Genomic DNA, 72,089 nt, shown 5'->3' with positions numbered 1-72,089 from the left:
GCTAATTAAAGCCAGTCCAAGCTTCAGCAAACTACACCAGACGATAAATAATTCGATATTAAGTTAACAAATTGATGAGATAAATCTTTCACCATCAAAATAATATGCCTAAGTATACAGCATAACGTAGTAAATGTTATAGTATATTAAATTAAAAATGTCGGTATTGGTAAGTTAAAATAGAGAATTTAAAAAGTCTTAAAATAATTTTTAATTATTTGATTAAATTTGAATAAATCTGCTGAGTAACATTATAAATGAACTTAAACCAAAATTTAGTAGATTTTAAAAGAAAATATTAATAAGCTTCTATCGTTTACAACTGTTTTTGATGTTTGAGGTGATCTGACAGCCAAAATGTTTCAAGATTAAAATGGATCATGCTTGATCTCAGTTAAAATGATTGGAGGAGAATACCTGTGAAATGGCGTAATAAGTTATTATGAATGTAATAGCTGAAATTGGCTATTTCTTTTAAGTTGCAGCATTACAAGTCTTTTTTCTGATGGTCCTTTTGCCACTATAGACATCATTCTGACAATTTCGCTTGAGCAAAAAATGATAACCTCGACCAAGATATGTCAATTTTAATCTTGAAACATGTTGATAGTCAGACCACAGCAAAAAGCACAAGCAATCACAAATGATAGAAAGACCAATATTTTTTTAATAAAATCCATTAAACCCCATAAACAACCACTGAATACATTAAATAAATTTTGGTATGTTCTCTGATATGATCAAACAAAGATAAGAAAGCATGTGTATTGAGTGGATTCTTTTGCAAGTTCTTTCTGCTTTGATGCTTTGTATGTTTTCAACTTTCAATAGTGTGAAACTTAAGAACTCTGTGGTTTGTCAACTACTGCAAACAACATACAATTTTGTATCAATCAGCTTCAAAGATGGTCATAGCAAAACAACAGTTCCTGTTCTGAGACATTATTTACAGTTTTCTATTTCTGAATTCACCATCCTGCATCAAAAATCATCTTTTGATCACAAAGGTAGTAATAGTATAAATGCATGCATATATAAGTAGTGGATATAGTACCATAATTAATGTTAGCTAGTTTCCAGTGCAGTTCAGCTGTGCATAACATTTAAACAGCTTTGTCAGACAGTTCAGTGCTCTGTGAACTTGGAGTAGCCTCTTTTTCAGAGTCTTTTAACTCCACTCGTCTTTCATGTTTAATCGACTTTGTCTTTACCAATGTTCGCTTACACAATAATGTAACATCATGCTGCAAAATACAGTGATCTATATAATGGATATATTATATACGGGCTACTTACATATATATTTGATAAATTTAATCAAATTTCTATTATAAATAATGCTATAGATGCATAGCATATATAATATATACCATATAATATATGTACATTATATGGTGCTCTCTTGAGGTGGTAACTTCAGAAAGCTTTTGAAAGTTGAGAGCAGACCTGATAAATGCAGTGTTATGTCTGTTTCAAACAGATTTGTAGTCATTAACTAACATTTAAGTACTATTTGTATATTATTATAATTCAATCTGCACATAGTGTAATGAGCGCTTGCTCTTTTTTATTGTTTACAAAACTATCGTTTGTATCAATAATATATGTGATAATATATATTGTAATACATATTATTTATTAATATATAACATATAAGAATATAGGTATATGTACATGAATGTATATATTTTTAATAATAATAATGGCATGCTTCTGTCATGTAGTGACAATGCTTGGTAGTGTTCTCATGATGCAGAGAAACACACCACCAGGACTAGGTTTTTATAAGCTACCTTGGGTTGTCCTGACACTAATCAAGGGCTTCTTCTGGAACTGTCAGATTAACTCGAAGGGATGCCTTTTTGCAACACATCCAGTCTGACAGAGCCAGGTAGCCATTTCACTCGCCCAATGTGTGAAGGACAGACGTAGATCTTAAACGTGCCGACGTTGTCAATGTGGTACATGGGGCCTCCAAGTTATGGTCTAAATCCGTAAGACCCAGCAATTTAGGGTCAATAATACATAAGATATTTGTATACATGCATAAATACACTGTAATAATATACTATTATATATGTATATGTATACTAGTTATGAGAAATATATTTTAATATCTAATATATATCATATATGAATATAACTATATGTATATGAATATAACTATATTTATATGAATATACATATATATATACATATATATATATATATATACTAGCTGTGCCACCCGGCGTTGCCCGCGTAATAGAAAAGACTTTGGACAGGAAATTGATTTGTATTTAACATATAACAACATTTGCCATTATAACTTACATACATATAAACATATATATATATATAAATATATATATACATATATATATATATATATATATATATATATATTTATATATATATGTATATATATAAGTTGCTAGCTAAGTTGCTAGCTGAATTTCAATCGGCTGCTCTGACAATGGAGCTTCGCAGTGATGATGAGGAAACTGACTGGCGCATGAAACCTCTTCATGGTGCCTACCACCGACAAATATCTAAGGTTGGCGATCTTCCCCAGACATATATGTGGCTGAACAAAGGAAACCTAACGGCCAATACAGAGTCGCTAATCACTGCAGCCCAGGAGCTAGTGCTCCCAGCAAGGCAACTCCAAACAAAAATCTATCACACTAGAGACGATCCTAGATGCAGACTGTGCAAAGATGCATCTGAGATCATCCAATACATCATCAGTGGATGCAAGCAGCTAGCAGGAAGCGCATACACTGAGCGGCATAATCATGTCGCAGGTGTTGTGTATAGAAGTCTATGTGATGAGTATGGCCTTAATAAACCACAACACTGGTGGAAAGCTCTTGGTAAGGTCAATGAAAATGACCGCGCTAAGATTCTCTGGGACTTCTACATCTGGACTGACAAGCAAGTCCTAGCAAATCAACCAGATATAGTGGTGGTGGACAAAAAGAGCAAGATGGCTACTCTAATAGATATAGCAGTACCCAAAAACTACAATATAGCCAGCAAAAAAAAAGAAAAGGTACAGAAATATCCCCCTCTTGAAGAAGAGATTGAAAAATGCTGGGATGTAAGAACAACGGTAATCCCAGTAGTCATTGGGGCATTAGGCGCAATAACACCGACACATAAAATATGGCTTGCCTAAATACCGACAGCAATCAACTCAGGTGAGTTGCAGAAAAGTGCGCTATTGGGAACAGCTAAGATCTTGAGGCGAATGCTCAAACTCCCAGGCCTCTGGTAGGAGACCCGAGTTAGAGCAGATATTACCACCCATACGGGTTAACCAGGGTGAGGAAACTATTTTGTATATGTATATATATATATATATATATATATCTTTAATTATATATATAAATGCGTGTGTGTATGTATGTGTGTGTGTGCGCTCACTCGCACACGTGCGTGTTTGTAGCATACAATATATACAAGTCTGATTCAACTAAGAATTCCCTTTAAATTATATACCATTATTTATAAAGTTGAATTGACTTTGTAATGTAGCTAAAGATTATTTTTCAAATAAATGTCAACTTAATAAACAAGAAAACGGCTTTGTTGAATGACAAAACAAAACATTTTTTAAAGATCAAAATTTACTTTGTCAAAAAAATCATATATATTTGATTATCGGCCATTTATTTACTGTTTTGAAACAGAGATGACGTACTTAATAGAATGAAAAAATGAAAAAAAAGTTGTAAGCTGTTTCTTTTACACTGTCATGATTACTTTATTAATCTCAACATAAAGATTTTTACATAAAGAAAAACACAAAACATATATCCATTATAATTTTAGGCTTTCAAAATGAAAATTGAGTGATAATTGATTATTTATATAAAGCGCAACCTATATTATAAGCAATTGCAAGCTTGGAATTTTTGTTTCTCATTACACCTTAATGAAAGCTCTTTTGATTCTTTTAGGTAAGTAATAAGGCACTGTTTATTACAAGCCTAAAATGCTACAGACAAACTGCTTTGCAAGTTATGACCATCGACTCACCCTAAAATTCTTGCTGAAGATGAAATAGACAACTGGAGTAGAGAAAGCATTGGTGCCCATTAACACATAGAAAGTTACTTCCATTATTGCAAGAGCTTGACAATTTTTTTCATCAAAGACTGAATAGCCAAAAGCAGTAAGTATGATGGAAGGCAGCCAGGTGAAGACAGTCAGCAGCGCATCTGCAGCCAGCATTATCAACACCTACAATATATTCGGATATATTCAAAATATGCCTAAAAATTGGCTTCAATAGTTTAAAATATGTATAAAATAGGAATATATTGTTTTCAAGCTGATAGATAGTTTGCTTACTTTTCTCAATTTAAGCTACAATTTCCTTATGGATCAGGTTTGAATAGTATCAAAGAATGCTGAGACTGCTTGGCTACTGCCTGATATTGAAATACATGTAGTTACTCATTATTCATGGCAACATTAGAGACAACCAAAGTACTATTATATATTACTATTGTTATTATTATTATTAGGTTGCATGTCTATTAACTTTAATTCTATGTTATTATTTTGTGAATTTCTTCATAACCTATATCAATAAACTTTAGTGTTTGTTGGTTGTCTGTTGCTTGTATGTTTAGTTATTGCGAAAGAGTTTTATCAAGACAAAAGCTCCTCACATTGGGGCTGAACTCAGAAACCCTGGTTCTGCAGATAGGCTTTCACAACCTATTTGCCATGCTAAAAAATTACTGTGTGCATACTAATTACACCTGTTACTCCTTAATAGTGATTGGTTAGCAGACCCAACTTTCACGCCTCGGTGGCCAACTTGAACTAATTTACTATAAGAAAGATACGTTCTCAAACTTCCACAATACGCTATACATATATTATATATAGTTTAATATATAGCATGTTAAATTTTATATTATATATTAAATTATATACGTTATACTTCAATGTTGTGATTTTAAATATAAAACTAACTAAACTTATAGTCCACACAAAAATAAACAAATATATTCATTTAAAAGTTAGAATAGGGAATTAGTTGTTAGAGATTAGTTGTATCTGTTGATTGAAAATAAATTTTCTGTTCAAAAAAGCTTTTTCTTACCAATGTAACGGTATTTTGCTAATTCTTTCATATTTAAATTATGTATAATCAGATGTAGTTAAACAGGTTGCGTTAGATAACTCAGTCAGATGTAACAGAAATGTCATAAGCGGTGCCAATAATATTTTACAGGTTTGAATAACAAAACTCTCTATCATTTTTGATATCATAAGTACTCTTGTTTATTTTTTCATAAGCCAAAGATTTTGCTAATAAATGCTAAGGTCACTAGTCTGATAATAATGATAAGTTATATAAGATATAATAGTTTCTATTTTATAAAGTTTTTGTTCTTAGTACTACAGAACCATGTACTAGTAGCGAAACTGTCAACAGTAAATTATATTTTTGTTTTGAGCGTTGTAATTATTTAAAACATTAAAAGATAGCAAGTAAAATTTAAATGAACAGGCAAAATAGAAACATATTTACGGGATGATCTTTTTGCAATTTTTTTTGCACAAAAGCAAAATGAAGGTGTCTAAAAAGTTTGGGAAGTTATACTTTTTTCCTAAATGCTTGAAAAACTTTACAACTGTCATGTAAAGAGCTTCCAATTTAAATAAAAAATTAAGAATCTAAAAGAAAAAACATAAATCTATGAAAGAATGTTTCCGATATTGCTACTAATTGTAATCTTGAAATCCAGAGAACCTTAGCTAAAATAAAGAGTTTCAATGAGCTAGCTAATAAAAAGTACAAATACACAATAGAAAAAGCAGAGAAATTACAGCAACACAATCTGAAATTCCAAACATTGCTTAAATGTTACCAACCTGTTGAGACGCCGCTTTTTGTTCACTTGAACTGTTCTGTAAAAAACTGCTATAAAAAATTTGGTAAGTTGTACTTTTTTCCTAAATGCTCGAAAATTTCTACAAGTCATATGGAAAGGTCTTTTAACTTAGCTAAAAACTTAAGAAGGAAATCTTTAAAAAACCTAATTTCATGAATCTATAAAAAAGTTCTAATTTTTCCATTTTTGCAATCTAAAGAACTTTAGCCGAAGTACATAGTTTCAGTGACATAGTTAATAAGAAGTACAAATACACATCATAAAAAAAAGAAAAATTACAACAACGCAATTCCAAACATTGTTTTAATGTTACCAACCTGTTGCGACGCCGCTTTTTGATCCTTTGATACTGTTCTGTACAAAATTGCTTTGTCTTCTTAATAATAACTTTATAAATATAGCTGTATAGGATATGAAAATAACAGAAACTGGTATTAAAAACCATACTAGCAAAAATGAAGTTTCTTTCTGTATCAAATCTACTCGAGCGCATCTAAAATAGCTACTGTTACCATCAGGAAACGTAATCAACTCTTTATACAAAAGCTCTTGTATTTCTGGTAAAGTTGTACACAGCCAAAAAAATACTATCAGACAAATTTTATGTTCTCTTCTATAACGTTTTTCATAAAATGGGAATAATATAATAAATGCTCTTTCTATACTTATGACTGCATTACAAATTAGTCCAGCATGCAATGTTGCATAATAAGTAAAGAAATATAGTTTACACTGCAAACTAGTTGATAGAAATAATTCAAAGTCATAAGTGTAACCAGGGACAACCAAGATAGCCATCAGACAGTCAGAAACAGCAAGATTTATCAGCTGCATTTTGACTTTCTTTCCTGTCTTTTTACCAAAGCCGACATCAAGTATGGAAACTATATTAAGTACTACTCCTAATGTTGATTCTAGAATCATAAGTCCAATTATAGCCTTAAATCCAGTTTCTGTTAAAAATAGCAGCCAAAATCATCTTCTGAACTGTTACTTGAAAAGTTAGTAGGTAACTCAGAACCAAGTTCCTTTCCCGGTAGGAAAGTTCTTTCTTTAGAAAAAGTCTCATTTAATGTTAACGAAGACATCATAACAAGATCGGCAACCTTGTTCGTCGAGAAATAAAACTATAACTAAGCAAGCACTTTAGTAATAGCATGAGCGAAGTGAATGTTTCATAAATCATTTAATGTCAGAGCTTGTTACGCAACTAAGAAAGAGGGCTTTAAGATTTAAGTTTTATTGTATCTGCTCATAGATTTGAAGTGCTCTCAGGGCTATAAATCAGAACAAAAACTGCTTTGCTGCCAATATTAGCTGGTTCTAATAGCTAAAAAATAAATAATGGCATTTTAGGCAGCATTACATTTCATATTAATACAATGCCATTTTTGTAACCTGCTTTACACTGCCTTAGAAGTTATTTTTGAGCTGCTTTACCAAACAAAACACATTCATCAAAACTATTGACACTAAAATCTCAGAGAACGCAAATTTGATTACACATACTGACATAGTAGAAAAAATGTAAATCAGCCCTAACAAAAGATAACCTAGGTCAACAACTTTTAGCAGTGCAAGTTCCAACAAGTCTGCAATGTGGTAAAGTCTAACAACTTTTAAATCTTTTCATTTACTGCCCCAACAAATGACATGCTTAAAATATTGTGTTGTTCTCTTTTGTTTAAGATTGATTTTCTGTTGAACAAAGAACGTACACTGTATGTTTTTTTATTGAATAAAATTGCTTGAGGTTATTTTTCCTGGCAAGTAACTTGTTTAAAACATGCTGTACCAGTTGTAAATTTTTCAGAGTAATATATATATATATATATATATATATATATATATATATATATACTTGTATATATATATGTATATAGATACATTTATATATACATATATATATATATATATATATATATACATATCAGTTCGTAGTGTGATTATGTGGTAATGTGCCAGTGAAATCATCACATTACAATAATACATGAAAATATATTGAAACTTTGGTCAACTTCATAATTCTGTAATTGCAGTGAAAATGAGTTAAAACAGGACTAAATATTCAGCGAAACTAAACTCATTGGCAAATAGTAGCTTTCAGTAGCAAGAAAACATACATATAAATCATGGTTAAATGTTACGTTATACATTGGTTTAAAAAAAGTTTCAATCAAAATGGTTTCTATGGCCTGTATTTATAAAAATTCTCTTAATGTGTTAATGGCTGTGTTTCCATAGCTACCATAAGCTATTGCAAAGTATAGTAAATAAACACTCTTTAACACCAGTGACACACTCTTTTTCAATACGACATTGTACACTCTAAAAGTGATATACCAGTATACAACATAAACTCGCTTACCAGTATATGTGGTACAAACTCATTTGTAACAAAAAATAGCTTGTGTATCTAAATTTTGTTATAAAATTACTTCATTCTACAGGCAGTTCATTTGAATCGTGTTACCATTTCCTATGTCAACGTTTATGGCCAATGTTTGACTCATACGCTGAACATTTGCCATTGTAGTGCAATATAAAGTATAGACATTATGCGTAGAAATAAAGATGTTCACGACTCTCATTTGTTTTTAGATGTAGTTTTCAGTTTAATTCAGTCATATTGTTTAAGCTTCATACTAAAGAAACTAAAAATCTATGCTTTGCTTAAACTTTATTTAATTATTTGATTTGCTAAAAATAAATATAAACTATTTTCTATTTCAACAGGATTGTATGTGTGTATGCATAAATATACATAGTTAGCACGAAACTGTAACAGTATAGATTTAATCCCACGACCAAACGAGCGGAGCGAAGTGTGGGAGTTTTTATGATAAATGCGTGTGCACACAACTTACGAAAATTATTCATCAACAATGAGACGAACCCTCGTCAAGAAATTTCATCAACAAATTTAAGCATCGTTATGTAAAGTCGTTAAAGTTTAATAACGATACAAAACACATTTAATCCTATTTAAATATGTTACCAAGTCCTTGTAAACCATCGGTATTATCTTAAAACTTACCCATCTGATCGGATTATACACAAATAGACAGATTAATTTTAACGAAAATCACCACAAAACACTTGAAAAGCTTGGTTTAATAAAAGTTAAGACCGAAAATTGAAACGCCGAGGGACAGATAATAGAACGATGAAGTTTTGCGCATTTCACGAAAAAATAACGTGCACTTTTCACCAGTCTATAGCATTGTCGAATTGCCGAAGGTTTTGGCAATAAACATAGGAGTACAGAAATCGTTTCATTTTTGCCGATTTCAATTTTTTCATTTTCATTTGCCGACACATTTGAATACTTTTCCATTCTAACTGATCTCCAACGCTGTATAAGTAAAGCAAATGACGATGATATTTTTTAACGTTTCTTATGAGATTATTACAATAATTAATTATAAGTTTGGATGACTACAGAACAATGACTACGTAGTACAGACTTTCTAAAAATCTAACGCAGTGTAAGTAAAGGCATGACGATGATATTTTTTATAATGGCTCTAATGAGATTATTGCAATAATTAATTATAAGTTTGGATGACTACAGGACAATGACTACGAAGTACAGATTTTCTAAAAATCTATATAAATATCACAACTTCGTGATATTGTTAGCTATGCTGTTTTGAAATGTAAACAAAATTGTGCATTGGTTTTTTATTATTACTATATAAATAATATTGGTTATTCTAATAATATCAGTGCATTTTACTTCTAATATTGGCCAATATTGCATTTCTTTTTTTGCAGGAGGAGAGATATAAACATATAATATTTTCCTTTCATCATTGCTATTTGTTGTATATAATAACACCCAGTACATTACAGCTACCATTGCAGTTATCCTATTTGACTGCTAATATTGCATTTCTCAACCATCAGTACCCTTTCTTTTTTCCAATATCACTTTGGTCGTGGGCTGTATGACAGTGGAATTTCTAGTTAAAATTGACAATTGCTAGCATTATCTAGTACAATCCTAGTTGTACTGATGTGAAAGACTTGGCTTTATTGGTCAGCCAGCAAATCTGCTAGTGATTGGTTAAAGAGGTAGGTTTGGACCTGCTTTACAGCCATTGTAAGTTGGTGCAAGCAAAAAGCTGAAAAGTACAATCCTCAAAAGGGCAATAATATCCTCAGCTAGGAAGAACATTTTGAAAAAAAGTAACGGTTGTGTACAAATATTAAATTGATGGTTACCCGGTCACTTCACTGATAATTTAATGAATTCAACTAGTGGGTGATTAAAAAAAGACCAATATTTTAAAATATTCCACCTTCTAAAATGACAAAGCAATAAATGTTGCTTATGTAAATCGGTTTCTCAATGATAAAAACTGTAAAACTAATCTTTACCTTTCAGTAGGGCAACTTACAACTGTGGTGAAAGTTGAAATGATCAAAAAACTTTTTTGGAAAACTTTATAACTCGTTTAAACAGTTTTTTTATCTTTAGTAAAAAGTTTTAAATGTTTCATAAAACTTTTATGAATTTGTTTTAGATTGGTAGCGTGAAAAATCTGATGCTATATTTTACTACTCCACAATAAACTAAACTGCCTAGAATACAAAAGGCAACATTTATATTGGTATAAGTATATAGTTAAATAACTGAATATAGCAAAGCTTTTTAGAGCTATGTCAACCTCTGCTTGATTGGCTCTTATAAACTTGGTAGCAGGTTGGTCTGATTAGGGGCATTTTATTAGAACCGCCTTTTACTGACAGCTCAATAGCAGGTCATCTTCATTCAAAACTGACTCGGTAGCAGGTAAGTGGATCCAGTTGTCAGCTTGGAAAAAGTTAGTCTTTCATCAAAAAATCTTTCCAGTGGTTAAGCTTGCTGTTCCTACTAGCCTTTGGCTGGTAGAGACTCTACCGAGCGTGCCACCTGTTACAGTACCGCAGCTGTGCAAGAGACTGACCGGCTATCCACCAGTAAAGGGTGAACGGATAGATTAGTTTCCTCTTGCCTCAGTTTGGTAGGTCCTACTTCAATATATAGCAGCTCAGAGAGGTGGAGCTGTCCCCTCGGCATCAGAACAGCTAGACAGTCATAATGTTTGTTCTTGGCCTTTGGCCTAGCTGTCTTTTGCCATCTCAGTAACTTTAGAAATTAAATATTAAAGGTTCACTTGCAACAAAAGTTCACAACAGTTATTTGGCATTAAAAAGTTTACCGTGTTTTACTCTGCTGTGTTGTAGCCGGTAAATATTGTGAAATGTGACTACAAGCTTTTAAAAACTCAAAAAACAAACAGTTAATTGCAATCAATATGAAAACGTCATAGGGTGGAATCCCTCTCCAGAACGGCTTAAGTTGGAAGTTGTTGAACACGATTTGCTTCTGTATACACTTTCCTGCAACCTAATTCGTCAAAAAATTTTCAAAAACATACCTCATGCACTCAATAAAACCATGTCTATTTTCTTTATGCGTCTATTTCATTATCATTGTAATGCAGTCATGTTGAGCACTAATATCTCAAAACCTAGCATATAAATTAATTTAATTTTTTTTCCTTGACTCGAAGGAGTGCATATTATTCTCTGATAAACAGGAGAAGCCCGTTGATCACCCGTGATAATCAAAAACTGCTACAGAAATTATTCACGCTATTTGGCAGGAAGTATAGGTCACATGATTAAGTTATGACTAGATGATTAGACCAAGCTTAAACAAAACAGTGAAGTAAAGATCATCTATACTCAATAAGGACTTTTTGTTAAAACCCCAAAGCGATTGTCATAAACTCGTGTTGTGAAAAATTTTATATTGAGCCTTTTATTGGCCTTTCACCTCATGTGATAACAGCATGTGTCAAAACAATAACCAATTCAAGTTGAGTATGAAATGAAGGGATTCCAAACTACCGCATTTTCGTGATGGCCGATATTAACTGTTTGTTTTTTTAGCTTTTAGAAGCTTGTAATCACATTTCCACATATTTGTTACCTACAGCACAGCAGAGTAAAGCCTGGTGAACCATTTAATACCAAATAACTGTTATGTGATTTTTTTGCAAGTAAACCTTTAAGATCGATGTCATGTGGGTGTAAAATACTTAGCAATAATTTTGAGTGATTTATGGAGCAATACCACATTTTTGCGGTGATGTAGCAATAAAATAAGTTTATTAAAATAATTTAGATATTTGTGAAGCCAAAATGTTAAATTTTTTTCTAAAGAATTAGGTCGTTGCTGTGTAAAGCTGCTGCATTGGATTAGCAATACAAGATAGCTGAGAATATTATTGTCATATGCTTATATCCAAATTTGATATAAAGTGTAAAAGTGTCTCAATATTTATTGTTTAAACTCATTGATAACAAGAACATTAAGTTTAGTATTATCACGGATTTCATCTTGTTCCAGGTTCTATCTTGATCAAATTCGACAACAGTTTCTTTCAATATTTTTGGAGAATAGGAATCATTTTACATTTAAACATGAGAGTGTCTTAGTGTATTTGATGATAAGCAACAGCATGGTTATCTTGGTTTAAAAACTAAGAACATGCAGAAGTGCCAGGTTTTCAAATCAAAAACAAATATATATATATATATATATATACATATATATATATATATATATATATATATATATATGTATATATATGTATATATATATATACTGATTTGTAACAGATTTTTACACGCCCATATGTGCATCTAACGTAAAATATGTGATCGTTTAACTCAGGACTAGCTAGGTCAACAAATACCAAAGTCAGTACCTTTAGATTTACCCATACACCAATCACTGATCTTATTTAGCAGAAGTTCCTTTCAGCGTATTCAATTTATTATGGAACAGGTTTCTGTCATTTAAATATAATGACTTTATAGTATATTTTGGAGATCAAATCAGCAAAGTTTTCTTGATATGCAAATCTCAGAAATATGATATTTTAAACATATGCATAACCAGCAGCTCCTTAGTGATTACGACTGTAACTTGCTGTATCTAAAAAAATACAGCCTTTCCAACTATTTCATAGTAGAACTTTTGTTATTACTTCATGGTATCTACATTTTGCTGGTACTAACCTAGATAAAAATAAAACTGCGAGACAGTTTACTCAGGATTAGTGACATTATCGTGAGTCAGGATGTTATAAGTTACCACAAGCGGGTTACTAATACCTATGAACAATGTTTTACAAAACGCCATTAGTTTGCGCTTCTTTTTCTCATATCAAACATTAAATGATTGTCCAGATAGCTTTGAAGCTACTTAACAAAACTCTTGTTATTATTGAAAAAATAGAACAAAACTTTGTAGAAGTTGTCATGTTAACTCTTGTTAATAAACGTTTTTTTCAAGAGAGTTTATGCTCTTTCAAGTCTTTAAATGGCTGTCATGCAGAAGCAGCGGTATATTAAAAGTGCTAAGAAGAACAGAAATTTTTTCTGAAAGTCAAAGTAGCAGTTTTATATCTTCTTGATTTTTAAAAGAAAAACTCAACTATTCTTAATTTTCTCAACAGTTGTGATGACATTCAAACCATAGATTATGAATAATTTAGGAAATCTTTAAGGTAATGAACTTGTTGACTTAGTTTAAAAGCTTGTCATGCGAACTGTATACTTTTAGCAGCAGACCTTCTCACTGAGTTCAACACAACTCTGTAACAGTTTTTACAAATTGAGTTTTTACGACCTTTGTGCAGGTTTAAGGAAACCTTACCTTTAAAATAAGTAGAACGAAAAAGAAGTCTCCTACCTTGCACCATCATGTTTGATGATTTTAATATCGTTCCCCAACTTTTATATTTTACTGTATATCAGTGCGGTTTTTAGTTAAATCATGATAATTTAATTTAAGTTAAAGCCAATATCTGTTTTTCTTCTCATATTTTTGCTATTGATATTATTTAACTAACAGATCAAAAGTAATTCTTTTCAATTTGGCTTTATGGTTTAGTGTGTCCAAGTTCTCTCTACATAACAAAAAAATAATGTTAATCAGTGGTGTGTGTGCATAGTGATACAGTGACATTAGCCTAATCACGCATGCTTTAGTTGCAGGTTATCACTGCAGATTTAGTAGTTTCAGATAGACTTATATAGAGGTATTCTCTGTTGAACACTGAAAAAGATTGTCAGATTAAAATTTAACTCAACAGGATGCATTTACTAGAGGTTTTATTTGACTCACCGGAGTCTTATTTAGTAAAAATCGATTGAAAATAGCACGGTATCTGAAAGGCAGCTTTTATAGTTAATAGTTTTATAATCATAAATGAAGGATAATTTTTAATAATTGGCGTAGGACATTTAAATTTATAAAGTGTTAATATTCAGATCTACTCAGCATGCTTAACTCTTATTGACTTCATTAAAGTAGCTACTTCATGACATATTTTCACATTGTTCATTGCTAATGGCAACCAAGACATTAAAATTTTCTTTCAACCCATGTGGCTCTTAGATGGTTTGTTGTGTGAAATTATTATGATTAATTATCTGCAGGTGGATTGGCTACATATTATGTGAATATCAGTACCAGAAGATGAGGCTAACAACTAGTAGTAATTTGAACATGGAAAAGGCACAGTCAGTTGTGAAGCTCTAATTATACCATAGCAGTTGCATAGTTATAAAACCTTCATTTGTATGGTCAGTGATTTCGTTTTTACATCTTTATTTAATAAAGATGTAAAAATGAAACTATTTTTAATTGAGAGTTTTTCTACCTTAGCTTTTGCAAAAGAAACTATGCCTAATTAGTGTGCTTACATGAGAACTTCAAAACCAAGAAGTGTGACATAGTTACAGTAGGTCTTAATATAAATTCAACTAATTCAATTTCTCAAAATACTTTGCACATTTTGTTTTGTAACATACATTTTACTTAACGCTGGTTTTTATACATTTTATTAATAAAAAAAATGTTAAAATGACTGTAGCCCTTGATGTCCAAATTTGCACATGACGCAATATAAGAAATATTCATACAAAACTGTAATCAGCACATAAATGTATATACAGACATGATTATATTATTTGGGTAACATATTAGGAGTAAAGTAAACATGTGAAAAGTTGAGCCAGAACATGAAATACTAGATCTTTGGGGAACGTATGGTTGGTAAGAATTTAAACATGGCTGCCGGGATTTAATTCTATCTAAATGGTTAAGGCAGAGCAAGCCAGGTATACACAACTGCTTAAGAACTAACAAGTTTTTTTAGCATTCCATGTTTGCGTGAGCCAGGAATTTTGTACACACAAATTAGACTAGTACAAATTAGCAAAACTTCTGATTATTTAGAACAAATAAAGAACCACAAAGTTTTCTCTGATATCTCCAATTTTTGGTTTCATGAATTCAACCTTGCTCATTTTATTAGTTTCAACATTGCTTTGTACATTGTTATTAAAGCAAATCCATGCAAGAATCTTCAGAATACAGATATAGTTTTACTATGTGTGATGAGACCTTTCATAGTTTATTGAAAAACGATCAGAGCTGAACAATTTTTTTTTAGTGTGTTACATAGAATAAAATTATAACCTGTCTTTGAACCCTCAGAGCAAGCTTTAAGAGGTGCACCAGAGGGATGAAGACTTGGTTGTCATAGAGACACATATGAAACTTGAAGTTGCTGAGACAGAGGAGACACAGATGCATTTTAGAGTAGACTGACAAATATCTGTGGGTAAAAACCAACAGGCTAGTACAAACTCAGGAGCATCATGAGATTACAGCCTCGTTATGGTCAGAAGTTATCGACTTGTTCACATGAAATATTATCATTTGTTAAGCTCACATGGCATCAAAAAACTGGATAGGATGTAAACTTTGGTTTTGTATTTAACGAAGGGATTTGAAAGAATTTTGGAATTTTGACCTATTTTTGACCTTTTTTATTTAATTTCCAAAACAGAAATATTTGATTTTGGTAGTATTAGCATATTTTGGGTTTTAAATTAGAATTTTCATCTTTTCTTACAACTTGAATCAGAATCTTTTCCGCGCATTCTGAATCATGAATCAGAATGCGCGGAAAATATTGGTACATTTTTCAATAACAACATGATGCAGGAGAGTTTTAATGGTGACACTAAATTACTGAATGTATATAAACTATTCTATGCTATAGAGAACTAGTAGTGTTTAAACACAATGCCGATACAGTCAGGTGAACAGCCATGTCAACATAATGACACTTTGTTCAAACCGTTTAAGAGTTGTCATCTTTCACTAACCAAATAGTCATGCTTCAAAGTTGGTAGAATTACTCTCATAATTTTAGTTTTGTGCTTAAATTCTTTAGGACTGTAAAAAAGCTTTTGCCTTAGCAGAAATTTGCATCAAATTTGATTATTTCAGTTATCTTTTTGTCAATCAATGTTTTGCTAACTTTAACAGGTTAGAAATAGTCTTTCTATTCTGACGGGAAAACAAATATTTAACAACTTCCACTAGGCTATTTGTGCAAATATGCATTAAGGTTTGTTGTAACAAAGTTTTCAAATTAAAAGCCATCATTTACTTGCTCTATTTCCTTTGACACTCCTTGACTATATTTAGATTACTAAAACTAAAGTATAAATATACCGTAAATTTTTATTAAAGACAGGTAAATATGACTCTCATGCTATGTTACCATTTGTATAATGAGTCTACAAATCTGATACACCTAACTAGTATCCCAGACAAACAGTCATAAGATGAGAGTTCGGTATAAGTTGTTTACCGCAAAATAACAAAATCTTTCACAACTATATAGTGTTTCGTAATGGCCAACGACCGTTCCTGCATGTAGTAAACAAGTGGGAAAACTAAAAGCTGGGCAGTACTCTCATCAAAGATGAGCCAGCATATTATGATAATAATATATTAATTGATCAATAATGAAAATAGCTTTTATTAGCACACTACTTTGTTTAATTATTTCATGCAGTGACTTTTTTAATAAAAATGTGCTCATGTATATAAATATATATATATACATATATATATATATATATATATATTTATATATATATATGTATATATATATATATATTTATATATATATGTATATGTATACAGATAATAGTTGAGACTTCACTGTTATAGTGCTCAAAGTTGTCCACCGAGTCTGTATAAGTACAAAGATGGAAAATTTTTTAGCAACAGTTTATTACTTAAAGTTTCATGATGCAAAAGGATGTTAAGGTTACACCAATCGTCAGATAAAAGATTGCATGACACAAACACAGAACCAAGAATTCACTAAGAACACCAAAATGAAGAGCTACCTGTATAAATACAAAGATGAAAATTTTTTTAGCTACGGTTTATGTCTAAAAGTTTCATACTGCATGCAGTAATCATCAGATGCTATGGTGAAGTGCTTATGTATAAGACTTGGTCAAATAAAATGTAAAAGCCTATCTATTAAATCGGTTAATTGGTGAGCTTAGCCTTAGATAAGTAAAATTTGGTGACGTGTCTACAGGATGTTATTATATCACTTCTCTGATTCAGGGTAGCCGTGTGAGGTTGGAAAATTATAAAATACTTCTCAGTTAAGCATAGATTGCACTTAGAAACACCATTCTGACAGGCCTTAGCTCTTGTTATTACTTTCCAATCGATACTAAAATCTTTTCCCTCGACTTTTAATTGCCATATATATCTACTGAGTTCGGTGGTCTTTCTCTTGTCACTAATACCAAAGGATGTTTTGTGGTTGTGGAATCTGTCCTTAAGTTGCCTCTCTGTTAATCCGATGTATGTTTGACTGCTTCTGCCGTCATTTCCAATTTTCATTTTTTCCATCTTTGTATTTATACAGGTAACTTTTCATTTTGATGTTCTTAGTGAATTCTTGGTTCTGTGTTTGTGTCATGCAATTTTTTATTTGACGACTGGTGTAAACTTAACATCCTTTTGCATCATGAAACTTTAAGTAATAAACTATTGCTAAAATTTTTTCCATCTTTGCATTTATATATATATATATATATGTGTATATATATATATATGTGTATATATATATATATATGCATATATATAAATATATATATCATATATATACATATATATCATATATATTATATATTTATATACATTGAATATATATTTATATATACATATATATATATATATGCAGTAGTTACATATATATATATTGTTTTATACAAAAATATATATATATTAAAAACAAATATATTTAAATATATATTTGTCGTAAATTATTTATTCTCAGTTATTGTTTTCTTGAGTAGAGTTTCATCTGTGTGATTATCATAATCACACATCGCTTGTTTACTATGTAAGTAAATTCTTTTGAAACAGAATTGAACACATCATCATATCTTAAAACATACATGTATAATATACTGAGTCAGCAGATAGCATATTGAGAAGATAGAAGGGCATCAATGCACATTTCACTTGTTTTACTGTCAGTACTAGCTTTGCTTACTACTAATACTTTAATACTGGCTGATTTTATGTTTGGCAAAATAGTGTAAGTCGTTACGCTATATAAATCTGTTTGAGGTTATTTGTTTTGGCAATGAATCATATAAAACACGTTGTGGCTGGTTTGAAACCTGTGAGAATTATAGTGATGAATTCATAATGTGATTCTGTGATAAAATAACTATGAAATAAACACCTTATAATTTTTGGTATTTTGATACAGAAGTTTGAACGTGGTTTGTTTGCAGGATTTGGTTACTGCTGTGAAAAGTCAGTTGCAAGCATTAAATTTGAGTAGCAGTAAAACCTACTTACTTATGACATGTTTAACGCTATGTTATTAATTAGTTTAATACAAGTGGCAAAAGTCATCAAGAGCCTGTGTTTACAATAGTTTCTTAATATGATAAGTACAGTGTTGGACAGTTGTACAAATGTGCCAGTTTTAAATTTACCATGCACTAGTTATCCCTTTTTAATCAATTACTTTTGTCTAATTTGGTAGCAGCTCCTAGCAGCTTGCTAAATAGATTACAGCAAAGTTTTTATTTGCTTAAATATTTTTCGCACTATAGTCTATGTTGAAGGTCGCATAAAGCAGGTATTTTTAAACATATGGCTGTTTCACATTGTATTCTTGTATATCAGTATTGTCTTCCCGGCAATTATTTCATGAAGATGTGCGCCGTAATTGATGGCATTTTAGAGTCAATGATGATCCTTCGGGAAGGGTTGCAGCTGCCAAACTTTCCTAATAGTATGTACGTCTGGTTCACATTATATTGTCATATAAATGTGCGAAACATACATGCAAATAAATTGTACATACATGTAAAAACAGTGTTGATACATATGTACCAGCACTGTTTTCCCAACAATTATTCAGTAAAAATGTGCATCATAATCTATTGTTTTTTATAGGCAATGATGATACATGGGGATAGGTTGCAGCTGTCAAATGTTCCTGATATGTTTTCAGAGCATCCCCGACAGAGTATGCAATGTGCACCACTTCAGTGATGATGATTGCCTGTCAAATATTGGTTTGATTTTTATTTCCTTTCATGGCAGTTGCTGCGAGACTAGTATTTTATCATTTCTGTAGCCACATTGTATAATAAGAACTCTATGCAATAGACTATCCGGTGATATAAACACGGATAAATCTGCGATAGTCGGAACATTGCTATTATATATGATCTCTGAAGTATGGTGTGACTATCACCGACATATGGCGGTATGGTTTGAACTAACCTTAAATTATAATCTTACTTTGTTACCGCATGTTTGCATAGCTGGCAGCATCTCAACAACTAATAATTCAATAAATTGCTGTAACTAGAGAACAATACAACTCTCTAAACTCTTCCCCTATAGAGATGTTTGAATCATTTCATGGTATTTTCATACTATTGGTACTAAGCTGGATAATGAGAAACTTTCCATATAATTTGCTAAGAAGTAACATTTTTAGCATGTGTTACAATACTTTTAGCTAACCATAAGTGGGTTAATCACACCTTTGAAGAATCACCTAATCAGTAATGCTTTAAAATACAAAGTGTGCTTCTGCGTGATTCGTGTTTGCGAAATGCTTGATTATTCTTCTGAGAAACCAAAATAAACAACACCGAATGTATTTTAGATAGAAAGTGCTAAAAAGGGCTTTAATATAGTACCTAGTTCATAATACTAAAAAAATTTATCTCATAACTAATTAGGTATGTTAGAAAACTACAAAAACTGGCTAAAGCACAAAATGAGGATTTTATTAAAAATTTGCATTTTTGCATGTTTTTTCTGTTTCATGTTTTGTATGCTTCACTTTTCAATAGCGTGTTTTCTATTTCTAAGTTTTCTATTTCTGAAATCACCGTCCTGCATCAAAAATCATCTTTTGATGACAAAACTAGTAATAGTATACACGCTTGCATATACAGGTACATAAGTAGCAAGTATAGTACCATAATTAATGTTAGCTAGCTTCCAGTGCAATTCAGCTGTGCATAACATTTAAACAGCTTTGTCAGATAATCCAGTGCTCTGTGAACTTGGAGAAACCGCCTCTTCAGAGTCTTTTAACTCCGCTCGTCGTTCATGTTTAATCGATTTGGTTTTTACCAATGTTCTCTTACACAATAGTGTAACATCATGCTGCAAAATACAGTGATACATATTTTATATATTATATATAGGCTACTTGTATATATATTTAATATATGTTATCAAATTTATATTATAAATAATGTTATAGATGCATAGGATATATAATATAATTATACTATATAATATATGTACATTATATGGTGCTATCTTAAGGTGGTAGCTTCAGAAAGCTTTTTAAAGATGAGAGGAGACCTACATATGTTACATACGCCTGTAGTGATTAACTAACATTTAAGTACTATTTGTATATTATAATATACAATATATAATATATATATAATATATATATATAATATATATATTATAATTATTTTATAATTATTTTATAATTATTTGTATATTATAATTATTCAATCTGCACGTAGTTTATTGAGTGCATGCTCTTTATTATTCTTTACAAAACTAGCATTTGTATCAATAATATATGAAATAATATATGTTTTACTATATATTATTTATTAATATATAACAGATAGGAATATAAGTATATGTATGAATATATACATATTTATATGCATGCATAGATATACTATAATAATATAAAATATATATAAATACTAGTTATGAGAAGTAATTGTCCTTTTCTTTGCTGCGACTGTCAGGTTCACGACCTCTCTGGTCAATCGTCAAGCTGCTACCGATGTATTGACAGGAGTTGCACCATGAGTGAGCAGCAATAATATATATACATATTATACATACATACATACATATACAGAAATAAATATGTATACACTCATGCGTGCACTTTCACATATATATATATATATATATACATATATATATTTATTTATTTATAATTATATTTAAATATATATGTGTGTGCGCTCGCTCGCATGTGTGCGTGTGTGTAACATATAATATATACATATCTGATGCAACAAAATTTTATCTTTGAATTATATACCATTATTTATAAGGTTGAATGGTTTCATCATGAAGTTAGATATAATTTTTCAAATTGTAGTCAACTTAAAAAACAAGTGAATGGCTCTGTTGAATAGCGAAAACAAAAATAATTTTAAATAAAGAACGTTACTTTGTCCAAAATAAATCCTATATATTTGACTATCGGCCATTTATTTAGAGTTTTGAAACAGAGGTAACGTATTTGATAGACTAAAATAATGGGAAAAGAAGTTGTAAGCTTGTTATTTTACACAGTCATGATCCCTTTAATAATCACTACATCAAAGTTCTACATACAAGTTTTACAAGCAAATCACAAAACCTATATTATAATTTTCAAAAGTTGTCTAATTAGTAAACAAGTGAAAAGCTCCGTTGAATATAATTTGCTTGAAAATTTTTAGTTATTGAAATTTACTTTGTACAAAAAAGATAAAATCACATATATTTGACTACCGGCCATGTATTTAATTACGGTTTTTCACACAGAGATAACGCAATTGATAGAATGAAATAATTTAAAAAAAACTTGTAAGCTTGTTCTTTTCCGCTGTCATGATCACTTTATTAATCTCAAAAAACAAGTTTTAAATAAATGAATACACAAAACATATATCCATTATAATTTTGGGCTTTCAAAATGAAAATATAGCAATATTTAATTTTCATTTAATTTAATTTTTAATTTAATATAAAGTGCAACTTATATAACAACCAATTGGAAACTTGGATTTTTGGTTTCACATTACACCTTAATAAAAGATTTTTTGATTTTTTAAGTAAGTAACAAGGCTCTATTTATTACAAGCCTAAAATGCTACAATTAAACTGCTTTGCAAGTCATGACCACCGACTTACCCTGAAGTTTTTGCTGAAGATGAAATACACAACAGGAGTGGAGAAAGCATTGGTGCCCATTAATGAATAGAGAGTTGCATCAATTATTGTATATGTTCGACTATCTATCCCATCTAAGACTGGAGAGTCAAAAGATGTAAGTATGTTCAAAGGTAGCCAGGTGAGAAGAGTCAGCAGGGCATCCGCTGCCAGCATAATCAACACCTACAACATATTGCAATGTATTGAAAATATGCCTGAAAATTGGCTTGAAATGTTAAAACGATGTTACAAGCTATGAAGGTAATGTTGTTCAACTGAAAGATAGTTTGCTTGCTTTTTCAATAAAGCTATATTTTACATATGTATCAGGTTTGAATTGTGCTATAAAATGCTGAGACTGCTTGGTCACTGCCTGGTATTGAAATACATGTAGTTACTCATTATTCATGGCAACATTGGAGGCAGACAAAGTTGTACTTTGTTATTTATTGATAACAGTCTACTATCTATTACTTTTAATTCCATGTTATAATGTTGGGAATTCTTCAAAAACTCATATCAACAGTTTTAGTGTTTTTTTTGTTGTCTGTGTGTCCAGTTACAGCAAAAGAATTGTATGAAAAAACGCTTTGCATTGGGATTGAAATAAAAAAACTGTTTCTGCAGACAGGATTACACGATCTATTTGCCATGCTATGGAATTACTGTCTACATAATTGTTACACCTTCTGATCCGAATAGTGATTGGTCGGAATACCCTCATTTCACGCTTTAGCTAACAACTTGAACTAATTTACTAGAAGAAAAATATGTGCCCAAACTTCCCCTACATGCTATAGATATATTATATATATTTCAATATATACAATATTTTCAATTGTGTATGAGGTATTAAATTATATAATATATTTTAATGCTAAAAAATTAAAAAATTAAACATAAAACTGATTAAACCTATAGCACAAATAAAAATAAACGAACATCTCCATTTAACAGTTAGAATAGGGAATTAGTTGTTAGAGACTAGTTGTCTGTGTTGATTGAAAATAATTCTTGTCTGCATAAAGCTTTTTATCGCCCATGCAACGATAGGCTAGTTACTTCATACTTGAGTTACGTAAATTCAAATACAGATAAGCAGTTTTTGTTAAATAACTCTTTTAGATGCAATATAAATTTTAATAGCGATACCAATAAATGTTACGTGTTTGAAATGCAAAATTCTCTAATTTTTTGGTGTTACCAATATGCTTGTTTATTTTTACATGGGCCAAAAACTTTACTGATAAATGCTAAAGTCACTATTCTAATAATAATGTTCAGGCTCTATTTTATAAGGTCGTTGTTCTTGATACTGAAGAACAACAAACTAGTAGTGTAACTGCTAACAGAAAATTATACTTTAATTTTTTGTATCCTAGGTATGTGACTCATTAAGAAATAATAAGTAAAAAATTAAATGACTAAGCAAAACAAACAGTTTTTTACAGTGGGACCTTCTTGCAAATAGTTTTCGCTTGAAAGCAGAATGAGTGTATCCAAACTTTTTTTGGAAAGTTGTACTTTTTTCCTAACTGCTTGAAAAAGTTTTACAACTGGCATGTAAAAGGCTTCTAACTTGACTAAAAACCTAAGATAAAGTAGATAAATTTATAAAATAAACTTTCTAATACTGTTAATCTGCAATCCAATAAACTTTAGCCAAAATTCATCAGAGCTTCAATGTCAGAGTTAACGAAAATATATAAATACACACCCGAAAAAGAAGAAAAACTACAACAACACATTCTGAAAAGCAAAACACCACTTCAATGCTACTAACCTGCTGATGTGATGATGTTTGTTCACTTGAACTGTTTCGTACAATACCGCTTTGTCTTCTTAATAATAACTTTACAAATATTGCTGTATAAGAGATAAAAATAACAGAAACTGGTATTGCAAACCATACTAGCAAAAATGAAGATTTCTTCTGGATCAAATCTACTCTAGCACATCTAGAATAGCCTTCATGAATCATGACAAACTCCTTATACAAAAGCTCTTCTATTTCTGGTAGAGTTGTGCACAACCAAATAAATACTATCAGACATATTTTATGTTTTCTTCTGTAGCGTTTTTCATAAAGTGGGAATAATACAATAAATGCTCTTTCAACACTAATGACTGCATTACAAATCAGTCCTGCGTGTAGTGTTGCAAAATAGGTAAAGAAATATAGTTTACACTGCAGACTTGTTGATAGAAATGAATCACTGTAATGATTGTAGCCAGGAACAACAAATAGAGCCATCAGACAGTCAGCAACAGCAAGGTTTATCAGTTGAAGTTTGACTTTCTTTCCTGTCTTTTTCCCAAAGCCGATTGTGAGTATAGCAATTATATTAAGTACTACTCCCAATGTTGATTGCAGAATCAGAGTTCCAGTGATAACACGAAATTCAGTCTCTGTAAATGAATAGCAACCACACTCATGCTCTGAAGTGTTGCTTGACAAGTTGGTTGGTAACTCAGAATCAAGTTCCTTTTCCAGTAGAAAAGTTTGTTCATTTTCAAAAGTATCATTTAAAGTAGACGACGGCATCATAACAAGATTGACAACCTTGTTCTTCAAAAAATAAAACCATAACTAAGCAAGAACTGTAGGAATCGCATGAGCGAATTTAGTGTTCTATAAATCATTTAACGTCAGAGATTGCAATGCTCCTACAAAGGAAGGCTTAAAGATTTAAGTTTCAGTGCAATAGGCTTACAGATTTGAAGCGCTCCCTGGGCTATGAAGTTGAACAAAAATTGGTTTGCTGTCAATATTAGCTGGTTCTATTGGCTAAAAGGAATGATGGCATCACATTATTAGTATGACAGGAGTTCATTTTTTAAGCAGCATCATTATAGGTTTCACAATAATACCATGCTGTTTACATAAGCAGCTTTGCATTACCATGAAAGTTATTTTTGGCCCGATAAACTAAACAAGACACATTCATCAAAAACTATTGACACTAAAATCTCAGGGAACACAGTTTGATTCCACAAGCTGACATAATAAAACAAATTTAAACCAGCCATAAGAGAAAGTAATGCAGGTCTGCAACTTTTAGCTGTTCAAATTTCAACTAAACTGGAATGCGATAAAATCTAACAATGTTTACGGTGTTTTATCTACTTCTTCTACAAGTTACAGGTTTAACATGTTATTTGTTTTCATTTAAAATTGATCTTAGTTTAAAGAAAAAATGTACGTTGTATGTCATTCCAATGTATGAAACTGGTCAAGGTTATTGGTTTTGGCTGTGAAATTGTTTAAAACATGCTGTTGTTGTGGCAATTCTTTTAGAGTTATTTTAAGCAGTTCATGTAGAGATTCGGTGGTAAAGTGCCAATAAAATCACCTCACTGGACAGACTGAGCTAACTCTCTACCAGTGAAAGGTGGACGACCAGCTTAGTCTCCTTTTGCCTCAGTCTGGCAGGTCCTACCTGGGTCTATAGCAGCTCAGAGAGGTCGAGCTGTCCTTTTGACATCAGAATGGCTAGGCAATAGTAATGGCTTCTTTTTGCCATCTTAATAATTTTGGAGGTTGGTTTAGGTTGGTCTATTTAGTGCCGGCCTGTTAGTAGATTGGCTATTTCACTGACAACTCGATAGCAGGTCATCGTCATTCAAAGCTAACATGGTAGCAGGTCAGTCGATCCAGCTGTCAGCTTGGAAGTAAGTGGATATTTTATCAAACGTTCTTCCCAGTGGTCGAATTTGCTGATCCTATTAGCCAGTGGCCGGTAGAGACATTACCAAACCTGCAACTAGCACCGCAACTGTGCGATGGACTGAATCAGCTCTCTTCGAGTGACAAGTGGACGACCAGATTGGTCTCTTCATGCCTCAGTCTGGCAAGTCTTACTTGAGCCTATAGCAACTCAGAGAGTTTGAGCTGTACTCTTGGCATCACAACAGCTGAACAGTCATAATGGTTTTCTTTGGCCTTGTGCCTAGCTGTCTTTTGCCATCTCAGTAACTTTAGAAGTTAAATCTTAAGTTTGGTGTTATGTGGGTGTAAAATACTTGGAAATTTTATAGATTGATTTATGGAGAAATAGCGCATTTTTGTGGTGAAGTAGCAATAAAATAAGTCTATCAAAATGTTTCATATTTCTGTGAAGCCATTTTTATTGGTATTTTTTACAGAACTAGGCCATTTCAGTGTGAAGTTGCTGAATTGCTTTAGCAAGAAAAGATAGTTGATAAGAGTTGTTATATGTTTATATACGCATTTGATATAAAATATAAAGCTGTTTCAATATTTATTGTTTAGGCTCCTTGATGACAAGCCCATTCAGTTTAGCATTATCCCAGACTTCATCTTATTGCAGGTTCTATCTTGGCCAAATTTGACAACAGTTCCTTTCATAATTCTTGAAGGATCAGAATTTTTTTAGATTTAAACATGAGATTGTTCAAGTGTTTTTAAGGATAAACAAATATAATGGTAATCTCATTTGAACAACTAAGTACATGCAGAAGTTCTAGGTTTTCAAACAGCAAAAATAGAGATAACTACTGATTTTGACAGATTGTTACATGCTCCTAGATGCTGTTAACATAAACCATGTGATCATCTAACTCATGATTGTCTGAGTCAACAAATACCAAGGTCAGTACCTTTAAACTCACCAGGCCTTAGTAACTGATCTAATTGAGCAGCTGTTACATTCAACATATTCAGTTTGCTATAGAACAGCTTTCTGTCATTTGAATACAATGACCTTATAGTATCTTTTTGAGATCAAATCAACAAGATTTTCTTTACATACAAATCTCAAAAATATGATACTTTTTACATATGCATAGCCGGCAGCTGCCTAGTAATTATTAAATCAGTCATTTGATGTAACTAAAAAAATACAGCCCTTCCAACTATTTCACGGTATAGCTGTTCTTATCACATCATGCTATTTAAATTCTGCTGGTACATACCTAAATAAAAATAAACCTGTTCTGCAGTTTACTCCGGATTAGTGACATTAACACGAGTCAGAATGCTATAATTAACCGCATGTAGGTTACTAATACTTCTGAAGAATCATTCTGTGATATTTTTGGTTTAGGAGATTCAATGTTTTAGGAGATTTCGTCAATTTGCGCTTCTTTCTCTCTCACCAAAAGTTAAAGGATTGTCCATAAAGTTTGCAAGCAACTTTACAAAAACTCTTGTTGTGATTGAAAAAGTAGAACAGAACTTTGAAGCAAGTTGTCATGTTAAATTTTGTCGATAAACTTTTTTTTAAGAGAGTTGATGCTCCTTCAAATCATGTAATGGCGGTCATCCAGAAGCAGCAGTGTATTAAAAGTACTAAGAAGCACAGCAATTACACCTGATTGGTTCGCAGTTAAAGTAGCAGTTTTATATCTTTTTGAATTTTAAAAGAAAAGTTGAAATATTCTTGATTTTTTCAAGTCCTGATTACATTTAAATTAGACATTACAAAGAACTTAGGAAATTTTTATAGCAATAAACTTGTTGACCTAGTTTAAAAGCTTGTCATATGAACTGTATACCTTTAGCAGCAGGCACTCGGACTCATATTGTCAAAGGTTTGTGACAGTTTTGGCAAATGGAGTTTTTATGACTCTTTGCTGATTAAAGGAAACTTTTTCTGTAAAGTACATATAAGTAGAACAAAAGAGAAGTCTTTTATTTTGAGAAATCAAGTGTGATGGTTCTAATATCGTATTCCATATTTCATATTTCAGCGTATATAAGTGCAGCTTTTAGTTGAATCATGATAATTTAATTAAAATTAAATTGAAGCGAACATCTGTTTTTCATCTCATTTTTTATTGATTTTATTAAACTAACGGAATAAAAGTATTGCTCATAAATTTGGCTTGATTGTTCAGTCTGTCCAAGTCCTTTGTATATAACCAAAAGTTAACTTCACTAGTGCAGTGTGTACATTGTGGTGTGTACATTGTGGTGCAGTGTGTACATTGTGGTGCAGTGTGTATATTGTGGTGCAGTGTGTACATTGTGGTGCAGTGTGTACATTGTGGTGTGTACATTGTGGTGCAGTGTGTACATTGTGGTGCAGTGTGTACATTGTGGTGCAGTGTGTACATTGTGGTGCAGCGAAATCAGCCTGATCATGCATGATTTAGTTGCTGGTTGTTACTACCAATTAAGTAGTTTCAGATAAGAATAGAAAAAGGTATTCTCTGTTAAACATTGAAAAAGATTGTCAAATTAAAGTTTAATTCAATAGCATACATTTACTAAAGGTTTTATATGACTCACTAGAGTCTTATTTAGTAAAAACTCACCAATAAAAGGACAATATCTGAAAGGCAACACTTATTGGTAATATCTTTATAATAATAAATGAAGGGTAATTTTTAATAATTAGCATAGGACATGTAAACTGATGCAATGATATTCTTCAGATCTACTCTGCATGCTTAACTCTGATTGACTTCATTAATTTAGCTACTTTATGACATAATTTTCACATTGCCCGTTGCTAATGGCAACCAAGACATTAAAATGTTCTTCCAACTCAGGTTGCTTTTGGATGGCTTTTTTGTGTGAAATTATTATGATTTATTATCTGCAAGTAGTGTGGCTATCGGTTAGGTGAATATCACTGACCTACATATTTATAGCAGAAGAGGCTAACGATTAGCAGAAATTGGAGCGCAGAAAAATCACAGTCATTTGTGAAGCTCTAATTATACCATAGCAGTAGCATAGTCATAAAACCTTTATTTGTAATGCCTGTGATTTCTTTTTTTGTCTTTATTCAATAAGCAAACAATAAAGCTATCTTTAATTAATACCTTTTGATATCTATCTTAGATTTTGCAAAAAAAACATTTTAACTTTCTCAAATTGCTTTGCATACTGAGCAATTGTAACAAACATTTTCCTCAATGCTGGTCTTTGAACATTCCGATAATGAAAATGGTTAAACTGAGTGTAGCCCTTGATGTCCAACTTTGCAATTGATACAATACAAGAGATTTTTACACTAGACTGTAATCAGCACATATATGCAAACATGATTAATATATTTGCTGCTTAGTAGGAAGTGAACACGTGAAAAGTTGAGTCAGAACATAAAATACTAGATCTTTGGTGAAACTAAATTTGATAAAAATCTAAACATGGCTACTAGTGTTCAGGTCTATTCAAACAGTAAGACAGAGTAAGCCAGGTATAAGTAACTGCTTGAAAACTAACAAATTATTTTACTATAACAGGTTCGTGTGAGCCAGGGATTTTGTACACAAAAGTTATACTAGTTCAAATGAGCGAAACTTCAAGTTATTTAGAACAAATGAAAAACCACAAAATTTCCTTTGATGTCTTCTTTTTTGCTTTCATGAATTCAGTCTTGCTATTTTTATTAGTTTCAAATTTTCTTTGTGCATTATTGTTAAAGCAAACCCATGCAAGAATCTTTAGAATATAGATATGATTTTACTATGTGTGATCAGTACCTCCTAAAGATTATTGAGAGAAGAACAGAGCCGAACAAGTTTCTTTGATGTGCTGCAACGAATAAATTAATAACCTGTCCTTGAGCACTCAGAGCAAGCTTTAATAGATGCACCAGAGGGATGAAGACTTGATTGTCATAGAGACACATATGAAACCTGAAGTTGTTGAGACAGAGGAGACACGGATGCATTTTAGTCTAGACTGACAAATATCTGTGAGTAAAAACCAACAGGCTGGTACAATCTCATTATCATCAGGAGATTACAGTCGTGCAAGTAAAAGGAAAAATTAGCATCAATTTACTGACCAGTTCGACCAGCTACTAAACTCATCAGGAGATTTAGATAGAATCACTTTAAAGGTCATCCGTTTTACGCATGGGTGATTTACCTCGGGTTAATCTAATTATGGTGGCAGTAGCTTTTTTAAGATGCATTAGTTTTTTAGAGACGGTCGGTACTTACCATCTTAATTAGTAATTGTGATGGTCAAAAGCTATCAAACTGTTAAAATAAAATATTTGTGTTTAGTATGCTCACATAGCATTGAAAAACTGGATAGTATGCGAGTATTGGTTTTGTATTTAAAAAGGCGATTTGAGAGAATTTGGGAGTTTGGACTCATTGTTGGTTAGCCCCTTCTTCTCTTTGGTACTAATAAGTTAATTGAATGCAAATATCATCTGAAAGGTACTTGCAGAGTGTCAGCGTAGGTCCAAGCCTAAAACAAGTGTAATAAGCATGGCTTTTAGCTCATGATAGCTGCAAAGAATAATACTGAACATACCATGTCATTGGATAAAGTAATTTTAATTCTGGAAAAAAGGTTCATGCTTTTGGAGTTAGTCTTGGGAAGGTTATTTAAGGTACGACTGTACAGAGAGTTTATGGGTATCCTTCAGTTATTTACAAGAAAAATTCCTTTGTTGGAAAAAATGGAGCTAAGCGATGGTGTGAATTTTCAACAAAGGTTTTGTTGCTCTATTTTTCTGCATTCTATTTTCAGAATTTATTATATTTGTAACAGCAGCTGAAAGAGAGGCTGCATTCAAGCAGGAAAAGAAGCAGACCAGTGTAATGTGGCGTATTTCAATTCAAATGGCAAACCAATTACTATGCATAGAAGAAAGTTTTTGACAGATTAGCATTTTCTAGTAGCTCACAAACTCTATGACAAGCCAGATATAATAAACAAGTTGCTGACCATCACAAAAACCAAATGACTTTATAGGCCGCTAAACTGGCTATGTGTTGTTGTCACAAGCTTGTGCTATTAACATTAACCCAAAACCACTCAACCAATAAAAAACTTAAAAAATATCTAAAACTAGCTGATAATCACAAACGGCCCAATGGAATACTACTGAAAATGGGGAATGCTAGTTAGATATTTAAATACTTGATTGTTATAAAGCAGCCAAGCTACCATGTTTTGATCAAACTAGAGTTTCAGGTATATAAGTATGATATATGGTACTATAATATGGGCTGTCTATAATTCACACACTGACAGCCTGCAAGCTTATGGAATGAAACATTTATAATAAATCATTGAGTGTATATGAAGGCAGTAAGAGTAGGATTATTGATCAAAAGCTATACTTATCCAAATCAAGTTGAGAACGCCTGTCCATGATGAGAGGCCGAATCGATTATACCTTATTTCTGTTAAATTAAGCAAGATCAGAATGAGTAGTAATATACAGTGTTGTACAAAGAACAAGAGCACAGATCAACCACCTCAACTCAGCCTATTCAAAATAAATTCTAACTACGTTACATTGTGCTTCACGTAATGCATAGTGTCAAGCCTGACCCTCTATAGCAGAAAAGCGAGAAGCAATAAATGTCACATACATACAATTGTGAAAAGCCTTTATATAAACAATTTAAAATATTTTGCACTTTCCTGAAAACTATTGTGTTCAGAAATGACCTAAAGAAAAGACAATCAAAGCATCATCAGTAACAATGCTAAACAGTTGAATATAATTTTTAACAAATACAAAATACTGCATGAGGCAGAACAGACCAGAGAAACAAGCGTAGACCAAAATAAAGGCAGTCATTATTGTTGTTCACACACATTTATTTGACAATAGTGTTGGCATTGGTTCAGCAGCAAACTATAGAGTATTTGGTCAACACAATAAAAACCTATAGCCACCTTTGAAAAAATCCTGGCTCCAAGTGGTAATATCATTAGGAATAAAAATTCCCCTTTCATACAGCCTAAAGTGTTATTGGAAAAAAGAAAGGGTACTGCTGGTTGAGAGTTACAATATTAGCAGTCAAATGACACTGCGGTGCAATAGGATAACTGCAATCGTAGCTGCAATGGTAGCTGCAATGGTAGCTGTAATGTACTGGGTGTTATTATGTACAACAAACAGCAATAATGAAAGGAAAATATTATATGTTTATATCTCTCCCTGCAATAAGAGAAATGCAATATTAGAAGTAAAATGGCAAGTTGCTGTGTAGTATACACAGTTTGAAAGTTGGTTGTGTTGAATGTAGAATGGTTTGGACAGCGATCTGTAACTAAAATGAAGAAATAGGTCATGATCACCAAAACCATGGTTAATTCGGGTGTGTGAGATTCAGAGTTATCTGCACTAGCAAAAGGGGAAAATTCTCAATTATTTTGAAAAAAAAGATTTCATTCCAGCTTAATTACAGTAGATTTTAAGGTCAATAAGCTGAATACATGTTTACCTTTAGTGCAAAAACATAGGTCTGAGAAAACTGGTATTAAAGTGTGAGAAACGAAAACCAATGCACAATTTTTTTTACATTTCGAAACGTCATAGCGACCAATATCAAAAAGTTGTGATATTTATCTAGATTTTTGTATTTATACGCAAAAACTTTTGCTGAATTTAAAAATCTAAACAGTTTTTGGTTGGTTGTTATAAAAATAGCTGTATATCTATAAGAAAGTGTAGACCTATAGCTTAATTTTGCAGATATTAAAAACGGCTTGGCAGTACCGCGATATTGGGCACAGCAGTAGTATCATCAACAAAATCTTTACAAAATTAATAACAGTAACATATTGCCCAACATTAGTCACTATATACTTCGATCTTGTAAATTCGAATGATTATTCTTATAATAAACCTGATGATAATCTTATAAAATTGAATAATTGTTCTTATAATTAAATATTGTAATAATCTTATAAGAATCGTTAGAAAAATATCATCGTCATTCGCTACATCATCGTCATTTACTTACGTTGCTTTGAACATCAGTTGCAATACCAAAGTACTCATTATTAGTGACCAAAATGTCAGAGTCCGGCACAATTGGCAAAAAATAAACGATTACTTTTCAATTTACGTTTTTCTTGTGAAATGCGCATGACTTAATGGTTCTATTCTCTGTCGCACGGCCTAATCGGTATTTCGTTGGCCGGTCTTAATTTTGATTAAAAACGCTTGTCATGTTTTAATAGCAATTTTAGGCCAAATTAATTTGTCTATTTATGTATAATTTGATCAGATGGGTAAAGTTTAGGATATTGTCTACAAATTTCAAAGACTTGGTAACATATTTAAATAGGTTTATATGTGTTTTGTATCATTATTATACTTAAACGACTCCATTAAAAGATAGTTAAATTTGTTGATGAGATTTGGATACAAGGGTTTGCAACAGTGTTGATAAATAATTTTCGAGAGTTGTGTGCACATATGCATTTATCATAAAGCTCCCAAACAATCGCTTTGCTTGTGTTTGGTTGTGCGACAAATAATCAAGTTGGTGTATTGGTAAAATAGGAATGGGAATGACGTGGGAATGACTAAGTTTATTGTTGAACACAGATGGGCTGCTTTGAATAGCTGTTTCTAATTTATAATAATAAAAGTCTGATTTTGTTTATTGACTGATATAATCAATTTATTTTGTTGTTTAATGTAACTAAGAACTTACAGTTAAACTTCTCAGATGCTGCAGTTTAGAACTACAGATTCAAAGAAAATGAGATAAAGAATGTCAAGAGATTTTCTTGTAACCCGATATTTGTTTTAAAAACAGAATTTTAAAAGAAAATGTTTATTTTCCCATTGAAATATCATCAATTCATTGTTTTCACTGCTACCACAGCTGTAAAAAAATAGCTGTGTTTTTTTGAAAGCTGATGTTTTGAAATCTTCACATGCATCAGCTATCGTCCAAAATACTAAGTTTGTAAGTTTCATAAAGTAAAAGTATTTCATTTGATGGCTAACTAACTAGTGAGAAGTAGTGTTTAAAAGCTGAATTTTTAAATTTTATACGAAAGTCATGAACAAAAGTAGACGAATCATTCTATAAAAGATGTTTAGATTTACACATGATCATTTAAGTAATAATGTTTAACCACAAAGAAACTAAGGGTTATGTTAACAAGCCTTCAAATCACAGTGTCTAATTTTTATGCAAGTCAAGACCGCTACTTTCAGCCTATCTTAAAAGTTGACTTGCAGCAAAATTCATATTACAGTTATTTGGTATCAAAAGATTCACCATGTCTTACTCTGTTGTGTTGTAGGTGCCAAATGTGTGGAAAAGTGATTACAAGCTCTTAAAAGCTCAAAACGAAAAGCCGCTGTAGATTGGAATCTATTTATTTTTCTGACGTAGTCATGATAGTTTGTTTATTGTCTTGTCACGTGAATTGAAAGACCAATAAAAAGCTCAATATAAACTTATCGTAGCACTAGTTTATGACAAACACTTCACGTTTTACCGAAGACTCCGTATCAAATATAGATGCTCGCTACTTCACAGTTTTGTTTCGATCTGGTCTAATCGGCAAGTCGTAATCTGATCATGTGACCCAATACTTCGCAAATAAATTTTGCAGCACTTTTTGATAATCAAAGGTGACTAACAGGCTCGTCATGATTATCAGACAATGATATGTACTCCTTCGAGGTAAGGTTAAAAATTTAAATGAATTTTTACGGTAAGTTATAAGATATCACTGCTAAAAGTGACAGCATTACAATGACGATAAAACAGACGCGTAAGAACAATAGACATGGTTTAATTGAATGCGTGAGTATATTTGTGAAACTATTTCGACGAATAAGGTAGCATGAAATTGTAAACAGAAACCATCTACCACAACTACGTCACATTTGAGCCGTTTTGGAAAGAGAATCCAAACTACGGCGGTCTTGTGTGGCTGCGATTACTTGTTCAATTTTTAGCTTTTAAGAGCTTGTATTCACATTCCCACATATTTGGCACCTACAACACAACAGAGTAAGACATGGTGAATCCTTTGATATTAAATAAAGGTAATGCAAATTTTGTTGCAAGTCAACTTTTAACTTTTTGAAAAAAGCGTTTTACAGGCTCCTTGGTAGGGCATTGACATTGACAAAATTAGGTCAATTTGACATTTTCTCGATAAGTTGAATAACACACTTTATTTTTTGTAACAGTTTTGCCTTTTGTTGAGATCTCTCAAGCTTACGAACGGAGCCAATTGTTTAGTTAACTATGTTTTCTGCTTCGTATCTTATAGTTTTCAACTTCTTACCTCAAAATTGGTGTCGGACTTCTATATATATGAATATCAGTGTTTTGTCATTTGTTAAAACAATAAAGTTTTAACAAAGAAAAGTCTCCTGCGTACTAGATTTGAATTTGCGACATCCAAATCGCAAGTTTACTAACAAGTCCAGGAAACCAGCCATTCTTATCACACCTATCACTCTTACTGTATATCCTTGTTGGGATTTCACACACTAAATGTGCACCTTTTATTAATGATTACTAAAGTACGCCCTCTTCTCTCAGAACAGGGTTATGATGGCTCTGTTATACGCTTTTTCGACTTATCAAGTAGAACATGATGTTTTCTCTTATTCATATAAAGACCAAATATTTTTTCAGCTTACGATATTAACAAAAATTTAATCAAAATGAAATTGGTGTGCAGTTTACATCAAAATAACAAAAATTCCAATATGCATTTTACCGAAATCAATCTCACAACCACCTAAAGAAGGTATGATTCTTTCCATTTTAGTTGAGCATTATTGACTAAAAGTTATAGTGGAAACAAAACCAAAAACAGGTAGGTAGTAAAATGTTAGCCAATGACAAAGCTGAAGTTTAGTTTAGTAAAATACACTTTAAAACTTTGCTTCAAATATGTGTTTAGTAAGCTAAATTCATTTACGGAAAAATCAATGTATGTTATACGCCAGTCTCAAAGGTAAGAACTCCCTATGCTACATAATGCCCGTAATACATTGTCATGTTGCATTTATTGCAAATCATTGTGATTGTGCTGTCCTCACACTTATGGGTTCGGCGTAAAGTCTTGTGCAAAGCAAAATAATATGTTTGAGTAATGTACACTGTTCATATAGCATTCAAGTGTAAAAGACTGACTCTCTATAGCTAAAAGTGTTTTTTATACATAATGTAAAACTGTGATGGCTTGATTAATTTTAAAACATAAACAATGCCAAACACAATTTAGTATACGTGACACAAAACATTAGCCAAATATACTTTTTATCTTTAATTATCAATCAAACGACTGCAGTTCACAGATTGATGTATCATAACATTGGTTTCAAGAATAAACCTTGAAGGCAGACACAAAATTAGATTGTTCATTTTAGGCAGAGTTCATAGCAATCCATGTCAGCAATGACTGTCAATATAAATCAATTTATAAGCATTGTATAGCTTGTGTAAACGAATGGTTTTCCATGAAATGTTATTGGAATGTTGCTATAATGAGATAATGGCTGTCAAATAAATGTCTAGTGGTCGCAATTGCTAAGACTGACATATTCAGGTCAACACCGATGAGTCATTGAGAATAAATCATTCTTCTTTGAGATATCTTCATATTTTTCATCATAACCACTAAATACACTAAAGTTACTGTAGGTACTAATTGTTATTAATAATTCAGCATATTCGTAATTTATAATTTTGTCAGCTTGTATTAATTGTATCATTACCAAATAACTCCTCAAGGCATTTTTAGTAAAACAAACTTTTTTTAGCTACTATTTTCTATTTGTTTCTCATTCACATTTAAATGTCTTTACATTTGTTTTGTTTTTTCTCTAAATCTAACTCCACTGCACCAAACTCTTTTTGTATGATATGAAGTTTAAAAGTTGCAACCGTTTGAAAAAGTTTGAAAACCTTTACAGCTGTTTTATTTTTTTTTCAAATTTATTTGAACTGTCCAATATACTTGTTCATGATATGAAGTTGCAAAGTTAGGATAGGAACTGTCGCTATGTGTTAAAAAAAAATTTTCAATGCCAAGACTTTGTCATTACCCGGACAAGGCCGGAAATTCACCTAGTAGTATCATAAGACATGGGTTTTTAAAAACTCACAGCTTGAAAGGTAATCATCAGTTTTTCTAATAACTAACACCCAACACCCCAGTGTGCAATGAGAACTAGTCAGGTGTGCCAATAAAGAGGAGAGAATAAGTACAGTGGTGTGCATAAACTTGGAATCACATTGTTTTGTTCACTCTATATCGAATCGATCTTCCATTTGCTTTCTATTTTCCCGCCAATTATGATGCCATGCCAGATATTATATATCAATCTGATCAGCAGAAGATGTGCTTTCAAACAGTGCATTGATTGATTTAACACAATCATTTCTGAGTGATTTATATTAATCCTATTAAACAGATTAATTATGGTATTTTAATTATGGTGTATTAATTGGTGGTTTTAATTATGGTGTATTAATCTGTAAACAGATTAATTATGGTGTATTAATTGGTGGCCCTTTTCAGGACCACCAATTTGTATAAAAGAGTTTGTTTGTATCCTATTTTATCAATTTTCACTAACAACATTCATAGCCTGCAATAAGTCTGCCTTTCGGTAGATCCACCCCCAGCGATAAAAATCTGAGAATATTTTTGAATATTTGGCATCATCTTGTTCTTCAGAATTTTCCTTTTCAAATGATATATATATTGATGGGGTTGAGGCACTTAACTCCAAAGAATTTCTTAGACAACAGCATATAAACATACATATTTGAAGATTTAACTGGTGATTCCAAGTTTATGCACACCACTGCAGTATGTGTACATGTATTCTAAAAAGCTTGAGAGCCTGCGGTTAAGTCAGATTTTAGCGCGTCAAGCTGATTATGTCCTAGGTTTATACTAAAAAGGTCTTTTTTGCTAATCTATATCGGTTGCAAATCTTTAGCTCTCAAAAACTTAGATTTTAGCAATGAAGACATTTAGTAAAATCTAACAGTTTTTAGAGTGTTCCACTTAGTACATTTACAGATTACAAGTTTAATACTTTATTATTTTTCTTTAAATAGATGTTGTTTGACAAAAAAATGTCAACCATTTTTTTGTGTGAAACTGCTTCAGGTCATTTGAGCTGGCAGTAAAACTTGTAAAAATTATATGAAGAGTTTTGGTGGTGTGAAAACGGCATTATCTGGTCAAACAGCAATAAAATCACAACATTTTAATTTTTGCATTTCAATAAAGCCATTTAAATACTGATCAACAACAGGATGAAGCAGTTTTTGTGAACATACAAACCGTTATTTGCAGCCATCACAAAAACGCCGTAGAATGGAAGCCCTTTCCAAAACCACTCAATTGAGATGTAGCTGAACGCGATGGCTTGTTTTTACATTTTTATGCAACCTTGCTTATCAAAATATTTTCACAAATATGCTTTTTGTATTCAATAAAACCATGTCTATGTCATCAATATTGTAATGCTGTCACTTTGAGCACTGATATCTTAAAACCTACAAAACCTAAAAAATTGTTAGTTATTTCACCTAAGCTCGAACGGGTGCACATCATCCTCTGATAAGCATGACGAGCGTGTTGATCACCTGTGATAGTCAAAAAATGCTGCAGAATTTGACACCGCCATTTAGCAAGAAGTATGGGTCACATGATCAGATTACGACTAGATGTTTAGACTTGGCTAAAACGAAACGGTAAAGTAGTGAAATTTTATATTTGATACAGGCTTTCCGGTAGAGCCCAAAGTGCTTGTCATAAACTAATGCTATGAGGTGTTTTATATTGAGCCTTTTTTTAGAATTTTTATTTCACGAGATAACATCATGTGTCCAAACAATAACCAAAATGTTCTGGTACGTCGTGCAAATAAAGAGATTCCAAAATACGGGGTTTTTGTGATGGCTGCGATTAACTGTTCGTTTAGAGCTTGTGAGAGCTTGTAATCACATTTCCACATATTTTGCACCTACAATACAGCAGAGTAAAACATGGTGAACTTTTTGAAACCAAATAACAGTAACGTGATTTTGGTTGCAAGTAAACATTTAATATTTATGGCGTTTGGTTAAAATCTAACAGTTTCTAAAGTTTTATACTTAACGCATTCACAGATTCCCATGCTTAATATTTTACTATTTTTCTTTAAACAAATTTAATGTTTGCCAAAAGAATGTAGGTCATTTTGTACATCAACCGTTTGAAATTAACTGTGCTGGCAGTACAATTTAAAAGAGTTTTATGGAGAATTTTGTGGTGTGACAATTGCATTATCTGGTCAAACAGCCATAAAATCACAACATAATAATTTGTAGCCTTTCAATATAGCCACTTAAATGCTGATCAGCTACAGGATGAAGTATTTTTGCAAAAATACAAGTAGGCTGTAAACATAGACATAGGTTGTGAACATACACGTTAGTTGTGAACATAAATGTAAGTTGTGAACATACATGTAGGGTGTGAAAATACGCTTAGGTCACAAAATAGCATGATATTGTTAATTCACAACTTTTAGAAGATGATATGTTAAAACTAAACTACAGCATAAGTTAATTTGCTGCAATTTCGCACAATTCACATGTATATTTGCCCAATTGCTAACAAATTAACTTATCAATGTTTTGAAGACAGTTTTGTATTTTGATTGCTCTAGTAAACTGACGCCAGGAGTATTAGAAAACTAAAAACTCTGTTTCAATACGTGGGAATAGAAACTCTCGCAGCATATTAAAAAAGAGAGCAAAACAACATGTTTCTATTGTATGCACCACCAAACAAAAATAGGTGATACTTGAGTGTTCGGCAAGCTTTCAAGGATACACCAGAAATGTAAAAACTTGGTTGTCATATAAACAGGAAACTTCAAGCTGCTGAAACGCTGCAAACATAAATATTTTACTCTAGACTTGGACAGAATTGTGGGGAAGAAGCAAAAGGCAAGTCCATACTCATGATTTTGATAACATTATAGTTCTACAAAAGGCTAAATATTACAATGATTTACTGACCACCTTGGCTAACCATGGAATATGTCAAGAAAACTAAATAAGAGCACGTACACAATCAGTTGCTCCACACGCTTGAGTGAGTTACCTCACTTGAATTACCTTACGTTAAAAATCAGGTTCATCCAAAGTGCAGAAAGTTTTGCAAAGATGGTACATACATGTACATGTCAAGTTAATTATTGAATCGTGTTGCCAGAGGTTAACAAACTGTTTGTATAAAATGATGCAGCTTGTTTATTATGCTCAGATAGTGTCTAAAGGATATAACAACCCTTTGTATTGCTCTTATGTTTTAAAATGGTGATCATGTTAGAAAATACCAATCATTTTATTCATCGTAAGCGAGTTCTTTTTTACGTATTACTAAACTGAATGTAAATATTGTCTAAAAGATATTTCTAGTGTCAGTTTTTGCTCAGTATTGACAGCAGTATGATAGACATGGCTTTTAGCTCAATATAGCTGCAGAAACTAGTACCGCAAAAGCATATGACTAAATGGGATATTTTCAACCTCGGTAACAACTTTGGTGTTTCTAGAATTGATCTTCGCCAAGTACGCCAAAAGTTTTTTTACCCAAAACAGGTCATTGGAAACCTTTTGAGGTATATATAAGAAAAGAGGCAAATGTGACCTCAAATTGATCAGTCTAAACTTTTTTGTAGCCAAAAATAGAATTAGGCGTGGGTGTGCATTTGCACTGACACTTTCATCACAAATTTTTCTGCCATACTTGATGACGCGGTTAAGGGCGGCTTAGAAAAAGGTCACGTCTAACCTATGAAAGAATCAAATGTGTGTAATGTAGTTTATTTAAAATCAATGAGAAAAAAACTGCTATGCTTCAGGAAATTTACCAATCAACATTTTGATACAGATTGTCTTGCTCTAGTAGCTCACGGCTCTATGACAAGCCAGATCTAATAAACATATTGCTGACTATCACAAAAACAAAATTTCGTTATAAGCTACCAATTTTTTTGTAACTTTTTGTCCAAGATAGTACATGCACCATTATTACAAAGCCACTAAACCAATGGAAAGAAATTAAGGTGTCATCGGACGCAGCTATTATTGCTAAATTTCATAATACAGTATTTTAGAAAGTAAAGGTTTTTGATTTGATATATAAAAGCTTTAGTGCTAGTTTGCAAAATAGCCAGACCATCATGTTTCAGCACACTGAGGTGCAAGGTAACTAAGTATGGTGAACGGTAATACAATATCTATTGTCAATAAACTGTAAACTCACTGATGGTCAGCAGATGTAATAAGGCAGTTATAATAATACATAGATATAGAGATAAGATCACTAATTCTGAGGGGCTGAAAGTAGGAACACCAACTCTTAAAACTATTCATATCTAAATCAAGTCTAGAAGGCTTGAATATGTTGAGGGGGTGAATTGACTATAATTGATTTCTTCAAAGCCACTGTACTCAGGTTTGAAAGAAGGAAACACAATCAAAAACTTATAATTTGAGTACAAAATTCCCCATCTGAGGGAATATTAAACAGTAGTTATAAACCTTTATAAATGGCATAATAGGGCTAGAGATAATTTAGACCAAGATTTTGGAGTATAGCAAGATTAAAGCAGCGATCGCAATTGCACAGATGCATTTCTTAGGTAAAAGTATGAACATTGCCTCAGAAACAGATTACAGAGGATTTCATTTTCATGATATAAGCTAGAAAAACTTGTGACAGCATTCTGAATTTTAGTGGTAATATCATTGTGACAATTAATTAAGCACTACAGCTGCGATGCAAATTTGTAAATAGCATAGTTCATGGTTTTCTCTGTTGAAAACAAAACTTTGTCCGACATGATAACATCCATTTGTTTTTGCTTTAATGAGATTAATGTAGAAGTGTTCTTCATGATGCAATCTAATGCTCATAAGCATCATGTTTACATCAGAGCTAACCATGAAGACTTAGAAACTTATTCTGCTCAGGATACCCTATGTATTACATTTAAACCTAAATGTCAGAGGTAGATATTTTAGTTAATGAATTTTTAGCTAATGTATATGAATGATCAATACAGGCAGTCAAGAAGCAATTTAAAAATGCAATAAGTTACCACTAATATCCTTTTCATTAAATCTTTCCCTCCTTCATGAACTTAGAATTATCTGTATATGCTTTCGGGAAGATAAACTAAATTTATATCTACAAGCTCACATATTGTTCTCAGGTACACCTAAACCATCCATGTCATTAAATAGCAATAAATAGTAAACGCTCCACGACTCTGATGTCCATTCACAGACTTAAAGTTGTATTCTATACTAATCTAGACTTGGACATTAATCTCTAAAGTGGAAAAAGGCTGATAAATAGGTCCATTTATGTAGTTTTTACCGTTGACCAAGCATGTTTGCTAGGTAACTTGCATATAGTCTACTTGGTTCATTTTCTGAAAAAAGTCAGCAATTTCTATAACCATGTAGAGGTATATGATGAGCAACCAATGAGTCCAATGCTTACCCATACACTTGGAGTTATCATCTGTATATAGTACTAGCTGTTCCACCCGGCGATTCCCGTGTAATAGAAGAGTATTTGGACAGAAAACTGATTTGCTTTTAACATATTACAACATTTGCCATTCTAACTTTCATCACTGCATATCACTACATATTTAATCACTACATACATGTAACTACATATCATGAGAAAAGTTTTTTGTCTTATAAACAATGAGAAGTAGTGAGAGTTTTGCTATTAGCCAGTTTGATAATGTGAGAGAACAGCTTCACGTGACGAACGTTATGCTATGACCCACATCAAACGTAAAGCAGTTAGGTATTGCGCTGATATAATGACTTATTTTGGCAGGCTTCCAATTTGAAATCCGTAGTCCAGTGGGCTAGGCATAAGACTGGTGAATGGCTGGGTCCGGGATCGAATCCTCTTCAGTACGGAATAGTTATTCCAAGATTTTAAGATCTATAGCCGGATTTCCGACATACAGGTGGACTTTGAGAAATATATATATATATAGATTAACTTTTAGTTGTTGATTACTCTATAGATTAAATGAAGGCATCTAGACAAGCTAGCCATATATATTTTGTTGGTGATTAGGCATGAATGTTTTGCATCAGATATATCCTACGATGTAGCCATATACTTTGCTAAGAAGTATTCATGATACAATTTGGTGAGAGGGCCAGTTTTGCCAAATTGAAAACATCTATCACACAAAGTCATCTGGCAAACGTCTCAGACTAGAGCTTACCGCAGCCATTTGGCTATGACAAACCTTCAAAAAAACTTATTCTGTTGCTTACTTGTGTCAGGACAACAGGCTTTAACAATGAAATATGTGATAAGTGTGTATTGAGCATTATACTTTTCGCTATAGATGCTTGTGTTTTACAGAATGGAACATTGAAAAGTTGATGTTTTTATTAAAAGACAGAGTTTTGGTGGAAGCAAATATCTACTTTTCATATACATGTATGAATAACCCCAAATATGACAACGCCAATAATATCCTTTAATCTGAAGAGTACTTAGTAAATCCAAATTAAATCTTGAATAAATATTTTTTCTCACTTTTAAAACTCTTTTTTAACTTTAAAAAAAAATTTGTGATTGAACTAATATATACATATATGAATTGAATACTAGTACATTTACTAGCATCATCAACAATGTTAGTCAATTGCCCGTACCCTTCAGTTGTGTTTAACATTTAAACAGCTTTGTCAGACAATCCAGTGCTCTGCGAACTTGGAGTAGCCTCTTCGTCCGAGTCTTTCAATTCTGCTCTTATTTGTGGTTTAATTGATTTGGTCTTTATCAAGGTTCGGTTACACAGTAGAACAACATCATGCTGCAAAACACAGTGATATATATATATATATATATATACATGTATATATATATTATGTATATGTTGAAATTTGAAATACCTACAGCAAAAATCACAGTGCTCAACAAAGAATGGAGAAGTATAAACTAGTAGATAATTAGTTAGTGCACTGATATTTTGTCATATACTTTCAGTTTCTTGTTTATGCAATCATCAGGTTTTAAATCTCTATGCAAGACCGAGATCTTGGTTCATTCATCAAACTGTAGATTTCAACCCAAATGCTGACAAGTACAGCTTGATGATTGCGCAAGCAAGAAACTGACAGTAGCTAACAAAAGATAAGAACAATATCTAATTATCTAAGAAGTTATATATAAAAATATATATATATATTGTTTATATATATTTGATATAATTTATGTTCTATTCGATGTTATATATGTATTATATGTACCATATAATATAGATTACACGTTCATTCTCTACGCTCATGTTTAATTGATTTAGTATTCACCAATTTTATTTTACACAGTAATGTGACATCACGCCGCGAAATGCATCACATCAATAAAAAGAGTAATTTTCATTTCAGCCTTACACATTGCTAGCTTAGCTAGCCATTTCAGCCTTATACATTGCTAGATTAGCTAGCCATTTCAGCCTTATATATTGCTAGCTTAGCTAGCAATATATCAAAAATACCAACAAGGAATTTTTAAAACATAAAATCGATTTTTATTTCTATTTCATGACATAAAATGTAGGATTAATGGTTTTTAAGTTGCACCACACGACCTTTTATCCATGAGTAAATAGAATGCCTTAAATATCTAGTGAAGTGAAGTGGTCTATGAAGTTTGAAAAATTTTTTAGTTTTTTTTGCAAAATAGTCTATCTAAAACATTTACATTACCTGCGAGTGTGCCTAAGAGCTAACATACCTGTGATCATAACTTGCAGCTAATAACTTCAGTTACAGCTCTAGAAAAACTCAAAATAGACCCAATATTTGAAGATGAATGAAAAGCCAGTTCTTATTGTTGATGTGGTTCTCTTAAAATACATATGCTCTAAATAGCGCACACAGTCTAAGATGCTGAAAAATTCAATTACATGACTTAGTATTTTGGCATAAAACGCCTGACCTTTCAAAATGACTCGAAATCTTTAACCCCTTAGAAAATCTCAATGAGTAAAACAGCTTCATTTACCAAAAATAGCAGAAACATCAAATTTTTACAGGCCAATTTCACATTCTGCAAATATTCTTTCAAGCTACACGGTTTTGAAGAAATATTTACAACTGAGATCTGATTTAAACACAATTACTCGGTGAGCAAAACTGCTATGGTTCGAATGGCTTTTATTAATTTTTAGAATAATGTTAGCTCAGCGGCTGAATGTAGATAATTGTTTTTGCACTGTCACTTATTACATACTACACAAAAAACAGAAAAAGTCGGTAATTTAAAACTTACCATTTATGTTACATTTGATAGCAAATTAATTTGACTGTCAATCACACTTTTTCAAGCTAAGTTTATGCTCAAGCTGAAATACAAGTCTGTTTTTAGAAAGTATGTGTACACAGAGTAAATGCGGTTAAAGTTCAAGTAGGTTTAGCCTTTGGCCCTACTGATTGTGAGGGAACGGGTTTTCTATTAGGTTAGGTTATCAAAGCAATAAAGCTCGCTTCTTAATCCATCAGCCAACTGAACCTGAGTATATAAACTTTTTATATTTAATTACAGTCATACTTCGACTTACGAGCTTAATGCGCTCCGAGACTGAGCTCGTATGTCGATTTACTCGCATGTTGGTGCAATTTATTTATATATAGAAAAATTAAATATATATTAATTGGTTTCTATACTCTAAAAATGCAAATAAAACACTCAAAACAAGATATTGTAACAGAAAAAGCATGTTGGTTATTGACCTAACTTACCACATGCTTTCAAAAAGCAACAAATAAAAAACAATGCAAGGAAATGTGATTAATTAAAAAGGTAAAGTTAAATACATACAGTAGCAGCTAACGCTAGCATTTGCCAGGGAGGGAGATATAAGTGTTATTTTGCATTACAACAGTTGAATTTGATAAATTTGGATTTTATCAAAGTCTTAAAAAACAAACTTAAAAGCAAACCTAAAAGCAAACTTTCATTTTTCGTAATTAAAATTTCTTTGGCGTTCATAGTTGGAAGTTTCTCGCTGGTTAGCTAGTTTTTGCTTTGTTTTCGCTTTCACGACAAGCCGGCCGTTTTAAGATAAACCTATCTAAGGACGTTTGCCTCTGTCGCTCTTTCAACGTGTTGCGATTAGAACGAACACTGGTGTCATCACAAAGGGTTAATGCACGACCACTAGCCAACTTGTCCGAAAGTCTATTTTTATAATTTTTATAGACAGCACCGGCCTTTTCACATAGGCCTTTTCGCCTTTATTGAAACATCGTTTCACGCACATTGTTTACGCTGTCACCGGCCAATTGTTTATCTTTTATCCAATGCCTGAGCAGTCTCTCCATCAGCGGTCGTGAAGATCGCGGCGTCGTTTAGAAACGCATTATGGTTAGTCCTTTTGCAAACTAAATGCTCTGAATATAACCCTTCGGTTTGATAATTGTAGATGTATTTCTGTCATATTGCTGAGCTAGATCAATCACGTATACACATTTCGCATATTTTACAATAATTTTCCGTTTAATATCAATTGTTATCATTTGCTTTTTCTTTCCATTATCTTTCATTTTACTGGCAAATTTTCGGTCTACGCACCATACTTTTAATTCACATACATGTAGTTTTGCACTGAAAATTGCGCACAGAAAACACGGTACAAAAGTATAACCTGAGTAGTTGAAAAATATAGAGTGATGCTGTTCTCATAAAACACCTCCGGCATACTTTGCAACTGACTAGCGTGCTCGTGTCTCAAACATTGCTCGTATGTTAGTGCTAAAACTTGCTTAAAAGCTGGCTCGTATCTCAAGTTTCTTGTACGTTAGAGCACTCGTAAGTTGAAGTATTACTGTACCTGCTTTTTTCAGTGTACAAGAATGGCATCTGGCTAATGCATCAAAGCCTCAAAAATAATTTGCAAACGTAACCACAGCGTAATTTAGCTTACCACGAAGCACCCCGCTAAAACCTTTTGCAAATGTGGTCAGTATGAATGATAAGACAATGCCATTTCATTGGCTAGCACCGACTTTGATAGCCGAAGCGAATCAAGTTTGTTTTTCTGTTAGATGAATAATGTTTCACATCAATGCATACTAATTAAACATTATATGCAAAGCTCCTAACTCACTTTAATACTTGAATATCTGCACAAATTTTGCTGCATCCGCTTGCATTTTCTATATTGCTTTTAGTGTTAATAAAAAAAATTGTATGTGGTTTGTTTCCTCATTTTTCTACAACCTTTATTCAGATTCAACATAAAAATTGTAGTATCTTACATAGAGTGTAAGACTCCTACTGTATGGTAAAATTATTTTTAGTTCTAGTTGGTGCCACAAGCTTAGTATTGTGGTAAAACTTATATTCAAATTTCGCAAGTGGTAAACCACACACTGCCTATTACCAGTTATAAAAATCTTACAAAAATGAACTTTTACTATGAATACTGACTCACCCTGAAGTTCTTGCTGAAGATGAAATAGACAACTGGAGTAGAGAAGGCGTTTGTGCCCATCAGCATATAGAGAGTTACTTCAGTAATTAAGTATCGTGATGCGTTTTTGTCAAGTAAAGGTTCGCTATCAAAGACTAGGAATATGTTGAAAGGCAGCCATGTGATTAGAGTCAGCAGTGCGTCAACGGCCAGCATGATAAGAACCTAAAACATATTTACACTAGATGTATTCAAGATACACCTGTAAAATTGACTCAGAGGCTAAATCAATGTTAAAAACTATGAAAACCTCATTTTTAAGCAGAAAGTATGTTTTCTTGTTTTTTGGCAGTTAAAGATAATTTTTTCTTATTGATCAGGTATGAATGAAGCAAAAATTACTGTGTCAGTTTATCTACTAGCTTGCATTAAAATAGATGTTTGTGATCGTTTTTTCCTAAAATCAACAAGTTGTTAGAAAAACATTTCAAACTTTTACAGCGAACTAGAAACAAATAATATATTTGCCGAAGCATGTGAGGCAACTCATTTTGTTTTTCTAGATAAATAAACTTTTACATGACTATTTATTTATACTAAGTAGCCTTTCTAAGCTCTAGCGGTACTGAAAAATTTTATTTCCATGTTTATTGTTTATAGTGAGCAATCTAACCTATCTCTTGTAATTTAATGATGTTACTCTCTTGAACTCTTTTCAAAATTTTAAAGAATTTAATTACTATTAATATACATGATAATTTGATGATGTTCATAAGGAAGTCTCAGCTAAATAAAAGATTAATAGAGACAAAACTATGAACCCCTCTAGTTACTACAAAACAGCTCAGTTGTAATCAGTTTTTTGAGAAGTATATACACTGAAAAAGTACTGGTAATTATAAAATTTCACAATATTAACATTTTGCCTTTGCTTTTCAAAAAATTATTATTGATACGAACTTTGTAAAAAATATCTACATAAAACAGACTAGCAATTTGAACATCAAAACTTCTGCATGCATGAAAGGTTTCCTTAATCACATTTGCATCATTTTTTCCATTGGATTATACAACTTTTAATTAATAACTCCAGTGCTGTAGTAATCATGCTGAATTTTAATTTTATCGAATTGTGATTATAGCACAACATATTCATATAGGCCTATATGAACTATCTATATACCCTAGGACACTTATATTTCGCTAATATTTAGTTTCGTGAGTAGCATACAGAGTAAAATTTCGCTGCAACTTAATTTCGCAGCTCTGATGAGTGCGAAAATATAGTAATGTAAAAATAAATGCAGTGGAACAAACATCATTAGATTCCTCAGGTCCAGGTCACTGGTACGAAATATTTTTTAATTTGGGACTACAGTACTTTTCAGACTATAAAACGCACCTCTATATAAGCTGCATCTGCTTTATTTTCCAATAAACGATAATAAAACAATACATAAGCCGCACCTTTGAATAGGCCGCAGAACTAAGGACTATGCTTTTTAACGTGGCAGCAAATTTCCTGTATAAAACGGAACAGTGGAGAACGGCACCGTTTCGTATTATCCGACGCTTTTTAACTTAGTGCCTAACGGGACAGTACCGTGAGGCATTGTTTCGTATTTTCTTTCACCGCTAGAAGCCACTAATTGGAGATTCCTGTTAGTGCGCCCCAGCGGTTAAAGAAAAAGCCACAGATTAGCCGCACCCTTATATAAGCCGCATAGCTCAAATCATCAGAAAAAATTAGCCGCTAATAGTCCGAAAAGTACGATAGTTTTTATTTGTGAACCACAGGTAGAAATGTGTAGGCGATATCAATAATACAATTTGATCGCTTGCTGCCATTTGTTTTCTGGACTATCAATGACATCAAGGTCCCTGCCGTAGTGACTTATGTGGTACCGATATTAGAATTCAAGTATTTATAGCACGCGGTGGCCATGGCTCCAGGTTGTTATTGCTTTTGGCTGGTAATAAAATTCATCACCACAATAATTATTATTCAATTTTATGACTTTCCCTATTAGACTGTCATTCTCATCAGTTACAAATTCAATGACTAAACTAATATCATCATCTTCCTAATTTGTCTAGGCTTTTCCAAAAACACTTACTCTCTTAATTTGTTTCGCCATGCTGCTCAGTCGGTGTATTAGCTATAATGAGTTTAGCAAAAATTACCCAATGAGCCAACCACACACGAAACATGCCTGCATTTCTAATATGACGATTTTATTGTGAATATCAATGAACAAAGCCAATTAATTTCGCGTTTTCGCTCGTTCGTTATGATAGTTTAGTTTCGCTCATGAAATTTTCGCGAGAGTATGTTGCCGCGAAAATGCGAAAGTTAGATGCCGCGAATACATAAGTGTTCTAGGGTACATGCTTATATTTCTCAAAGTTTGTGTACTCGTCATTTTGATTGTCCAGATATAATACGTGTAGCTATTAGAACCTTGGAATTAAAAATTTCCATTGCGCTAGATTTGAACTCACATAGAAAGCAATTACAAGTTTGCTATTCGATTCTCTAACCATGAGACCACAAAATATCTTGTGATAAATCAACACACACTACATAACATATACATACTTTCCCGTTTTCACACAAAAACAATGTATTAATTCAAATTTTACCACTGCTTTTAGCTCTATGAAAGATGCTGTTTTGTGGTCTTTGTCGCACTAGGGTTAATTTATTTTTAACAAAATGGTATCAACTATACAAGAAGTAGATTCCCACGAAATTAAAATTTGGCAAATCGTGTACTAATTGTTTTCAATGAAACTTCGGTTCTCGCAATGTTTGGTTCTTGACCAACTCAGTTTTCAACAAAAGATTCGGAAATTTCTTCATCGCAGAACTTGAAAATAAATTCAGTTCTTGACCAAACCAGAGCATGCACATTAGAATTCGACATGCTCCAAAAAAGCATGAAAACATTTTTTAACAAACGGACAGGCAGTTTACGTGTCATAAAGTCTTTGCAAAACGGGAGGAACCGTCTAGGACGACATATCTTTTACTGACAAACCTCGTTAGGGAGATAAACTCTCCAGTCGAGTCAACCTAAATTATTTTGGAAGAAAATTCTCCTTCAAAAATGTAAAGTAAACATGCCACTGCTGTCCCTTTTTCCAACAGCTTTTGAATTCACTGATCTGTTGCAACTTTTGCTGTTTAATTGTCAATTCTTTGAGATTTTTGTATTGTATCTTGGCCTCTAATGTTTTTGATGTTTTAAGAGTAAAGCATACAAAACCTTTTCTTTTTTTCCATTCATTAAAAATAGAAAACCTTTTTATTACAGATAAACACAATTTATATCCACCCATTTTTATTTATAGTATGCAGTATACCATACAGTTTATGGTGTAAAATGTTGAGAAAATATATCACCAAAGTTGTCTTCTCGCTTTGGAATAAATTAAAACTTACATATATTTATTCTAATAGGATAAATTATTTCCGATCACAAACAACTCGGTTTCAACAACCTTCTGGAATAAGATGCAGTATGTTTGAGAACCGAGGTTCCACTGTACGTTATTAAAACATATACGCCGCTGAAAGTTATGAATTTTTAAATTTACATGGTTTGAAAACACTATCAGTCGTCTTATTTGTTTTTAATATAGTTTCCCTGCACAAACATTTTGCAGGACAAGTCTCTTTGCAGTATATATTATTGCAAAGAAGTATATACTTCTTACATATATATATATATATACCTCTTACATATATAAATACATGTATATAGATATATACTTACATAAATATATATGTGTGTACATATATGTGTGTATATATATGTGTGTATATATATATATATATATATATATATATATATATGTGTATATATATATATATATATATACATATATATATATATATATTTGCATATAGAGTAATATAGATGACATCTTGCTGTTAGGCGATTACTAAAAATTGGCTTCCATCAGATATAGCTCTAAAAAATAAATCTGATTGCGATCACAGTTGTTCTGGAAAAATGAAGACTGGAAACAATTTGGAAAAATTAGCCACCACTGTTGCACTTGATGTTTCATTACAGAGAAAACGCAGGACTAGCATTTCTAACCTTTTGCGACGCTCTGTGCTGGTCAGTTGAAGTGTTTGCAATTAAGCTATTCCATCTTCTTAAGCATAGCTTTAGCAATATGGCTGTATAGGAGATGAAAATAACAGAAACTGGTACTATAAACCTTATTAACATATTCAAGTAATAATGTGAAGATGAGTCTGTTCCACTACAGTACCCGTATTCATGGCCATAGTCATTAAGTTCAATCAACTCTTGATCCAAAAGCTGTTCTATTTCTGCTAAAGTTGTACACAGCCAGATAAAAACTATCACACATATTTTATGTACTTTTCTATAACGTTTTTCATACAATGGGAATAATACAATAAATGCTCTTTCTATACTGATAACTGCATTGCAATTCAGTCCTGCATGTACCGTCACTTGGTATGTGAAGAAATAAAGTTTACACTGCAAACTTGTTGAAAGGAATAACTGATCTACATAAGTGTAACCAGGAACAACAAATAAAGCCATCAGACAATCAGCAACAGCAAGGTTTATCAGTTGAAGTTTGACTTTCCTTCCTGTCTTTTTACCAAAGCTGATAGCTAGTATAGTAATTATGTTAAGTACTACTCCCAATGTTGACTGCATAATCAGAATTCCAGTGATAATACGAAGTTCAGTCTCTGTAAATAAGTAGCAACCACACTCTTCTTCGGAGCTGTTCCTTGACAAGTTGTTTGACAGTTTGGAGTCAACATTCTCGTCTGGCAAAGAATATATTCCTTTCTCAAAATTCTGATTTGAAAGATTCATAGCAACAAATTTGCCAACCTGTCGCTTGAGAGATAAAACCAAAAATGCGAGAGCAGCTTAGCAGTAAGAGAGGCATTTAAAATAACCATAAATTTTGTTTTGCCAGAGCTTAAGCCTATCACATTTTTACGAAAAAGCATTAAAACTGATGTTTCTATGGCTTGTAGATTGTCACTGCTATCAGGTTGGGAAGGCAGAAGAACCAATTTAGCAAATAAATTTAATTTTGAATGTGTTTGGTTTTGCAGCACAATATTTTTAAAACTGTACACTTATTGCTGCACTAGATACATAAAATATTAAAATATGTCAAAAATTAAATTTGACCGATATAAAATTGTTTTCTTCATCTGTTACTTTTCCAGTAGGAAGCGTCAATCTAAATCTTAAACATTTTGAACTGTGTTAGTCTGAAACTTCCATAAAATTTTTACAAGTTTCCTCAAGATGTGAGTATGACCGGTACTTCTATTAATCTCTGATATGACTGAATATTACACTGAACACCCTTCATGTGAAAGCTGATTATTCTTTCTTGAGAGTCAAAGCTAAACCTACCTGACTCTTCGAATCAGCTTAAAGTACCTTTAGAAGTTTTTTGTTGCATTATCGCTAAAAATAAGCGAAATTGACACTATTTAAGGTAATTCTACTCAGAGCTTATGAATAACAACTTCATTTGGTTTTGCCAGCTTTATGATATATAAATTAGCTTTTTTACACTTGAAGCCTTAAAACTAGCAAGTTTTCAAATATCCAGAAGTTTTTTGGCTGATGTCAAGCTTTTATACAGATGGCATATGAAATGAAATTTGGCAGATGGCAAGCTTTAAGAACCTTGATCAGATGTGATGAGAATTGTGTCTTCATACAAAAATCTTTGAAGAAAGCCCTTGTTTACATGGCAGTGGTAATTGCATCGCAAAAAGAGTCAATTATATGTTAACAGGTTTTCATTATGCAACATTGCTACTTCAAGTTTTTTACAAGTTTTTATAAAAAATTATTTGTTTTATTGCTAGAGACATAAAATTTCAAACTGAGGAAATTATTGATTTTAGTGGAAACAAGTGGTTTTTTTAACAGTTATTTACTAGTAGGAAGCATTAAAAAATTAATGAAAGCTTATAACTAAAACAAACTGGTACTTCTAAAAAAAATGCTTAACTTTGCTCAAGCTGGGTGTATGACTAATACTTGTTTAAACACAACTACGACTAAAAATTGGAGTTTTTATCCAAAACTTCCAACGTTTAAGAAAGGAACTTTGTGTGATGAATCCTTGATCAGATGTATCACAATACTGTGAATGAATTTTTTACTTCCATTTCATTCATAAATAATTAGCACTGACAACGCCAAGTTTAAAAGCGAAAATGTTGATAAAGTACACTAAAAGTTTGAATTAAAAGCTTGAAAATATGAGGATGAAAAAAATGAGACGAGGTTAAAATGAAACCCAGTAGTATTTTTGTTAGCAACAAAGACAAAAGATTTATATGATACCAAACCAATTTGTGTTTGGTAGTTGTCTTAACTGTCTTCTTTTTAATTTTGATACCGACCTAAAATATGGAATTTTTAAAAATGTGTTACTTTTTTCGATTGAATTTTTACTTTTTTTAATTAAAAAGAAAAAGCACAAAAATTGAGCTTCAGAGATAGGAGTTTTACAGTTCTCTATTGAAGACTTACATGTGTATGATCAAAACTTTTCATATTGTGAAGTACTCAATGTGAATTTGGAATTGTTCCAGCAACACAGACCAAGGAAAAGCAACTACTTAGTTTTCTTATGCACTTTGATAACTAATATATCTTTGCTGACACAGCACCTAAGTAAAGAGTAAATTTTATTGAGAAAAGATTAGACACTGATGTACTGCAAATACCTACCAGTTGTAACTAACAACCTGGATAGCTGGAGACAAGCTGAAGCTCTGAAATTACATCAGGTTACTAGAGATACTGAAAAACTGATAAAAGTTCAAATCCTCAAATTAATGTTCTAAAACAGGTAATCAAGGTTTGCTACAATAGCTTTAGAAAATGATGCACACTGCATTTGATCTTACCAGCATTCAGTTTGCAAGCTTCTACCATTTATCACACTACTAATTGTTATGATGTAGCAAAATATGTGTTGTAGTTTTCATTGAGAAACGTGCCTCATCTTTTTTGCTACATAGTGCAGCTTTACTTACTTATTAAAGTAAAAAAACTTCAGTCATTCAATTAATAACCTAAAAATTCTAAAAATTAATTGCAAACAAAAAATGCACATTTTATGGCAATTAAAATGCATAATAACTAGTTCAAGCAATGTAGCTTAGGTGGTAGCGAGAAAACAGAAATTAATACTGAACGCAAGAAAACCTTTATTTCGTTTGGTAATGAAATCATATTAACTTCGTAAAGACTTGTAAGCTACCATATGTGCATATTTTGATACATTTTTGTGCATTATATTTTTTTCAGGTAGAAAATTACAGTTGACAACCTCTTCAACATATATGATAACATTGCAGGGCAGATCTGCATAAAGCATGAAAGCATGAAAGCATAAAAGCGCTGATTATACTAATAAGATGCTTGCAGAAAATTATATTTTGTGCAACGTGAAACAGCCTAAACACCACAATAAGTTAGCAATGAGAGGTAAATAAGTTGCATGTTTTTTGTCATCATACATTACTAAATAAAATACTAGTAACATTAAATAAAAGTAATTCAGATTACAACAGAGTTCTACTGACAATATGAAATCCATTATATGTAAGTTATAGTAATCTTTCCTTGAATGAGCTTTTGTTTTGTGATAAGGCAAGACCATTTGTCTTTGCTGATAAAAAGAAATGAGGTTTATCATACAATACTTCGTAATTCATGTATATTTGAATGGTTTTATGTACCGAATTTCTGAATAGACTTTGTGCTAGCTTGAAGCATAGGCTTTACTCTATCGAACATTTATTGAAAATCAAATTTAATTCATTTCAGTTTGATGGTCTCATAAAATGACTGCTTGAAAGCTAATAGAGCTTGTAAAAACAAAATTTACTGTCATAATCAATGCACTGGCCTACAATAAATCCGAATTCTTATCATGCTGCCAAATATTTGTTATTTACCTGTCGTGAAGTATAATTAGTGTTTTCCTGCAGTATAGCGGTACTAAGATTCCTGCAATAATACAATTGGCTAAAGGTTTTTGGTTGTAGATACCTTATTATCTTCATCATTAGCGCCAAAACACATTTTTACATTGTGAACATACCTGCCTATTTTTAAACAGAATGTAGTTCTTGTGAAATGAAACTAACAACAACAAACTGCTATTCTGTCAACTCATCTACTTTTACTCCATAATCTTGTAAGCCACCATTTGGTATACCTCAGCTTACTAATAAGCGTTCTGAGAATCTAACATTCTTCTGGAGCACATACGTAGTGTAACATAACATCGAAAAGTTTTTTCCACAAATGCGTCACACAAGATCACAGCACTATATAAAAACTCTGTTTTCAACATAGCTAACAAGATTCTGATTTTGTCTTTTTTAAAAGCTATACAACTTAGAACAAGTACAGAGACAAGGGTACATTCACATCTTAAAAATAGCTTGTGTGTATTTTTATTAGCTTTTTATTGTGATGACAGTGTTTAGCGATTCAAAGAGTAATCAGTGGAAATGTTCATTTTGGTTTATCAAGTTTATTTTCATTATTATTTTGCCATAGTTTTGGTATAATTATGATTCTATTCTGGACTAACTCACAATCTTGTGAAAGCTTGTTTTCGACTGCTCTTTGGCAATTTATTAAACAGAGGAAATCATTTGGCAAAAAATTAATCCATCACTTTAGTTTCTCTTTGGGTCAATTTTTCGACTTGCAGCCAAAAGAACTAGGCTCCTGCACTTACTTTTGTGATAAAGAGGATGATTTTTTTAGAATTCAACTGTACTGTTAGAGTAAGCACTGGGGACATAGTCTAAGGTAATAACGCAAGGAGGTGTCAAGGAGAAGCAGCAGACCCATAAGTACACATATCAGTGCGTCTTGTGAATTTTAAGTGTTAGTGATTTCATTATTATTATTTGTTTAAAAAAAGATAAAATTTGTAAATATAAGGAAACTTTTAATACCATCCTACTAACCCTTCTGTTTAGCTCATTTAAGAAACTTATTAAAAACGAGTTTTTCATAATAGTTCATATTTCTTTTGATTTGATCTGTTGTTTCAGACATATTTGGCAGAGTAAAATCTGATATAAACATATTTGTCATATTTAAAAACACAAATATAACTACTATTAGAAAGCTAAATATCAACTCACATTTGTTGTTCAACCAACCAATGCAGCTGTAAAACAAGCTTGAATAATGTGTTTTGATTAACCTGAGTTTTACATCGATATGCTTTTGAACTCCTGCTCACGGCAGAACCTACTATCATCATTGCTTACTTTTGAAGATTTTGAACTATTATCATTACTTTCAGCTTTAACAGAATAAAGAGAAATCAATTTGCTATAATATGTTTCTAGATACAGCATATATGTACATGTAAAATGTGTATCGTAATTGAAATGTATATAATGGAAATAAAAGTAAAAGTGTTTCACTACATTTTAGAATCAATTTTATAGTTGCCTTCAATGCTGCCGATTACATGTAAATATAACATATTACTAGCATGCAAGTCGAGTAGCCCAATATGAGTTAAGGTGCTGAGTTCAGTGTTTAGTACGTAAGCACTCAGCCATAAAAGTGAATCAATCGCCTGTGCAGTACAAAACTCAATCAGGCAACCCCTCGTAATCCAACAATAAAAAGCCAAGCAGACACGAAAATGGCAAATTTGGATTCATTAGAATAAGTCTGCTTATTATTATCATTCAGATTTTTTCAAAGAAATTATGAGCTGCACATAATCATTAATAATATTGTGTGAAGACCATTGTTTGTTTTCTAAAACTCTTTAAATCCCAGCTGGTAGCGCGTCTTACAACAAGCATCAAAGGCAATTTCTAGTAGAACCTCTGAACGAGCAGGTAGCCATAATGGTCAGGCAAGTATCTTCCCTGTTTTCACAAGCTTGAACATTTTAACAGCAATTGCAGCAAGTCTTTTGAAATCGAGGGCATTCATCACACTGAGCTTTTGTTAAAGCACATAAATTACATAATTTTTATTGTATATTTCAATACATCAGAGTCTTGGCTTTCGAATGAGCTATTGTTTGCCATGGTGAGACAGACATTGATTGGTGTTTATAGGATTTCCCCAGAGCTCTACCGCAAAAAAATTTACTGGCATAGTCTCGCAAATTGTGATGTCACAATTTTTATATTTGTTGTTGTGTGCTCTTACCGCTTATTTATCAACTACGAAAGTGACGATAATGACGCTAGTGGCAGGCGAAGGTAAGACAACTCCAGAGAACGGATGAAGATGACAAAGGAATCAGTGTCATTAGTTCTCCATGTACATATTATTTCTATGATAAATATCTCAGACTCCAAAAACCATACTATATTTTCCCGATGATATTATGCACTAGCTCTTTATTTTTAATGCGATGTTAAGGGTGAGGACTGAGACTAATTAATTTCAAGCATTTCGTGATCTCGCGAAAGTGTGATTGACATTTAGTCCTATGTCCACGCAACCCGTAGATCATAAATTAATCGATGTGATTTCATTGCCTTTATCAACGACAGTACATTTATTGAAGCATAATTACACTAATTAACCCAGAATATGTGTTTGTATTGGTCGGGCGTTAGCATGATCGCGGGCATTTGTGATTATCTAGAATCTTAGTTTATTATTAGCGGTCTCCGGGTTTAACAGCACCGATTGTCACAGAATAATGCAGCCTCAATGGCAGCGAAAGAGATTGATGACCTAAGGCTAAATAAGAATTATGACGCCACATTTTGAGTACCTGAACCAAGTGTTTTTTTTGCAGGATGTACTTTTGACACCCCATTTTTCATAGTTTTATTATTCTTTGTGTATTGAATACAGGCTCATTCGAAAGCCAAGACTCTGATGTATTGAAATATATATTCAAAAATTTATGTAATTTATGTGCTTTAAGTCCTCACATTTCACAAAACCTTTTAAGTTGCACCAAACAGCTTGTGCAGGGTCCTCATAGAGGCATCCTAAACTTTTTGATAGTGATTATAAGTATATCACATGGGATCTATTTTACCTACATTTAAAAAATTCATTATGTGGGCTTTTAATAACACATATGCGTTTCAAGTCTGTGAATTAAATTTTTCAAGATATTTGCAAAGTTAAAAAACAAATGGTTACAAAGCCTTAGTTAACAAATTTCAAAAACTCATTCAGAGAATATGTAGGATTATCACGCTTTGTCAGCAAGCTAACAAGATTAATGGGGATGCCTTCGTACAGCAATCAGACACTTTCAAAATAGTTAGTGATGCTCTGATTTCTTACTGAGTTTTCCTACTTCTTAATTTATTTATATTATTTATTAATTTATTTTATAATTATACAGCTCAATATAGTTTTATATATAACTCCATAGCCCTATCTCAATAGTACTAGCTCTGTAGCACTAGATCCATAGCCCGATTTCTATATCTTTACAGTTTTATAGTTCTGTAGCAGTTGCATTTATAAAGCAAACTAGCTTTTGGTTTCTAGCTACCATTGCAGCTTATTATTACCAACAACATTTTTAAAAATCAGTTGCAACGTTATTTGAATAAAAAACAGCTGTTTTATTCACCCCAATAAAAACAAAATTATTACGTTTGTTAAATTTTGCAATAAAGATTTACAAATACGTGATATAGCCTTCAACTCCTACCTACCTAAAATTTTATATTGTAGAAAGCAAATAGCGCTTATAGAATTCAGCCTTGACATTAATGTCATAATAAATTTTTTTTAAATAAATAATTTCTTGGTTTGGCAATTTTAATGTTTTACTAACTTCGGAGCAAAAGAATTATGCAATGACGATTTTCAACTGCTAAAATGGTGTGATAGAGGAACAAAGAGTGAGATATATTACAATAATTTTTTTAGTTTGCTGGTCTTTAGTACAACACCTACAAGTATATGAGGGTTAATCACTAATGTTTCATTTAAAATATCGTTTTTCAATCTACCTTATCGTCTATGTTTATTCAACATACATGCATTTATAAATTCTGATGAGAGCTTTAAACCTGTCACAATATTGTTAAAGCAAAAGGTTTTTTCTGTGATTTAACAAATAACAGCAAGTATATAAAAACTTACCAGTTGTAGGTGTTTACTAGGTTTACTGTCTATTTATGTTAAGATATTTTACTACCTCTTCATATTAATATATTTTGGTATATATTTATAAAAATATATTTTACTATATATTTATGTTAATATATTTTACTATATATTTATGTTAATATATTTTACTATTTCTTTATGTTAATATATTTTACTGTCTATTTATGTTTATATATTTTACTATATATTTATGTTTATATATTTTACTAAATATTTATGTTAATACATTTTACTATATATTTACGTTATTATATTTTACTATCAATGTTAATATATTTTACTATCTATTTATGTTAATATATTTTACTATCTATTTATGTTTATATATTTTACTAAATATTTATGTTAATACATTTTACTATATATTTACGTTATTATATTTTACTATCAATGGTAATATATTTTACTATCTATTTATGTTTATATATTTTACTAAATATTTATGTTAATACATTTTACTATATATTTACGTTATTATATTTTACTATCAATATTAATATATTTTACTATCTATTTATGTTAATGTTTTCATTCAACTATGAATAATAATTTTTGGCTTATTGCCAAAGCTGATAGCAAGTGTTTTTAGTGGAAGTTATCTTCTCATGATATACTTCACCTTTTGTATTACATTAAAGTACAACTAGAGATGGCTAGGCTGCGTCACATAATTTCAAGAAATGGCAATCAGAGGCAATTTGCTGCCTCAGATTACCATTAATGAGTTTATTTTTTTCTAATTAAATTCTACAGATGTTTTTTTTTTCATTTTGTCACATATAAAATTCTATGAGCAAAATCAGAAATGTCCTTTAGTGTACAGAAAACGGTATTGCAAAAATGCTATTATTTGAAGGGTAAAATGCTTCTGATGACTGTCTCTGAGAAATATAGAATTATTATTTGGGCTGAATTACTCTACAAATCGCTCCATGATAAAATTAGGGAATAGCTTGAGATGAATTCTGCTAGAAGTAAAATGCTTTGTTAAAAATACCTGATTAGGCAAATGAGAAAGTGTAAAGGAAATTTTAGAACCTGCTGAATGTCAAAATCCTTGCAAAGTCTATCAATTGTTTTGATGCTAGAAATAGTACAGTAAACTACTTAATACAGCTTTAAAGCTAAAAACATTAAAAGCATAAACTTACTAAACCAAGTTTGGTTTTTTCTCAACTTTTGAAACAACAACTAAACCTGCAAACACTCTACAGTGTTACTCGGACTCTTCATGTAAAGCTAATTTTCTAGCACACAAAAAACAACAGCAAAACAACAAGTTCATCTAAACATCTCAAAATTGCAATAAAAGAAAAAACTTATCATTAACGAATGTATTGCTATTTATGTGTTATGACTGTTCAACAGACTTAGTATGTTTCCAATGTTAATAGCCACTTAACAGCCGGACGTTTCAATATACATACGAAAGCCTTTGATGAGCTCATTTTTAAGCATTCTAAATAGCAAAGCTAGCTGTTTCAACATAACTGCACATAGTACCACAGTATCAGTCACAAAATGTGAGTCATAAAATTATATTAATGATATGGAAAAATCATTTAAGACTCATAGCTATTACCTAATGCAAATTGAAAGTAAACAACGATGAAACAAATTTAATCAAATCTTAAAGCGATTCATAGTGACCTTTTGATATACTGCAACTTACCATGTATTAGTAAAAAGTTGATATTTATTTATTTTTCTATCTGCTTAAAAATTATAAGCCAGAAATACAAAGCAGTTTAAGAAAGATATTAGTTAGCTATCTCCAAATTAAACTTTATGCAGATACTGCATATGTGGTGCGTGTTCTTTAGCTCTGCGTATATTCAGAACTGTGAACGATGTAAGCGCTAAAAAGTTGTTAGCTATAGAGTAGGTTATTTAGCCTTACATGTGTGCAACTTCATGAGCATAATGTCTGGAGCACGACCTGAACTCGCATACTGATGTTAAGTAATTGTGACACATCAGCTCATAAGATTGATCTCCTGCAGTTTGATTGCCTGAATTGAGTATAATATCAATGCTGCAAATATAAAAAGTACTAATATTGTATTTTCATAAGTAACAAAAACTATCATAACCGTATAGAATTTTAAATTAAATCACTTAGGTTAGTGAATAAGCCTTTTTGCTTAAGGATTTATTTTTATAAAACGAGGCTTGAATCAGGTAGTTTCATATGGATAATATTGTGCAAAACTGAATTTCATAACTCATTATTATAATTCTCATTGAGACTATCAGTAAACTGGAAGATTTTAAAGTTAACAATCAATCTTAATACAAACAGAGTTATGGAGTACAAGCTAAAAATGGAAACAGATGTACACCACAGCAATAGAATGAACATTAAATATTCTCTCTTAACTTGGTCCTCAGCATTTTAGCCATTAAAAATTGTGGTTTGGTAAAATACATACTAAACATAGCTCCAGGTATGTGTTTGGTAAGCTAAAGTCTTTCAAGTAAAATTCAACGTTTGTGTTACACGCCTTTCTCAAAGGTAAGAACTCCGTACGGTATGTACTGCTTTGTAGCATATGCGTTCTGTGTATGTATTGTCTACATAACGTACCTACAATTTATGTGCGTAGTACATTGTTATGTTACATTTTATTGTAAATCATAAACCTTAAATGCGCTATAGTTACTGTAAATACTAATTGCTATTATTCCAACATGTTCATGACTTTTATTTTTCTTTCTGAGTTTGTATTATTTGTATCATTAACAGATCACTTTTCACTGCAATTTTGGTAAAACAGATTTTACTTGGCTATGACGTGCTCTTGCTAACTACGTCACATTTACTTTTGAACACTTGTACATTTGTTTTATTTGTTTCTCAATTTTTTTTAACTGCACAAAACCTTTTTTTGCAATATGAAGATTGAAAGTTGTAATTGTTTGAAAAAGTTTGAAAACCTTCATCTTTGTCTTACTTTTTTCCAAATTTGTTTGAACTGTAAGAAACACTTTTTGCATGATATGGAATTAGAAAGTTAGAATGGTAGCTGTTGCCATATGCTAAAGAAAATTTAATTTTTTATGCAAAGGATTTTTTATTACTGGAGCAATGCCGGACATTCAGATGGTAGTATCATAAAACTTATGGGTTTTTAAAAACTCACAGCTTTAATACTAATCATCAACTTTTTATAATAACTAATAATTAACACACTAGGGTGCCATGAGAGATGTTCATAACTAATACTTAACACCCCAGCGTGCAATGAGATATGGCCATAACCAATACTTAACACACTAGTGTGCGATTAAAGATGTTCATAACTAATACTTAACACCCCAGTGTGCAATGAGAGATGATCATAACTAATACCTAACACCCCAGCTTGCAATGAGAGATGGCCATAACTAATACTTCACACCCCAGTGTGCAACGAGAGATGGTCATAACTATCACTTAACACCCCAGTGTGCAATAGGAGATGTTCAGGTGTATCAATAAAGTGAGGAGAATAAGTATGCGTACATTTGTTCTAAAAAGCTTGAAAGCCTGCGATTGGCTCAGATGTTAGAGTGTCGAGCTGTGAATATCATTGGTTTATACTAAAAAGGTATTTCTTGCTAACCTATATTGTTTAATTTTGAATAACTATGGTGACCGTTGTAATTGGTGAAAATGGACATGGCTTTCTTTAATTTAGAACTGCATGTTTCAGTAAGTATGGTTGTTCAATCGATAAGTTTCAGGATCAGACATGATATTGAACCTAGTTCAGTCCCAACTCTTGATTCCCACTAAGTCAGATACTTTTGGACCACTACTATATTGACAACCTTGATGTTGCAGCTTCAGATACTTGGGAACAGCTCTTTAATGAACAGTGTACATTGTCAACTTTATTGATGACCTAGTTATCAATTTTATATTTACATTCTAAACCCTTATGCATTTTCATTGTCTGACCTCCTTCATGCAGCACTTAGGTTTTGCAGATGGTTTCTATATCTGGCCCCAATCTATAACAAAGCGTTTCAAAAATTGCTAATAGACTGAAAGGATTATTGTATTACAGGTGTCAGAAGGTATTGATGCTGCCAATTTTACGTGTTGCAAAGTGCATCATTATAAAATACTTGCTCTGAAGCAATACACCTCACAAGTTTGCAATAAAGCTCTCTGTTTTCTCTTCTGCATATAATAGTTGATGCTTGAAAACATTCTTTCAAGTTAGGTTAAGCATTCAGAGCTTGAAACTACTAATGATTGCGAATCATTTTAGAGAGCCTTTTTATAAATAATACCAAACTAGAAAAGGTAAGTTTTCAAGGTCTGCTAACTTTTTCGATTGAACTTCCATCTTGCTTTAATTGCTTTAATTGCTTTAATCCAAAGGAAAAGTATAAAGATGAGATTTTTGAGCTAAGAGTTTTACAGTTCGGGTTTATACATCTACGTATATCATAGTAAACCTTTATATTGCAAATCACTTAATTTGAATTTTGAGTTATCCCATAAAAACAGAACAAGAAAAACAACTGCTTAAAAATTGTATGTGCTTTGATGGCTAATGTCTATATGTTAACAAAGCATATACATGTATGTAAAGAGAAATTTTAATTATATCGGTGTACTGAAATTTATTATTAACTGTAATGAATAGCTTGAAATACGCGTAAAAATGGTGAAGCTTTGACATTACATAAAGCTAGTACAGTTACAACAAAGCTGATTAAAGTGTAACTTTTTAAATATTCTATCGAAGCTGTATTTATGAGCGTTTTAGTGATCTCTATGACTGACAACTTTATGAGTTGATGCAAATTGTGTCTAAAAGTGAAAAATACTGTGATCAGCTGCCCATCAACTTGCTGGAGTCCCTTCTTTAAGCAATGAAATGTTTTAAGGCTAGAACTCATGTTTTCACATTTGTATAACTCTGATTCCGTAAGAAGCTTTCCGTCGCTTTAGCCATTTTCAGATAGCTGTCAAAGAAAGAAAAACAACCCATTAAAACATTTAGACAAAAAAAAACAGGTAACGCAAGTATATTCTACAAATTGACAGAATTAGGCAATCTTAAACCAGCTGTAAGAAAAGATAACCCAGATCTCTAGCCTTCAAAAAGGTATTTCTGAACAATTATGGAATTTGTTAGAATCTTAGTTTGTAGAGGGGCTTACTTAATACATCTACAGATTACAGGTTCAATATTTTACTATTTGTCTTTAAAAGATGCTTTGGTTTGACAAAAAATTTAGGTCACTCCCTTATATGAAACTGCTTAAAGGTATTTGTGCTGGCAGTGTAATTTGTGAAAAATTTACGGAGAAGTTTGTGGTGTGATAACTGCATTGTCTGGTCAAATAGCAATAAAATCACCACATTATAATTTTTAGCATTTTAATCAAGCTATTTAAATGGTGATCAACCAAAGGATGAAGTAGTTGATGCGAAAAACATACCTGTAAGTTGTGAATATACACACAGGTTGTAAACATACATGTAGGTCACTAAATAGCATAATATTATTTATCCGCAATTTTTAGAAGGGGATATGTCAAAACCAAACTACAGTATTAGTTAATTTGCTGCACTTACATGATCTACACTCGTATTTTTCCAGTTGCTAATAAATAAACCTATCAATGTTTTTCGCACAGTTTTGTACTTTGGCTGTTCAAGAAAACTGATGCAGGAATGTTAGAAAACTAAAGCGGTTTTAATTGGTGTGATGAGTAACTCTCGTAGCATATTAAAAAAGATAACAAAACAACAAGTTTTTTTATATGCAGCACCAAATAAAAAGTAGGTTGTACTTGAGTTATTAGAGAAAGCTTTAAGGGATACAAAAGAAGTGGGAAAACTTGGTTGTCAGATAAACATAAAACTTCAAGCTGCTGACAAGCTGAAAACATAAATGTTTTACTCTAGAAGTGATGAGGATCGTGGGCAAAAAGCAAAATGCAGGTGCATACTCATGATTGTGATGAGATTATAGTTCCACAAAAGGTAAAAGCTTAAATGATTCACTGACCACCTTGACTAACCACTGAACACGTCAAAAGAATTAGATAAAATCAATTATGAAGCCAGTTGTTCCACACTTGAGTGAATTACCTCACGCGAGTTTCCTTGTGTTGACAACCAGCTTAATTCAAAGTGCACAAGTTTTTCTAAAAATCGCACATGCATGCCAATTTAATTATTGAATCCTATAGTCATAAATTATCTTTTTTTGTAAAATGATGCAGGTTGTTTCGGAAGCTCAGATAGTATCAAAAAGATAGAAAAACCTTGTATCGTTTTTATATTTAAAAAGGGTGATCAGAATTTGGCAACTACTAGCCATTTTAATCATTGTAGACTAGCTCCTCTCTTAAAAACTAGTAAATTGTTTGAGCATAACTACTGTCTGAAAGATATTTTTAGAGCATTGGTGTGTGTGCATTATTGACACCAGAATCATAGACATGGCTTACAGCTCAAGATAGCTGCAGAGAAGAGTTCTGCAAAAAATCGTCTCTCTAGATGGGGTATTTTTCCACTTGAGTAAAGAGTTTGGTGTTTCCAGCTTCACATCCAACTTCAGTGATGATTTGGGGATGCTTCTCCATGAAAGGACCAGGTCGGTTAAAAGTTTGCGAGGGAAGAATGAATGCTGAAAAGTATTTAGAAGTTCTGGAAAAAAGAATGCTACCCTCAGCAAAAGATCTCTATGGGGCTGACAGCAATGAATGGATTTTCCAGCATGACAACGCGCTTTGTCACACTGCGAAAAAAGTTAAGGATTGGTGCCAAACTAAGAATGTTTGATTGCTTCCCTGGCCATCCCAGTCACCAGACATAAACCCCATTGAGAACCTTTGGCACCAAATTGGCATCATTATAGCAAGGAACAAGCCAACAACTAAAGTAAAACTGATTGAAGAGGCAATCAACGCTTGGCATGGAGTAATCACTCACGACCGCTTGGCGCGATTGGTGGAGAGCATGCCAAGAAGGTGTAAGGAAGTTATCAAAGCTAAAGGCATGCCTACCAAGTACTAACAGCATCCCAAACCAACCCCAACGGCTCTTTTCAGGGCCACCAACTTATGCAGAGTTTGTTCACAGCAATTTATATCAAAATGAATAAGTTAAAACTGTAGCAATGTTAGTACGCTAGTTGACAAAACTATTTTGATTTTCAGTCTTTGTGCTACTAAGATGCCCAAGCCTGAATTTTAAGTGTTAAACTACCTCAAATAAATTTTTTATAGCATATTTGAATAGAGGATACTCTTAGCTTCATTTTGATATATAAAAAGTTAAATTTGAACACATTGGCTGGCAGCTACTACAACATATTTTTTGAAAGTGCTCAAAATTCTAGGGCGGTCCGTTTATTTTTTACAAACTGTATATCATTAAATTCCTTTTTATTGAATTTTTCCACCACTTCATAAACTTAGAATTTTTTGCATATATATATATATATAACTAACTAGAGTGTGGAATAGGTTAATGTTACTTATCTTTGTTCCAGATTGATGTTTTATTCTGGGGTCACGACAGGTCTGTTTCGTGCTGGTGCACTCTTCAGGTGACTTGTGTTGAATTTTCAACACAAGTCACCTGAAGAGTGCACCAGCACGAAACAGACCTGTCGTGACCCCAGAATAAAACATCAATCTGGAACAAAGATAAGTAACATTAACCTATTCCACACTCTAGTTAGTTATAACACTCCGCACTTTTTAGAGCGTAGAGTGCTGTTAGCAGTAGGCCTGACAACTTATCTATTATATATATATATATATATATAGTACTTTATTGGCAATAGTTTCATTTCACAAATTGAAATGTTTTTCAAATTAGGCCATACAACAATAGTAAAACAAAAAAAAGGGAAAAAAGCAACAGTTAGCCATTAAAATTGAATAAATAGTCTGACAAATAGTGTTTAAAATGCCTTTCTCTGCTAAGAGAACGGATATTTGATGGAAGATTGTTAAAGCAGCTGGCAATGACATTTTCAAAATGATTGTTAGTGATTGTATGCAATTTGTTCATATCACGTAAGTTGAAATGAGTTAAGAACCTGTAATTGTCATGTAAAAAACGAGGACAATCCTGTGTTTGGAAATATATGCATATGTGTTTGGAAATATAATCTTTATCTACAAGAGCATGCATTGCTCTCAGGTATACCTAAACTATCCATGGCACTGAATAACATTATTTAATGACCATTCAACGACTTTTGCGCCCATTCACAAACTCAGTGTTATCTTCTATACACTACATTTAATGATAAGTGATAGACATAGACACTACTCTCTAAAGTATAGAAAGACTTATAAATAGGTTCATTCATGTAGTTTTCAGTGTTGATCAAGCAAGTTTTTTTTGGTATATTGGTTTTTTGCTTCATGGTTTATTTTCTGATAAAATTGAGCAATTCCCATATCTGCATAGGAGGTATATAATGAGCAACCAACAAGACCAATGCTTACCCATAGACTTGGAGTTATCCTCTGTATATAATAATCATTGTCAATTGATGATTACTCTATAGAGTCAAGAAAGACTTCTAGACAAGTTAGCCATATATATTTTATTGTCGATTAAGCATAAATGTTATACATCAAATATATCCTTCGATGTAGCCATATTTCTTGCTAAAAAGGGTTCATAAACATAAACAGTATTACGAGTTTGTGTGAGGGCCATTGCTACCAAATTGAAAAAGCTTAATGCACAAGGACATTTGGCAGACATTTTCAATTAGAGCTTACTATAGCCACGTCGCTTCGAAAAACTTTCAGAGAAATTTACTCTGTTACTTATATGTACTTGTGCCATGACAACAGGCGTTAAGATTAAAATATAAAGAAGTGTGTATTGATCATTACACTTTTGTCTATAGATGTCTTATATATAGAGTGTAACATAAAAAATTTAATGCTTTTGTTAAGAGACTGAGTTTTTTGTGAAAGCGAACATTTAGTTTGTACATATAAATGACACCAAATATGACAACAACAAACATTTTTTTAATCCGAAGGAGACCTATTAAATTTGAATTAAATCTTGAACGAAACTTTTTCTCTGTCTACATTTTTCGTAAATTTTTTGTAAAATGATATGATGGAAATAATACATGCATATTTTTGGATTGAATACTAGTACATTAACTAGCATCATTAACATTGTCAGTCAACTGCCAGTACACTTCAGTTCTGTTTAACATTTAAACAGCTTTGTCAGACAATCCAGTGCTTTGTGAACTCGGATTAGCTTCTTCCTCCGAGTCTTTCAACTCTGCTCATCATCCATGTCTCATTGATTAAGTTTTTACCAATGTTCGCTTACATAATAATGTAACATCATGCTGCAAAATACAGTGATATATATTATATTTATACGTGTATAGACATTTGATATACACATATAATATAATTTATGTTGTACATATATAATACAAACCATATAATATATACTATACATTCATATTCAATGTTTAATTTTAATTGATTTAGCCTTTACCAATGTTCTTTTACACAGGGTTGTAAGTCACGCTGCAAAACACAAAACATCAATACAAAAACTTTTTAATTCAGTCTTTACATTGCTACATTAGCTAGACATGCATCAAAACTACCAACAAAAAATTTTCATGAAATAATAAATATAGTTTAGATTTCTATTATAATTTCCTGGCATAAAATGTAAGACTAGTGGTTTTTAAGTTGTAGGTTACAACTTTACCTATTATTAAATAACATGCCTCAATTATTTGGTACAATTGAGAAAAGTTTTAGTTTTTTTGCAAAGATTTATATCAAAAACATTAACTTTTCCTGCAGATGTGCTGTAAAGCTCACATGCCAGTAATCAGAACTTGAAGCTAATGATTTGAGCTGCATCTGAGTTACAGCACTAAATACAACTCAAAATAATCTTCTTATTTAAAAATCAATGAAAAAGCAGTTTTAAGTCTCGATGTGGTTTGCTCAAAATACTAGATGCCTACATAACATACATAATCTAAAACATTAAAAAACTTAATGACAAAGTTTTGCACGTTTGCACAAAACTCAAGGCTTCTCTAAAGTGACTCCAAATCTTTAACACCTTATAAAATCGTCATGAGTAAAACTCTTTCTTTCACAAAAACTTGCGGTAACATCAAGGTTTTAGCAGACCAATTTTACATTTTGCTAATATAAACTACACTGTTTTGAAGAAGTATTTACTGCAGAGTTCTGATTCAAACACAATCACTCAGTGAGCAAAGCTAATATGGGTTGAATGATTTTCACTTAACTTTGAACAATGTTAGCTGATTGGGTGAATGTAAATAATTTTTCTTGCGTTTATACTCATTACACGCTACACCCTATGACAATGACAGACTAAAGCCTGGTTCCCATATATGTCGCAAAGCACCGGCCACAGCGCCGCAGGCTATTAGCAGTGAAATGGGAACCTACGCACCAGGTACCACTGAGGACCGCCAGTAGTTGCCGGTGGCATCGCAATAATTTAGCGCTGCTCAATTTTTGCAAAAGGTCGCATGCAAAACCTTCCCGAAATCCACTGTACAAGTAAAGATCACCATTATAGAAACGGCATGGCAAGCGAACATTTTATTTGATTAAGCGATTATGTTTAGCGATGCTTATATGTAAACAGATGCCGCCGAGCCTAACGTCGCAAACGTTTTGCTGCGCAAGTTACCGCCAGAGTATCGCAATCGATATGGGAACCAGGTTTTAGTCTGTAATTAAAAACTTATCATTTATGTTACAGTTATTAGCAAATCAACCTGGCTGTCAATCAGACTTTTTCAAGCTAAGTACACGCTTAAACTGAAATACAAGTCTGTTTTTAGAAAATATGTTCACATAGAGTATATGTAGTTAAGTTTAAGTAAGTTTAACCTTCTGCCCAATTGAATGTGGTTGGCAGTTTTTCAAAGGGTCCTCTAAGCAGTAAAGATCACTTCTCAATCCATCCGCCAAATGAAGCTGAGTATATAAACTATTTATATACTCAGTAGTGAACAAGAATGTCATCGGACCAATGCATCAACATCTCAAAAGTATTTTGCCAACCGTAACCACAGCATAATTTAGCCTACCACTAAGCACCACTAAGAGTTCTGCAAATGTCGTCATTATGAATGATCGGCTGACGCCATTTTATTGGCTAACACGGGCTTTGATTGCTGAGGCAAACAAGTTTGTTGTTCTATTAGCAAAATATTTTTGTATTTTATTGCATACTTGTTATTCATGATAGGCAAAGCTCTTAACTCTCTTTAGTAGTTAAATATCTACACAAGTTTCGCTGCATCAGCCTGTATTTTCTATGTTACTTTTAATGTGAGTAAAATTATTTTTATGTAATTTATTTACTGAAAATTCTACAATCTATCATCAGATTCAATGTGTACATTGTAGTATCTTACATAGAGTGTAAGGCTCCTACTGTATGGTAAAATTATTTTTAGTTTTAGTTGGTGCCACAAGCTTAGTATTGTAGTAAAACTTATATTCAAATTTCGCAAGTGGTAAACCACACACTGCCTATTGCCAGTTATAAAAATTTTACAAAAATGAACTTTTACTATGAATACTGACTCACCCTGAAGTTCTTGTTGAAAATTAAATAGACAACTGAAGTAGAAAAGGCATTTGTGCCCATCAGCATATAGAGAGTTACTTCAGTGATATAGAAGTTTGATGGGTTTTTGTCAAGTAAAGGTGTACTATCAAAGACAAGCAATATGTTGAAAGGTAGCCATGTGATTAGAGTCAGCAGTGAGTCAACAGCCAGCATAATAAGCACCTACAACATATTTAGATGTATTTAAAACATGCCTAAGAAATTGACTCAGAGGCTAAAACAATGTCACAAACTATGAAAATATCATTTTTGAAGCAGAAAGCAAATTTTCTTGCTTCTTGCGGTTAAAGCTACATTCTCTTTATGGATCAGGTTTAAATAGTGAAAAAAATACTGTGACCTGCTGACCTGCTGACCTGCTGCCTTGAATTGACACAAATGTAGCTGTTCATTATTTTTTGGAATCAGCGAGTTCCTAAGCAACATTTAAAACTTTTACAGTAAACTAAAAGCAAATGATATATTTTCCACAGTGTTTACTATGACAGTCTTTGTCTTCCTGAATAAATAACAATTGGACAAGCTATTTTTTCTTGGCATATAGTTTTTTCTGAGCTGTTACAACGCTACAATAAAGGTTCATTTGATTAAAATAGTAGCAAGAAGGAACAAATTTTATTTTTTTCGTTGATTGATTGTTATTAGCCACATATCACTTCTAATATCCTAAATTTCTCAAACTCCTGTCACTTTTTTGAATTTATTTCAAGATTTTTATCAATTGAATTATGCATAGTC

At 32.0% G+C, this 72,089-nt stretch overlaps 2 protein-coding genes across 3 annotated transcripts; both read right to left on the bottom strand.

The window, feature by feature from the left end:
• Nucleotides 1–19,989: 19,989 nt before the first annotated feature.
• On the bottom strand, nt 19,990–24,870 carry LOC137400110 (neuropeptide receptor 22-like). 2 transcript variants are annotated; one of them, XM_068086423.1, is made up of 4 exons: nt 24,490–24,870; nt 24,086–24,168; nt 22,282–22,485; nt 19,990–20,502 (listed from the first exon to the last, which is right to left on the bottom strand). In XM_068086423.1, exons 1-4 carry the CDS (start codon nt 24,848–24,850, stop codon nt 20,362–20,364), a joined length of 789 nt encoding a protein of 262 aa, XP_067942524.1. In that variant the 5' UTR covers nt 24,851–24,870; the 3' UTR covers nt 19,990–20,361. The 2 variants fall into 2 exon arrangements, with proteins under 2 accessions (XP_067942524.1, XP_067942523.1); XM_068086422.1 differs by having other exon boundaries at nt 24,086–24,870.
• Nucleotides 24,871–43,424: 18,554 nt separating this feature from the next.
• LOC137400171 (rhodopsin-like) lies at nt 43,425–52,385 on the bottom strand. The gene is made up of 3 exons (XM_068086489.1): nt 51,614–52,385; nt 47,526–47,729; nt 43,425–43,901 (listed from the first exon to the last, which is right to left on the bottom strand). The coding sequence occupies exons 1-3, from the start codon at nt 52,376–52,378 to the stop codon at nt 43,761–43,763; spliced, it is 1,110 nt and encodes a 369-aa protein (XP_067942590.1). The 5' UTR covers nt 52,379–52,385; the 3' UTR covers nt 43,425–43,760.
• Between the last annotated feature and the right edge of the window lie 19,704 nt (nt 52,386–72,089).

This window comes from Watersipora subatra, chromosome 7, assembly GCF_963576615.1.
Source record: "Watersipora subatra chromosome 7, tzWatSuba1.1, whole genome shotgun sequence".
NCBI lineage: Eukaryota > Metazoa > Bryozoa > Gymnolaemata > Cheilostomatida > Watersiporidae > Watersipora > Watersipora subatra.
This window is presented reverse-complemented; position numbering and strand designations above follow the sequence as displayed.

Excerpts from the sequence above, each read along its gene's own strand:
- LOC137400110 (XM_068086422.1), bottom strand. The coding sequence starts at position 24,850 with ATGATGCCGTCGTCTACTTTAAATGATACTTTTGAAAATGAACAAACT. Across the intron at positions 22,486-24,085 it reads AAACATCATCACATCAGCAG|GTGTTGATTATGCTGGCAGC; the intron begins GTTAGTAGCATT and ends AATATGTTGTAG. Across the intron at positions 20,503-22,281 it reads TCTTCAGCAAAAACTTCAGG|CATGATGTTACACTATTGTG; the intron begins GTAAGTCGGTGG and ends TGTATTTTGCAG.
- LOC137400171 (XM_068086489.1), bottom strand. The coding sequence starts at position 52,378 with ATGAATCTTTCAAATCAGAATTTTGAGAAAGGAATATATTCTTTGCCA. Across the intron at positions 47,730-51,613 it reads AGCACAGAGCGTCGCAAAAG|GTTCTTATCATGCTGGCCGT; the intron begins GTTAGAAATGCT and ends AATATGTTTTAG. Across the intron at positions 43,902-47,525 it reads TCTTCAGCAAGAACTTCAGG|CATGATGTTGTTCTACTGTG; the intron begins GTGAGTCAGTAT and ends TGTGTTTTGCAG.